At 36.9% G+C, this 66,449-nt stretch overlaps 5 protein-coding genes across 9 annotated transcripts; 4 read left to right on the forward strand and 1 right to left on the reverse strand.

Moving 5' to 3' along the window:
* Positions 1 to 13,947: 13,947 nt before the first annotated feature.
* LOC122300647 lies at positions 13,948 to 17,952 on the forward strand. Of its 3 annotated transcripts, XR_006240055.1 has the most exons (3): positions 13,948 to 15,070; positions 17,267 to 17,318; positions 17,776 to 17,952. XR_006240055.1 is itself a non-coding variant. In XM_043111457.1 (2 exons), the coding sequence occupies exons 1-2, from the start codon at positions 14,116 to 14,118 to the stop codon at positions 14,980 to 14,982; spliced, it is 744 nt and encodes a 247-aa protein (XP_042967391.1). In that variant the 5' UTR covers positions 13,948 to 14,115; the 3' UTR covers positions 14,983 to 15,232. The 3 variants fall into 3 exon arrangements, 1 of the variants encoding a protein (XP_042967391.1); XR_006240054.1 differs by lacking the exons at positions 17,267 to 17,318; positions 17,776 to 17,952 and adding an exon at positions 15,940 to 16,319; XM_043111457.1 differs by lacking the exons at positions 17,267 to 17,318; positions 17,776 to 17,952 and having other exon boundaries at positions 13,948 to 14,458; positions 14,582 to 15,232.
* A 5,257-nt stretch (positions 17,953 to 23,209) lies between these two features.
* Positions 23,210 to 27,559, forward strand: LOC122300651. 2 transcript variants are annotated; one of them, XR_006240057.1, is made up of 3 exons: positions 23,210 to 24,059; positions 25,874 to 26,156; positions 27,131 to 27,559. XR_006240057.1 is itself a non-coding variant. In XM_043111462.1 (2 exons), exons 1-2 carry the CDS (start codon positions 23,827 to 23,829, stop codon positions 25,929 to 25,931), a joined length of 291 nt encoding a protein of 96 aa, XP_042967396.1. In that variant the 5' UTR covers positions 23,210 to 23,826; the 3' UTR covers positions 25,932 to 26,385. The 2 variants fall into 2 exon arrangements, 1 of the variants encoding a protein (XP_042967396.1); XM_043111462.1 differs by lacking the exon at positions 27,131 to 27,559 and having other exon boundaries at positions 25,874 to 26,385.
* A 1,916-nt stretch (positions 27,560 to 29,475) lies between these two features.
* On the forward strand, positions 29,476 to 33,414 carry LOC122300650 (heterogeneous nuclear ribonucleoprotein 1-like). Of its 2 annotated transcripts, XR_006240056.1 has the most exons (3): positions 29,476 to 29,872; positions 31,180 to 32,494; positions 32,990 to 33,414. XR_006240056.1 is itself a non-coding variant. In XM_043111461.1 (2 exons), exons 1-2 carry the CDS (start codon positions 29,651 to 29,653, stop codon positions 32,365 to 32,367), a joined length of 1,410 nt encoding a protein of 469 aa, XP_042967395.1. In that variant the 5' UTR covers positions 29,476 to 29,650; the 3' UTR covers positions 32,368 to 32,712. The 2 variants fall into 2 exon arrangements, 1 of the variants encoding a protein (XP_042967395.1); XM_043111461.1 differs by lacking the exon at positions 32,990 to 33,414 and having other exon boundaries at positions 31,180 to 32,712.
* Positions 33,415 to 33,567: 153 nt separating this feature from the next.
* LOC122300648 (protein unc-13 homolog) lies at positions 33,568 to 39,948 on the forward strand. The gene is made up of 6 exons (XM_043111459.1): positions 33,568 to 34,366; positions 35,741 to 36,386; positions 36,555 to 37,442; positions 37,529 to 37,987; positions 38,102 to 38,288; positions 38,628 to 39,948. The coding sequence occupies exons 2-6, from the start codon at positions 35,817 to 35,819 to the stop codon at positions 39,608 to 39,610; spliced, it is 3,087 nt and encodes a 1,028-aa protein (XP_042967393.1). The 5' UTR covers positions 33,568 to 34,366; positions 35,741 to 35,816; the 3' UTR covers positions 39,611 to 39,948.
* Positions 39,949 to 40,157: 209 nt separating this feature from the next.
* Positions 40,158 to 45,561, reverse strand: LOC122300649 (protein NRT1/ PTR FAMILY 5.2-like). Its single transcript, XM_043111460.1, has 4 exons — positions 45,108 to 45,561; positions 43,715 to 43,932; positions 41,481 to 42,046; positions 40,158 to 41,189 (listed from the first exon to the last, which is right to left on the reverse strand). Exons 1-4 carry the CDS (start codon positions 45,220 to 45,222, stop codon positions 40,310 to 40,312), a joined length of 1,779 nt encoding a protein of 592 aa, XP_042967394.1. The 5' UTR covers positions 45,223 to 45,561; the 3' UTR covers positions 40,158 to 40,309.
* Positions 45,562 to 66,449: the final 20,888 nt, after the last annotated feature.

Consider the following 66,449-nt stretch of genomic DNA (forward strand, 5'->3'; position numbering starts at 1 on the left):
ACTAATTACAGTTCCTCGTGATCGCACTTGAAGTTTTATAAGAAACGCAGAGATCGAGGTAAGTTAGCTTTTAACTTACTAACAGTCTACTGTGTATGTGTGCTAAGTAAAGGAACTACAGTGTATGTATGTATGTTATCATATATGTCATGCCATGCCAAGTTATCACGTAATTATCTATTATACAGAATTTATTCTGTTATCAATTTTTATCTGTTACATAATATATTCTGTCATGTATTACTGTACATTACAAGTATGTCATGTTAAATATGTTGTCTATTATATGTTATGCCATGTTACGAAATGTTTCTATCTCAAGTTGGTCATGTATTTCAAGTTATGTTCAAATCACGTTATGTTACGTCAGGGCTCCAGTCCTTTCGTTTTCCAGTCACGTTTCATCTTAAGTACATTCAGTTTGTGTAGAATACATGGAGCCACAACAACTGTGGAGTATGTATTTAACTGCATTGTGATGTGTAGAATACATGGGGCCACAACAACTATGGAGTATGTATTTACACGTAGAATACATGGAGCCACAACAACTGTGGAGTATGTATTTTTCATGTTAAGTCAAGTTTGCGTAGAATACATGGGGCCACAACAACTGTAGAGTATGTATTTACACGTAGAATACATGGGGCCACAACAACTGTGGAGTATGTATTTTTCATGTTAATTCAAGTTTCAGAGTAAGTTCATACTAAGTCAAGTTTCAGATCAAGTTCATGTCAAGTCAAGTTCAGTTCATGTTTCAATTTAAGTTATGTCAATTATGTTATGTTGTACGCTAAGTTATGCTTTAATTATTTATGAATTTGATTATGCATTTATGCTTTTACTGTCATCCATGCATCATTAGCATGTGTGGAAGTTTTTTTGTTAACTTGCTGAGATTTGAAATCAAATCTCACTGTGGTAGTCCCAACTACCATTCCCCCCGAATGGTAGATCTTGTTACAGGACCTGAAGGAGGATCAGGAGCTGACCAACTAGACGCAGTCGATTGAACGACGGTGCGTCTTTAATGTTAATATAGTAGTTAAATTACTACTTGTACGATGGAGTTGCATCTCCAGTACTTTTGGATCATAACTATTTTGGACTAGTGTTGTGATTTTAGTTGTTCAATAGGTTTTTATGTATGGAGTATGTTTTAAGCATTTGTGATATTTTCAATTTGGTGCATAATATTGCTAAAGAAAAAAAAAAAATTATCCGCTGCGAATATTGCATATTGTTAGATGCATGTTAGGAACATTGCATCTTATATGTCATGAATGGGGGCAGGTAACCTTGTGTTGCATGTCTCGACGCTTCAAATTTCCGTTCGATCCCAAACGGAATTTGGGGGCGTCACATCCTCCCTCGCCCACGACGCTTCGAGCCGTCACCTTCCTTTGCCCAGCTCCACTGGCGACGTGGTCGGTACCGCTGGAATCAACCGCATCGCGTACTCCTCTATCGCCAAGCAACCTGAATCGTGTACTCCTCCCTCGCCAAGTTAGCAGTGCATTGCGTACAAAACATGTGTTTGACCTCTGTCGGCCACCCAGTAGCGCCATTGACCACCTCACTGGTGACCCTCCAGTCATCTTCGAGCCTCCACTAACCTGACTGAAAGCTTTAAAAAAAAACACCTCCCCTGCATATGTGTCTGAACACCACATTCTCGGCACAAGGACCTGCTTCACAAATCAACAATCTGAACCAAAAGTTCCTCTTCCATCGTCTTGAGCCGAGCCCTCATCTTCCACTCATTCCTTGTCTCTTTTCATCCCCTTCCACTGATTGAAGGCTGCCATTTTTTTGCACTGTTGCATTTCGTTTCCAAGGTACGAATCTCAACATTTCTAAGTAGTTTTTCTCATACCTACTCTATATATTCCTTTTGCTGTTTTTAGATCTTTTTCTATTTTTGTCAGTTGTGTTTTTGTGTTTATGTTGTTTCGAAGATGTGTTTTTGGTTGTTGATTTTCCTGTTCTTTGGATATGTGTTTGGTTGCTGATTTTCGTGGGTCTTGATTGTTGATTTTGGTTGTTGTTTTCATGGATTTTGGTTGCTATTTTTGTGGGTTGGGTTGGAAACGGTCAAAGCCTTGCTTATTTATGATAAGGATATTTGTTTAGAGCGAGCTTATGCCACCGTTTAGAAAAAGGAAGAATCATATCGGAGTTTTTTGAAATGATTTGGTTTGTGTACTTGTGGTGATCTTTGGCCTAGACAGCTAGCTGATGTGAGCATATGTGAGTATATATATACCAAAGGAATTAAACTGTGATCTTGATCATTAGTTACCATAAATTAATATTTAGCATGTAGTAATTCTCTCTTTGTAAAAGATAAGATCAGTACATGCATGTACGAACAACGTTCGCGTGTGATCGATAAATAAACATCAGTACCTCATGACTTCCTTACTAAAACATAAATAAATAAACAAATTAAAGCTTCTAAATCAAGGCCTTTTCTATATACCTTATCATGCTTAACATCAATACTACTTATAATTAATAGTTGAATCAACTATAGTCGCCAAAAACTGTAATTATAAATATATCTATATAATTCTCAAATGAAAGATCATAAATATAACAGAAGTCGAAGCAGTTAATACTAAGATTCAACTATAGTCACCAAAAACTGAAATTATAAATATATCTATAGAATTCTCAAATGCAAGATTACAAATATAATAGAAGTCGAAGCAGTTAATACTAAACTCATGAGGAGATTTTCAATAAGATTATTAATGATATTATTCTTGGGTACAAATGCATCTATTATAATTCTACAAGTACTAGTTGTATAACATAATATAGATCATATATTATTGCTTCATTAACCAAGTTGGTTTCTTATGTTTTCTCCAAAGGGTTATGGGTACCTCCATCTATTTTGAGATAGCTTCCATTTTCAAGTTATTTTCCTTTGTTATCTTTTTTTTTCTTTCTTTTTTTTGACAAGTAAGCAAGACTTCGAGTTGGTTTTTTTTTTTTTTTTTTACAAGTAAAACAGAAATGGGCATATTGGATGGTTTTATTTCCAAGCACGTATTGATTTCCACTACTCTCCATCAAATGAAAAAGTGCTTTTGATTATGGGAGATATTGTGATTGGCATGTCTTTGTGCTAGATTTCTTTTAATTTGGTTGATTTTCCGTACTTTTTTTCCCCTCTCTCTCATCATGTGAGCCTTTAATGGAATCTTGAATGGCCCTTCAAAGTTCAAGGATGAATTTACCAACTCAATAGTTATGATATTAGGAATTTGCCAACACCATAATTTTTTTTTTTTTTTTTGGATAAGTAATTTGCCAACACCATAATTTTACATTGAAAATTTTTAAGGGAAGTATTGTTTGAGGGCCTTGAAGCATGAAGTGCTGTAACTAAGTAGTTATTGAGTTCTTACATCTTTAGTAAAGTTTTAAGACTACACTTCTAATAAAAAAAAGTGTTCAGACTATAGTTGATTTGTTGTTACAATTTCCATTTTTTTCTCCTTATTTATGGCTAAGATATATGCAAACTTATCAATTCAATATACTTAGTAGTTCATAAGTTTTAAGTTTAAATGATAGATTAGAAACAATGTAATTATTGACTATATTTTGTACTAGATTAGCATGTTGGTTGTCATATTTAGGTAGTGTGAAAAGTGTATCTATATGTAGTCATGTTTTACGAAGTTGGCGTTGAGTAGACACCTTTTTATGCAAATCTAATTATTCAAGTTAACATTAAAAAAAAATCAGTTCGAAGCCTAGAGTCAGCTTTTATTCAGAATGCATAAACATCATAGGTCAAGCCATACTCCAGCCATTGTACTGTTGAATTCGGTAAATTTCTGCTTATGATTGTTGTCCTTTAGCCAAGTATTTTGTTAATGAGAAAAGAGAAATATTTTCCTTTAAAACAGAAGGCAAAACAGGAGGGAAGGGGGGGGGGAGACAGTTCAAGATTTTGATCTTTGAATTAGTTTTGAAGGTATATCTGGGGAAAAAAATTCTATTGAGTGTAGTTATAATATTTACTTAGGCGATGGAAGTTAAAAAGACAGTTTTTTAATGAAGAAGCTTAAAAAGGTTGAAAACATGTGTCTATTGACCAAACAAATTAGAAAATCCACCATCTGACACAAACTATCTCTGTCTTTGTGGATCATTACTTTGTGATGCATTGCTCTTTCAAATGTACATTCTAAGGAAAAATGCACTTTCCACCCCTTAACTAACAGATTTTTTGCACTATGATAGTTGTAGCATGAAAAGTGTATCTCTTTGGTTTAGTTTTGAGTTGACATGCATATATGTTTATGATGCCACTTACTAGCCCAAAGAATGGTTTCTTATTTGCTTTACTTACTCAAGTTAGCCAACGTTTATCTATTGGTGTAATGATGGAGTGTTTTAACTATTAAAGTTTCATCATTACTCCTTTTTGTGTTCCTTTTCTGGTTTATCATTAGACAGATTTTTCTCATTATGGCTTTCAATATCTTATCTGTTTGTTTCTGCCATTTTTCAGATCTGGCCTTGAACTTTGGTAAACATTCCACCCAGTATTTTGAATGGCTTTGTGGCGCAAACTTTGGATGACTAAAATTGACAAGATTGGAAGCAAAGATGATGTTGAATTAATGGATCTGGTCTTTTGTTTGTTACTGGCCAAACCAGATGAATTAATGGAATTTTTTTAACACTTTTTGTTGTTTGGATTTTAATGAAATGGGGTGCTTCTTGGACAATACATCTTTTGTGTCCAGTTGTAGAGATGTACACGGTATTACTTATGTAGAGTGTAGATTCAGAATTATATGTGCAAACACTTGTGTTATGGAGATGCTATAGTGTAGTTTGAATGAGGTTATGATTATATGCGACGGAATGAGATTTTGTGGCCTTTATTTATATGTAGTGAAATGATATTTTGAATCTTATGATTAATGGATCTGAAGTCCTGATTCTTTTACACTTCAAAAAAATAATACCCTTTTACGTATCATATTACCCTTTTACATATCATGATTTATACTTCTTGAAAATATTACAGTTGAAGAAAATGGAACACTTCCATTTTCACAAAAATGCTACACTTCTTGAAAATATTACACTTAAAGAAAATTCTTTGGCAGTGCAAGAGAATGATTTTTGAGTATGGACCACTGATCTTGTACAATGTAGAGCGCAGCTGACCTTGGGGATTGATTGCTTAGTCATGCATCAAAGTAACTGAGTTGTAACTATACTCAGTTACTTTAAAAATAGAAACTTAAGACAAGTAATAATGTCAAATCTGCTTCAAAATTATAGCAGCAAAATAAATAATTTTCATAGGGTCAAGAAACCTCTTTATCTCCTCTTTCCACCTGTATAGGATTTAATTGTTAGTTACAACCAAAAAGAAAAAGGGAAAAAAAAATTAGGAACCATAACCTGTAAGATTGATCAACTTTTTTTTTTGAAATACTGATCTCATTAACCAAGATATTACAATCAGACACTACACTTTACAACACAGACAAGCATAGTGATGAGAAATCTACAACAGCTCTGAAGCCACAATGGACTTAATACACTGAGGACACACTTCAATATCATAGACATCCTCGGACTCCTCCAGAGTCGACTTTGCTAGCTGGTGGGCAGCCTTGTTTGCTTCCCTTTTGACATGAGACGCTGTCCACCTGATGCTTGAATTTAGTATTTTCCTAGCATCCTCAACCAGGCAACCCCCCATGCTCCAGTCCACTTCCTTGCTAAGTAACAGATTCACCACATGCTTAGAATCACCCTCAAAGCAGACCTTCTGCAGACCAAGTTCCCTACAAAAAACTGCAGCCACAAGTAGACCATAAGCTTCAGCATCCGATGAGCAGCCTTTGAGAGACCTTTGAGCACGGAGAGTACCTATAACCAATCCCTGGGAGTCTCTGACCACGGCACCTATGCCAATACGCCCCTCCTTGTCTCTAACTGCAGCATCCCAATTAAGTTTAAACCAGTTACTCTCAGGTTTCTTCCACCTCTGGACGTCTACTGGCACTCTTCCACTGGCTTCACCTGAGGGTGTGACAGATTCTTCATAAGCTCTAGCCTCTTCTACAGCCTTCTGAAACACGCTTGTGGGATGCAGGAATTTCTTTCCATGGAGGACATCATTCCTCCTGGACCAGATACCCTTCAAAACTACAGCACATTGTTTTAACTCAGTAGAGTCCAAGTTCTCAGCAAGGAGAGACCACACATCAAAGATAAAGTCACTATGGCATACCATCTTCTGGATCTTTTTGCTGCTCTGGTTCCAAACATCCTGTGTAGCAGGGCAGCTCCATAATGCATGGCTCGAAGTTTCAGGTGCTTGCTTGCAGATAAAACACAAATCATCACCCACAATCTTCCTTCTTTTCAGATTTGCCATGGTTGGTAATGCCTCACTGCATGCTCTCCACACAAACATCTTGACCCTCGGGTGGACCCTTAGCTTCCATATACCCTTCCAAATATGCTTGTCCCGAGCCCTATTTGATGACTCCCCTTCCAATTCATCCTCCATTTGTTGATGGAAATGGTAGCCACTCCTCACTAAGTACTGTCCATTGGTTGTATACGGCCAAACCATCCTATCCTCTCTACCTCCCACGCTTACTGGAATGGCTTTTATTGCTTCAACCTCCCTTGGTGAAAATAGCTGTTGTAAGAGTGAGTCCTTCCAGGTCTTCAAACGTACCTCAATGAGGTCACTAACCTGATCACACCTGCAGTCAGCTGGTCGAGGAGATGTAATCTAGAATGCAGGGAGAGAAGGGACCCAGCTATCCTTCCATATGTGCACCTTGCTTCCACTCCCTACCCTCCACAGGAGGCCTTTTTTCAGAATCCTCAAACCTGCCTGGATACCCCTCCATGCAAAGGATGGTCTTGACCCCAATTGTGCTTCCAACAGATTAGTCTTGCTAAAATACTTTTGCTTGAGTACCTTGGCTGCTAGAGAAGTAGGATTCTGAAGGATTCTCCACCCTTGCTTTGAGAGTAAAGCCAAGTTGAAGCTTCTAAAGTCTCTAAAGCCTAGCCCCCCACTCTCTTTGCTATGACTAATCTGTTTCCAATTGACCCACTGAATCTTTGAGGATTCCTCATTATAGCCCCACCAGAACTTCCTTAGTAATTGATTCAACTTTCTTGTTATTGAGCTTGGAATCAGAAAAATACTCATGGAGTAGGTAGGGATGGCTTGCAATACTGCTTTGAGAAGAACTTCCTTACCTGCTGGAGATAGAAACTTAGCTTTCCAGTTAGTAACTCGAGACCAAGTCCTGTCCACAAGATTATGGAACTCTGCAATTTTCCTTCTACCCACAAGTGCTGGTAATCCCAGGTACCTTTCAAAATTGCTACAAGAATTTACCCCTGCCTGCTTCAGAACTTGGTCCCTCACACCCCGACCAGTGTTCCTGCTAAAGAAAATGGAAGACTTTTCTTTGTTGAGCACTTGGCCTGAGGCTCTACCATAAACTGTGAGAATGTCAAGCACAGTAGCCAGCTCTTGGGGGTTGGATTGACAGAAGAGAAGGCTATCATCCGCAAAATAGGTGGTTGACTGATATGGAACCTCTCCCTATTGGTGCAGGTGTAATTAGACCAGACTGTTCTGCATTGTTCAACAAGCCAGTGAGAGCTTCAGCACACATGATAAAGATATAAGGGGACACGGGATCACCCTGTCTGAGGCCTCTAGAGGGTCTGAACTTCCTTTGAGCTTCCCCATTAACCAAGATAGAGTATGAGACTGAGTTAAGGCAGGATTGAATGAGGTTAATCCAGTGGGAGGGGAATTCCATCTTTACCATAACTGCTTTGACAAAACACCACTCTACCCTATCATAAGCCTTACCCATGTCTAGTTTTAAGGCCATACATCCTTTTTTCCCCGACATCCTTGACCTCATAGAGTGTAAGGCTTCATAGGCAACTAGAACATTATCTGAAATGAGTCTACTCGGCACAAATGCACTTTGGTTCAAGGAAATGAGTCTAGGCAATATCACTTTCAGCCTATTTGCAATTGTTTTGGATACAATCTTGTAGATAACATTGCAAAGACTAATTGGTCTGTATTCACCAACTTTCTTTGGCCTTGCAACCTTTGGAATGAGTGATATATAAGTGTCATTGACTTCCTGGAGAGAGCCATTATGGTTGAGTACCCCCAGGGCAAAAAGACAGACCTTACTTCCAACTACCTCCCAATGCTTCTGAAAGAAATGGGCAGGGAACCCATCAGGGCCTGGAGAGCCGAGAGGGTTCATTTGAAAAGCTGCCTCTCTCACCTCTTCCTTAGTGAAAGGATTTTTAAGCCATTGTGCCATCTCACCATTTAGTTTTGAGCTCATAGACCCCAAACACTCTTCAAAACCAGTTGGGACAGAAGTTCTAAAAAGGGAAGAAAAATAACCTGTGAATACCTCCCCAACTTCCTCCTTCTCAGCTACAATCCTACCTTGAGGATCCTCCACACTTCTTATAGTATTAGTTTTTCTCCTCTGAGATGCATGTAAGTGAAAGAACCGTGTGTTTCTGTCACCAGACTGCAGCCAGTGTTGCTTGGCTCTCTGACGCCACTTTAGCTCCTCCACTGCCATTGAATCCTCCACTGTTTTCTGTAATTGAATCATGGAAGGGATATGTGTCCCAGTACCAACTTGTTGGTAGTGTCGAATCTGGTCCAAAGCTAGTTTAGTGGCCTTCTGGTTGGAAAATTTAGTTTCTTTCTGCCACTTCTGCAGACCCCTTTGGCATGCCTCCAGCTTATGTCTCACTGTACCTACCCCATGCCCTCCAAGATTAAGGCTCTTCCACCCCTCAGAAACAACTCTTTGACATTCTTCACTTAGATCCCAGGCTGCTTCATACCTAAAACAAAAGCCATTTCTTTTCCTGCCACTGTTTGGTTTCTGTTTTGTGACATGCAAAGGGGAGTGATATGATTTTACTGCTGCTAGTACACTGCAGGTTGCATCACTAAACATCAAGTTCCATTCTTTATTTGCCATTGCTCTATCTAAGCGCTCCTTTGTGAAATCTCCCCCACTTCTATTGTTTGACCAGGTAAATTGAGGCCCCTGAGAGTGTATATCACTGAGATCACATGCTTCTACTGCTCTTCTAAAGTCTTCTATCTGGCTATAAGGTCTTCTAGCTCCACCCACCTTTTCTTTTTGGTCCAATATTTCATTGAAATCTCCAGCACAGAGCCAGGCAGTAGGATTGGAGGGTTTTAGCATTTCAAGAAGGGTCCAGCTACTCTTTCTCTTTGCAGTTACCGGGTGTCCATAAAAGCCTGTGAATTGCCATGCTTGGCCTGTTTCAACCTCATGTACTAGTGCACTTATGTGCCATTTTGTGTAACTAATGACTTTGACTTGCCACTCCTCCCTCCACAGAAGAGCAATTCCTCCACTCAAGTTGACACTATCGACTGCAAAACACCCATACATTTGCAACTGCAGCCTCACTTCCTCAAGTTTTTGTTTCCTGCTCTTAGTTTCCATCAAGAAAACTAAGAATGTGTTCTTTTCCTTAATAAGATTCCTAAGGATTCTAACTGACAGAGGGTTCCCAAGCCCTCGGCAGTTCCATGTTAGGAGACTCATTGATTATGGCAGGGTTGGGGGCCAGCCACTGCCATTGGTTGAAGGTTTTCAGTTTGGTCCACCCTTCTCTTTTGATTCTTCCTCTCATATTCCTTCTCATCAAAATGTCTTTTGAGACTACCTCTAGTACAGATCTTCAAAGGGTTATTAGAGAACTTTCCTAGTGTTCAGGTTAGTGCTGATAGCCTTCTCTCTTGCAAGCCTTTTCCATTTTCTACCCATCGTGATTTCACCCTCCCTGATAGAGTTCTTACATGAACCAACATGCTGAGTGATACCACCTAGTTCCTTTCCACTGCCTGGATCTGTTTGAGGTCCCTCAGAGGTTGAAAGTTTTTCCCGTGTTGATTGATGCTGTAATGTTTTAATATTAACTACCTCATGTTGAAATAGACTTGTGTCAGGGTCCAGATCCATACCTTTTGCTTGTGTATGGTTTTGGTCTGTAGAGTCAGCTACCAGACTGGCTGTCTCCTGTATGTACGACCCTAGTGGCACTTTTGGGGTTGAACTTGTAACTCTCTCTTCATTGGGAAAGTCAGAAGTGCCAGCTGTAAGTTCCTCATTGGTAGCTTGCACTCTAGTTTCCTTCTGTGTCTTGCCTATTCGAGGGTCATGTACCAACTTTTCTGCTTCTGTCAAGTCAAGCACGTCCGAATCCTGTTCATACATAGCCTTCTGGTATCCTGACCCAGGCTCGCCCCCTTTGTCTGTGCTTCTCCCTTCAGGTTGCCGTTGGTGGTGGCTGCCACCATGAGAGCCACCATACTTTCGACAGTCAAAGATATTGGTATGCATTGGTTAGGCTCTAAGCCAAGGACCAAACTGTTGTGGTTGATTCTCTCCTTCCTGTTGTTCATACCTCTGTCTCATGCAGTTTCTTCCTCTATGGTAGAGAATCCCACATTGAAAGCAAAAGCTTTGAAGCCTCTCATATTTGAAAGAAATCCAGTGACGTTGGTTATTGACCACCATCCATTTTCCTCTCATCAAGGGTTTGTGAAGGTCTATAGCCACTCGAACCCTCATGCATCGACCCCATGCACGTCCATCTGACTCAGCTTCCACTCTAATAACATGACCGATGGATGCCCCTAACTCAATGCCAACCTCTTCTGTCATTGTTACTAATGGAAGGTTGTGCATCTGTACCCAAAAGGGCTCATAGCAAAGCTTAAGGTTGTTGATGGACACCTTTCCATCCAGCTCTTCTACCGTTAGCAGACACCGTTCAAAAAACCAGGGCCTCCCACTCAGCACCTTATCTTTGTCTTCCAGATGTTGGAATTCAATCAAAAAGCACTGATCTCCTAGCTCCTTGTATCTTACCCAGCCCACCAAACGCCATATGTGGGACATGGTAGTTCTGAAAGCCTCACTGTTCACATTCTTCTCCGTTAGAGCTCTCCCAACTATGCAGAAATTACCTTTTACATCTCCCTGGTCGATCCCCTCCTGCTTAACATGTAAACATGTGCTTTCCTCAGTTGAGAGGTTTAACCTCTCCCAACGTTTTGCTAGGTCCTCCTCCTCCATATCTCAAGTTACGCCTAGACACCAGGAAGACGAGGCAAAAAGGACCACTCTCGTTAACACAACAAAACTAAAACTCACAAGATGTGAGACCAAAGCCTCCACTGGAACTCCAATGAAGGTACTGAAGCCTTACTCTGACTCTAGAGAGCAGAGAAGACACTCCCAAGCTTTTCGTAAGATTGATCAACTTGGATAAATGATCACGAACTTTTGTATTTCATTTACATATTAACTCTTACAAGTCCACCATAATTTTGTATTGTATAAGACTGACCATTCGGCTCTAGTAACTCACAACAAAAATAGTTTCTATACCCCATTCAACCATTTTACATGCACACATTTACCTATAAATAAAAACTAAACCTATTTACAAACTAAACCCATTCAATCATTTACAATCACACATCAAACCATTATTAAAACAGCTACAGTTACACTCATCAAACATCAAATTCCTCAAATTGATCAACTCCAAATTTCTTAGCTATAGTGTCCTTTGCATGTTGAACTTTCAATGTATATACTTGTAGCAACCAAGGAAAAAAAAAACTCATAACGTATGCATAACACTATTAGATGTAAATTCACAAAGGCTAAAATTACCCATCTCCCTTTACACAATTAGTAGGCCAAGGCTCAACTCAAACACGGGGACTGATTTGCACTAAGTTCCATGGGGGCAAGCATGACATATCCTGAATACTCAAAATGAAAAATTAAAACAAAGATATTAAAAATAGAACGTTGTAAGAAGATATATAACGTGAGAAAGGTAATTTTCTTATATAACGTGAGAACCTTGTCCTTATCACTTATGTGTTCCATTAGAAAACTAAATTTTAATTACAATCTAACTCTGATTAAATTTTAAGCAGCCATCAAATTTGTCATGTAGGAGTGAACAACATGCTCAATGCAGATAAATAAAATTGATTATGCATGTATAGTTATTAGCACATCGAATGAGGAAATTGAAGGATATAAGTAGATTCACTAAATTTGGCATAAATAAGCACTTCCTAGAAAGAAGCAGCATCACTAAAAATTATGAGGGGGTTATATGACAGGTCCAATATCAAACAGCTGATGGCACAAGAAAAATTCAAGAATTCATGCAAAAATTTACAGATACAAACTCCATACAAAAATTACACACAATCACAGACTTCAATTAGATATCATTAAAGTAACCATGATGATAACATAGCCAATAAATGGGCTACCTGAGTAGGAAAGCTGAGGTGAAATTTAGTTTCAAATGTGCTTCCTGTTTTTGTCCAATTGAGAAACTAAAGTTCACGTAAGCTTTCCTATGCAAAGTTTGTGTCCATAAAATGCCAAAATGTATGTATAAATGTAAAACTTAAATATCATTTGTTTCTTGTTACTATTGCTAAGAAGCCAGAGAAAAGAGAAGAAGATATAGATTTAAAAGCCTGAGTTCTCCTCTTGCTTTTGCTAAAACTAAATTATAATAACAACACAATCATATATTCTATAAGGATTTGCCTATTTCGGTTCATTCTTCCCAATCCCTACCCCCAAAAAAATAGATAATCGACAATGTACATGAGTTTTTCCTCCCTAAACTTCCTCAACAGCAAATCAAAGTGATTGTTGCTTTTTTTGAATGGAATATAGTTATATGATTAACTTATCTAGCGACACATTTCAAAGATACAAACAAACAACAAACATATCTTCTCTCAAAATTAAGAAATTACCCTACAAACTAATACTTACAAGAATAGCCAAAAACTTACTTAGTGTGAATGATCTTGACACTGATTTTCATATTTGGTTGAGACCGGTTGTATGCAATCAAACCGGCTAGTCTGCTAAGCCATAGAGACAATTTTTCCAATATAAACAGATGAAAATTCCAAATAAAAACCCAGAACAATAATAGAATATAATTCATGTATCAATCAAAGCAAAAGACCCTTCTCCTATATGAAACAAATTCAACTAATGAAAAAAACAAAAGAAACAAGTTCAAAGGTTTTATGTTTCAAAATCGAAGATACATAAATCTTAACTAAAAACCCACATGAGAAAACATCCTGGAAACTAGATAACAAGACTGAATCGAGGAAAATGAAGAAGAGAAATATCAAATACCTTTGAGGAGGGGAAGATCAACTCAGAATGTTAGAATCTTGACTGAAATGGAGGGAGAGGGATTAGGGCAGAGATGAACGAAGGGGGAGGGGGGGACTAAGATGGAGGGGGAGGGGTGCGGGAGTGAAGCTTGTCAAAAATCGAGCCCCACGACCTCCTAGCAACCCTCATCATCGAACCCAAGTCATGACAACCTCCTTCTCCCTCTCTATCGTAGGTCACATAGTCACGACAAGGGATTGGATTTGCCATTGTTGAGATTTCGAATTTGAGGGGAGGGTTTCGGCATGAGAGGGCTTAGGGAGAAATTGGTTAATTTGCTTAGACTAGGTTATGTGTGTAGTGGTTGCTGCCAAATAGTGGCTGCTCTCCAAATTTATTCATAAATAATACATTTTATATATCGATTTAAGAATATCGTAAGTAATGACAATTAAATATTTTTTTAAAGAAGGGACACGAAATTGGAGGCAAGCTCTCTGATTCATTCTCCTCCATCTCTCTTTAAGAAAATATTTTAAAAAATATAATGTTTTCATATTTTTGAAGCAGGTTTTACTTACGAATTTATTTTGGGTTTTACATTTTAACGTTTTTTTTTGTTTTCTTTAATTTTGGGTTTCATTTTTCTTAAACAAAAGGTCAAACACCCACTCTCCTGATGGATCGTCAGCTCCTCAACGGGTAACAAAGAAATTGCAATGGTGTATTCGATTGCCTCGTGGCTTTTCTAAGAGAAAGAAAGGAAAAACCAGAGGAAAAATAAACGAGAAAAACACTAGCGCATAGACAAATGGCATCCCTGGCAACCCATTTCTCGGCCTTCCTCCTCCTCTTCCCCGTAGGCCTCCGCCGCCTCCACTCCTCCTCCTCTCTCTACCTCAAAAACCCATCTGTCTACCGCTCCAAAACGTGGTATTTTTCCGAACCCAGATGGAAAAACCTCGATTTCTACAGCCTCATCATCGCCCTCCCCATTGCCTCCTTCTCCGAAATCTTCATCTTCTTGACCTTCTCCGGTCACCCCACCTACCGATTCTCATTTTTCCAGCAATCAGTGACACTTTTTCTCTTCTGGGCATTGATCATTCTCGTCATTCTCCGTGAATACACAGGCCCTTTGCTTATAAATGAAGGTTTTGTATTCTTATTCGCTGGAATTTCATTTATTGTCGAATATTCAGTGATCGGGAAGGGAATTACGGGTGTCTCTGGGGCTGTGTATGATTTGTTAGGTGCGTTGACGATCCTTTGTGCAGGTTCTTCCTTGTATTTATCTGTCAACCCTTCAGCGTTCTTCGCCGAGTTTTTGTTATCATCAGGATTGGTTTTCAAGGGCACTTGGGTGTTACAGACCGGCTTGTCTTTGTACACCGATGTATTTGGTTTAAAAGGATGCAAAAAAATGTCCTTATTGTCGGCTCAGGGGAATGCTGATTTGCAATGTGATCTTCAGGAGGATAGGTTAAGGGGTGTTGCTCTGATGAATTTGCTATTTACTGGGCATGCAATCCTGGTCTTGGCTGTTAGCATTGTGTTGTTTGGGTTGCTGTCGAGTAACCGGGCTTTAAGGTGTGGCGAGGCAAGCGGGCCGTTGCTAATGGAGCTTGAGTCCGAGACAATGTCGATGCGTGCACATCCGGAGCTTGAGATGGACTGAGATATATGGTCTTTTTTGCTGTTTTTCACTGTATTTAGTGCAAAAGAATTGGTCTAATGGGGGGATTAGGGCTGTTCATTCTCTACAGGTAGGCATTGTTCAATTATTCTGTTTACTTACCATTGGCACGTAGAATTTTCTTGTATTGTCGATTTCTCACGAAAAGGCAATTGATATTTACCACAAATAGCAGTTATAGTTTTAAATAATGTTAGTTGCAATACGATCGTTGCATACTCATTGAGTTGCATTGAGTTTTTCAGTATGTGCATATTCATAATGATGGGTCATGTACATGCAATTGAAGGTAGGTTCAAGACAAGAACTACATAGGTTGCCTAAAGGCTGGAACTATTGTTCGGCACCTAACCTGACTTTATGCTTAAGCCTTTATTGTTATTAAATTTGTCTTGTAAACCTGATGAAAATTGAAAGGTGTGAATGTGTGTCACCAGTACCGATACCCACATCCACTAGAACGTCTGCCTTTTTGTTTCCAAGAGCTTCTTGCTTGCTTCCTTTCTTGTTACTCAAGGTCATGCTGCCTTTTTATTGCTATAATTTAGAGGGTAATGGTGGAGATATCATTTGTAGTAGAAACTTTAGATGCTCCTGGAAGTGAACTAGGAGTTGAGAAAAATCTCATTTGAGTGACACCAATAAAGGACCATACTTGTCCAATTTCATATATATGGTGCTGGATGCAATGGCCTTTGCCTCTAAAGCACAAGAACAAATCTATCTATAGGTCTTTTGGTGGATAAATCTGATCCTGTCTTTTTAAAAATTCTATTCTGCCTCACTCGCACTAGGATATGCTACATCTTAAAACTTTAGATAGGGTGGGTTTTGCAAGGGATGTCTTGGGTTGGTGGAGCCTAGTTTGCTGGTGTGTCGGCTCGATTTGATGACCTAACCTAACAAGGATGTGTTATTATTTTTTGGTGGATTTTCAAGGTGCCCCCGGGAAAATTTCTGGCATTGTTTTTGTCTCCAGAAGCGCTAGCCAGAAAGTTCGCATGACGCTTAGCTTGAGTGAAGCGCAGGCAGAGGGTTTGCTCGAGCGAACATCGGATAGAGAGTTTGCTCGAGGCGTGCTCAATACTCCGCTTGAGCGAATAACGCAGATTAGTGAAAATTAGGGTTTTCGCTGTATGACATTATAATTATGTATTTAATGAACTAAGTTCTGAGGCTTTTGAGTAGTGAAATTTTGCCCTAAAGTGTATTTTGTGATTTTTCAGTACAATAAAATCTTCTGTAGCTCTGTGGACGTAGGTACATTGTCGAACCACGTTAATTTTGTGTCGTGTGATTGATTTACTTGTGTTTACTTTTGCTTTGTTTGTCATTGTTTTCATAACAGGATGGGTTTTTGAATCTAAAAAGTTGGCCTCAAATACTTCTAATTTAACTCAAAGCATGTAAATCGCAGCACTAACCCATTTATGGAGGTTATTCTCTTAGAATAGCATGAGAAATTGGTATGGATTTTCATTTCCACTGCTCACTATATTTCTCATTTTACTTCTTCATTAACTTAATGTAATGGCGTCTTGAAAGTATATGGAGATCATTTTCATTCTTTTGGTTATTTGGGTAGAGAAGTGCATGGATGAACATAATTGTCACTTACAAAGCCAAATTTACATTCTTTCTTGTCTGCTAATTATATGTTATGGAAACATTCCGTAAACAAACTGAAATTATGACTCGTGTTGCAATTTGGGAGTCTCACACAATTCGGTTGATTTTAGAAAGCGCAGTGCTTCTTCCTCCAGGTTATATATACTGTTAAGGCTAAAGTTGTATTAGCATATTCTGTGGAAACATAGCGCAGTGCTTCTTCCTCCAGGTTAGATATACTGTTAAGGCTAAAGTTGTATTAGCATATTCTGTGGATAAAGCACAAGTAGATGTTAAGTCAAAACCTATTGAGTTATGTCACCCAAAGATTGAAGACATATTTCTCATACTCTTGAAGACAACAACAAGACTAATGTGTTGATCTCAATCATTTAGGATTGTAAGAGAGATAGGGAACAAGAAAATTATCGTTAGGAGGTTAAGATGGACTACTCATAACCTAGAATTCTGTCACAAAAAATTTCTTTCAGTTTAGAACTTAGTATTACCGCGCACTGCAGGTATCTGTGTAATAACCTTTAGGGAGTCAGGCACAATACAGCACGCATAAACTACGATTATCCCAATCTTAGCCTAAGCATTTTGCTAATTCTTCCAGTATTAATTTGTTACTGATTGAATAACCATTCGCTTGCAGAAAGGAAATGATGCTTCAAATACTTGAAGTTCGTATAGGTTTTTAAACAGAAGTATGTATCTCGTTCTAGTTTCTTCCTTGTGATTGTATCATTGTTTCTTTTGATTTTATGAGGATATTATGTCAGTTTCCTTCTCGTAAATCAGTATTTTTGGATGCTAAGAATTATCTACTCAATCCTGAAATAGCCAGATTGGCGTGATAAGCAAGCATATAGGATTGTAATGTGTTGATCTCAATCATTTAGGATTGTAAGAGAGATAGGGAACAAGAAAATTATCGTTAGGAGGTTAAGATGGACTACTCATAACCTAGAATTCTGTCACAAAAAATTTCTTTCAGTTTAGAACTTAGTATTACCGCGCACTGCAGGTATCTGTGTAATAACCTTTAGGGAGTCAGGCACAATACAGCACGCATAAACTACGATTATCCCAATCTTAGCTTAAGCATTTTGCTAATTCTTCCAGTATTAATTTGTTACTGATTGAATAACCATTCGCTTGCAGAAAGGAAATGATGCTTCAAATACTTGAAGTTCGTATAGGTTTTTAAACAGAAGTATGTATCTCGTTCTAGTTTCTTCCTTGTGATTGTATCATTGTTTCTTTTGATTTTATGAGGATATTATGTCAGTTTCCTTCTCGTAAATCAGTATTTTTGGATGCTAAGAATTATCTACTCAATCCTGAAATAGCCAGATTGGCGTGATAAGCAAGCATATAAAATCATATGATAATTTCTTGGAGCTTTAATTTTTCTACTCGATGCATATGGAGGTATGTGCTCTTGCTTGTTTTGTCTTAAATTTTGTTTTGTGACGTGTACTCCCTCAATTCAGACGACTAGCCAGTTTATCTATCTTCTAATTATTTTATGCTCATCTGAATATTTTATAACCCACCACCTCATCACATCCTCTCTTTAACATGTCCAAATGCTACTATTATCTTCTAGTTTGACTAGTAGTGTCTAGTAGCATGGCATTTTGTCTTTGTGCTCTGCATGTTTGCTAAGATAATTAAAAGTGGAAAACAAAGCCACAGAAAATGCATATTAGAGTAAGCTGGCATCCTTCTTTTGCTGGTTCAACACTATGCACAATGCACATCATCAGAACTAGCTCCCTATACCATCTCAATATTGTAATGCGAAAGCCCATCTGATAGCCGAGCACCTTTAGACAGAAAATGGGGTAGATATTGACAAGTGGGTATGGTGTGGATCTGGTGACGAAGACTGTTAAATATTATCTTTCAGAACTTCATAAGCCAATATATTTGCCAGCTAACAACAAAAACAAAATAGCACTAGTTTTTCACTGCAAAACATGCCTCTTCTCCCACTTAAATGGGTATATGAAAATCACAATTCAAATCCAAACTCTTGCTCTAGGATGTAGTTTGTATTACTAGTTGCTCCCCCGGCTTGTCTTGAGTGAGAGAAAAAAATAGTCTTCCGAGCTAGGGGTCAAGCTTTTTTGGTTCAGAAAGACAGTAGTCTGATTTCGGTAGAAGAAATCAGACGAGGCCCCGGCGCAAAAGCCATTTTGCATTAGCAGCGCGCATGATGAAATACCATGTTCTTGTTAAGAAGTCTAATCAACTTGTTTAGCGATTTCTGCAAACTGTAGCACAGGTTCTAATTAAGCTCACCAGTCAACATGAAGTTTGGCAATTAGAATTACCAGGTTTGATGCCATGTGATGATGATTCCAATGTAGCATTTCGTGGCTACAATGAGAGATTCTTTTGTTTGTTTCATTGATGTGCCACACCGTCGCTCCTTTTCATAGCATAGAGTTCTGTGGTTTGCACGTAGACACAGAAATATTTTTTGTACCGTGATATGGCTCACCACTCACTGTTTACTATGTAATATTAGATACAGTTGTAAAGTACATAAGCGTCATGTAATCCTTTTGAAAAAGAGTAGAGTTCATTATTAAAAAATTAATGATTATTATTATTATTTTTTTTATGTAAATCTTGTATTTATTTATTTTTTATAAAAATATTATACGATATTTACGCATTTTATAAATATTATTTATGGTTGAAGAATATGTAGGCTGTAGCCATCAACTATTATGATTATGGAAGCATACAGCTTCTTCCCACCACCCACCAATAAATTAATGGAGGATATTCCTTTGCTTGTCCGCATTGGAAAGCGCATCTTTTTGTCTGCCAGATTTCCCCCTGCAATCGCAATTTCCTACAGCTCCATTTAGAAGGGCAATTTTCTATCCTAATGAGTGATATTTCTTCAAGATCGTTCATTTCCGGTGTCTTTTCCCGGTGAAGATCTGAAGTACTTTGAATTATGCTTCCTAAACTTGCTGGTGATTTGATTGTGACTTTCCTCTGGCCCCTGCGCGCTAGTGGAAAAATGATTGAGAAACAGTACTGATCTGCTAATAATTTTGTTAGGAGGAAAAACTCCGGAGTTCTTATCCGAATTTTAAAATCACAAGTGATAGAAAAATAGACAAAATGGGCTGTGTAATATTTATTTATCTCTTTTAGATGCGTTTGATTGTTAAATCAATTTAACTCATTTCAAATTAATTATTGATGAGATTCATTACTTTTTCAACTTCTTATAAAATATTAAACTCATTTCAATTTACGTCATACATTCAAATATATATTTCAATTTATTTACATTAGACACATCTAAATGACACTTATATAATATTACTATTTATAGATCAAATAAAATAATATGAGATTAGCTCAACATCCACGCAGCCTTAAGAGTCTTAAAAGTTGGATGCAAGTTGAAAAAATCTTGATACTAATAACTCTGTACTGAGAAGTACTGATGACCAAAGAAGGCACCAAGAGCTCCACTAAGCAACACCTGTTTCAGCCTCTTTCGGCTGGAAAACAGACAAAGCCTTCAGTGCCGGAGACGCCCTTTCAAAAAATTCCATCAATCAGAAATGGGTGAGAGTGGAAGTGAACTGAAAAAGAATATTGCAAATATTCTTGCTATTTTTTGAACATTGAGTAGAATGTAAGTTCAATTTTGCGATCATGTTTTAGCAACATGCATTTGAATTGAAGCAAGTAGCTAGGCTAGCTACCTAGTTTCATCTTCTTTTTGGTTCACTGTATAAAGACCAATACTTTCAGGAACATGCATTGATTCGGAGTTGATTTCCAGAACGTGACATATTCTTTTTTCGTCTTCTTCACATATTGTTTCATCAAGAAACATGAACATCATCGCTGGATGGAAAATAACCACTTAAAGACAACGAGACATTTCGTGTCATCTTCGTACTTTTGTCCAGAATGATTTCCAAACACGTTCCAGTCTTTCATTTGGAAACGTCTCTGTTGAAGTACGTAAAATTATTTATTTAATTTAGAAGAATGATATTTATAATTATAATACGCGCAAGCATCGCATATTCTTTTATTTTAAATAAAAGAGTAGATATAAAATCACATGAAAATTTAATAATAAATTTTATTTTTTTTAAAGAGAGATATGTGATATTTGCACAATCGATGATTATATCTAGTGATGTGAAGACTCAACAATCTCATGGGAAAAGCAATTGTGGGTTTGAATGAGCGCCTCTCTCCTCGTAAAGTTTGCCTTTTTTCCAACAAGAGGAGGGAAGAAGAAGAAGTTGCTTCCTACGCTGCATTTTGGAATGCACCTAACCAACAAAACAAGCTGGGAATTGGTCCACAAGCAAGATAAGTAGGTCCTTCACCGGTCGGGTTCGGACAAAAAAGACCTAATTATTAGGATGTAATCCCTTATCTTTGATTGGGACGAGATTATATATAAGACTTCACTTGTGTCTATCATCTCCATGACTTAAGTACTCTCACCAGACATTATATATAGATTACGTACAAGGAACGTAGTACTCTTTACAAAGATAGAATATTTCTGCATAAGGCCGAGGATTGTTGTTCATTAATATAATGGAGGTTGTTCCCTCGATTGAAGTTAAGAATTTGGAAATTGGGACTGAGTTTTCCGAATTATTAAAACTGAAAAAGAGCTTAGTTTTGTTGGAATTGAAGAACCAACATAAATATCACGTTGACCAATGCAAAATAATGAATAAATTAATAATAAGATTTATAAAAAAATAATTAGTAACGTGGCAAATACATTGCTTCTACGAATCTTAATATCTTATGTAGGTAATATGTTCATAATTCGTGTCTATTTTTTTATTGAATTAAAAAATATTTTCCCACATTCTTACTAAAATTTAATGAAAAGAAAGACACATAAAATAAGTTCACAATATTTCGAACTATTTGATTGTTCAATAAAATATTTGAATTAACTACGTACTTGTAAGAGATAATTCAAAACCATTTTTTATTAGGTTCTACGATTCAGATGAAATAAGATGAAATATTTTATTGAAAATTGAATAAAATATTATTATAATATAATTTTATAATATTAATTTTATTTTGAGATTTGAAAAAGTTGAATTTTTTAATATATTTTGTGTGAAAAATTGAAAAAATTATAATGATTATATGAGATGAAATGACATGAGATGAGATAGTTTGGTTTTAAAACTTTGTTACACATAAGTCCACACCACATTTTTTTTTACTTTTTATTTTTTTTAAATTTTCTTTTTTGGTTTATTCTTTTTAAACTAATTGAATTCTTCTACTTATTATCTATATATCAAACATTTGGTAAAAGAAAAAAATAAAAAAAAGGTGTAATTTATGATGTTTGGGCTTTTGTTTATAAAATAACATGATATTATAAAGTAGTATACGTTGAGTTCAAACCCTAGATATAGTACTCCACCTAATTCCATTCAAAATATCAAATATTCTTCTTTTTATATATATATAGATATGTATGTAGATGCATGCGATATCTGGTCCCATATATACCTGATGATGATCATGAACAGCATAACTACGTTAGAATATAATATAATTTAAACAACGACTAAAGGCTTAAAATCGTACGTAGAAGCTGATCACAAGGCATTGTCCAATGATAAAATCGCCTTTAATGTTTTACGTCAATTATAAAGAAGTAGGGCGGCTTTCTTCATTAATGTACGTACGTGTATCTATCTATTATCATATTACTATCACTACTTAGCCTCATGTAGTAGATCAGATCGAATAAAATATCCCAAGTCTGCATCAAACCTCCAAGCTGCTTAGAATTAACGTTGTCCATAGAATCGAATAAAATATTACCATTTGATTATCATCCGCAACCCACAATTAATGAATCGTAACAACCATCCTTTAAACTTTATGAAGTAGTTGTTACTTAAATTTAAGTGTGAAACCGGATCGTAAAGTTATGCATTAATATTGCCTCTTGATGAAGATGGAGGAGTTGCGAACACTTTTATTCAAAGAATCACCATTTTCAAATGCATGCATCAATCGCACTTGAAATTTCACTAATATCAACTTCTAAACCTAAAAATGTGCATGTTCATAGCAATATCATGCCCATTTAAGATACTAACAATTTTTAATATTATAAAATTAGTAAAACTATATATTATATTTTTATTTTATTACGTAAGATGTGACATATTTATTAAAATAATTATTTAATAATAATAAATATGTCACATTTTATATAATAAGATGTGGTATATATAATTTTTTTTTTATAAAATTACTGTTGAGTTTATAAAAAAAATTACAAATAAATTTTTTTTTGGTAAATACACGTGTCACAGACGTTAAGGCTTTTATGAAACAAATAATATTATTAAAGAAGAATAGAATCATCCAATTTCGTAAAGAGCCAGTCACGATCCATTACAGTAACCCCCACCCTGAATATCTACTCTCAAGCTGTTACAACGATAATAACTAACGGTAAGCCAATCCTAGCCGTCTATCAGAAATATTCCCCCGACACACTATGGTCTATTCCAATTTTGACTACAGCATATTTTTTTTTTCACTCTATATCCCATTAGAAAGGTAAACGCTCTCCGTTTTCTTCCCATTTCAGATTAATAGCAATAATAAATGGAGTACTAGTCCCTCAAATTTTGAGGGGATTTTTTTCCTTCATCCAATCGAGTTGTTAGTTTCTAAGAGCTGTCTGATCTGTCCTCCTACTCCTGGAAATCAAACTATCTCGTTTGTTGGTTGTATTCGCACCAAAATCGTCACGAAACCATAAGTTTCCGTTAGTTTCTCGGGAATATCTCCCCTCGCTCACCCAATGATGGTTTTATTATTATCCCCTTAAGTTCAAATGTCATCAGTTTTCTCATTTACTCATTCTTTGATTTTGTCATTGCAAACTAAAGCTAGGATGAACGTTGACCCAGTCTCTGCATTGGAAAACAGCTGTAGTTTATAGCCAGAATCACCTCCAAAATTTTCGATTTTCGGGCTACGGTTTGTGGATTATTGATTTTCAGGCAATTGGGTGTATTGGGTTTCTGCTGAATTGCGGAAATTCTCTGAACTTGCGATCAGGGATTCGTTCTCTGTTCTGTTTTTATCGGAGCTAATTAGGGAGGAATTTGGGTTCTTGGTCTTGAGGATTGTATTATTCTTTTGATGGAGACGGACGCTAAGGTTGTTAGTGGCTCTAAAAGTAAGGCGCTAGTTGTTACAGACCTGCTGAAGGTTGAGGATCGCCGTGTTAATGGAGAGGAGGATAGTGAGTCTAATTCGTTGTTGCCGCCTCGGCGAGGTGGAATGTCGAGAAAGTCGGAGAAGACGCGGCTGAAGGTGCAGTGGAACGATAAGAATGGGAATAAACTCGCTGAGGTGATGGAATTCTATCCTAGGTAATATACACGGAGTCGTATACTTCAATATGTGTTTTTGGACAAAGTTTAAGAATGTCTTGGTTGTTGTTAATGATTCAGCTTCCTTGTTTGAGTATTGAATGTTTTGGTTTGGAAACTTATAGTAGCTAACTAGGGGTGTAACTTAAGATTCTCTGAGCAACAGAGCTTCAGATGAAGAGAAAAGTAATGCCATTGATGTGCGATGATGGCTTTATGGCTAGGAAAAACACAATAATTTGGTTTGATGTGGGTTGATGAATTGTTGTACGAGTAAGGCTTGATTTATTTTAGTTACATGTTGTCGCTTCCTACTTCTTAGTCTGCTCTAATAATGGCAGGATCAACCAAACAACAGGACGAGCTGGGCTGGGATCATGGTTAATCAATTGTTATAAAACACAAATGGTCCGGACAAAAAGTTGAAAAACCCCTGGTCTTTAAACCAAGTCTTGATGTTGCATCATGTTTAATCAAATATAAAGTTGATGTTCATAATTGAATATTTGTTCTCACTATATATACTCGGATATAAAACCAATCCTGGCACTTCGAATTAAACTGATGTTCATAATTATCTTTATCACCAACTTAATACTCCATGAAAATTAAGAAGTTTGTTTCGTTGTAACTTACACAAGGCAGGACATTCTCTGTAGTCTGATCTAGAGAACATATGACATTTTGGGGCATTTTGTAGAATGAATCAAGATGGAGTTGTTTGGGCTGTAAAAGGTGGGGCAAGAATTGAGTGTTATGTAGGGCAAAAAAGACATGCATCAGGCTTTCTGAGATTTATGGATTTTACTTTTGATCTTTTATCGAACTTGTCAATTGTCACTATTGTTGATTCTTTCCTCACACTACATAGCTTTGTGGTTTTTGAAGAGAATAATTTGCAAATTGGTGAATTGGAAAGCTGTACGAATATTGTTTAAGCATAGTGTAACCTTTGACTATTGCTATCTGATTCTACCTAGCATGGGTGTTAAAGGATATATGCGTCTCATACTAAAATAAAATACATTTTCAGAACATGAAGTTGATGAAGTTGAAATTTCTAGTACTTGGTTGGACTGGTTTTATCATGCTCAACTTTTCTCTGCACTTGATTCGTTGTGTGAGATGGTGGATTTTGCTATTAGAAAGGCTAAAGCAGATGTGACAAAAGTTTTGACAGAAATAGAAATTATTGTCATTTTTCTATTTTTTTGTATTTTGGACTGCCCAATTTATTACTGTTACCTCAAAATGATGGCATGAAGAGTTACGTTCTGAAGGACCGAACATAAAAGTTCTATTTACCTGAGTGACCAGAAATAAAGTTTGTCACATGCTAACCTTCACGTCTCTGGCATGTAATAATTGTGTCTCAGAAGCATTTGCGAAACATTTCATTGAAAATATACCTTGATTTATCACTCTCTACATCAGTAATCCACAGATGAGAAAAATGGAATACTTATCAATTCTTCAGTTTGATCCACTGCCTTTAGAGGTGATTTAGTATATGCATTCTAACATGTTATGGTTGTTTCTGCAAGATACTGATGAAAAACAATTCATTAAAAACAGGTCTTCACTTAGCCCATACCCCTTTTCTTTTGCTCTGAGAGAAGATTTTTTATTTTTTTTATTTTCCACTGCTTCATCGCCTTAAGAACTAAATTAGAAGTAGGCAGTATCTATGCCCTATGGACTCCAGTTTTAATTCTGAGAGAAAATCATAACATATGCGATTAGCTATAAATGCTTGATTTGATTACATTAGTTTTTACTTATCTCTCATTCCTTGTCCCCACTTGTTCCTGCAGTGATGCAAGTGACTCTGATGATGAGGATTCGGATTCTTGCATCTGTACCGTAATGTAGATATCATTCAGTGCACCATTATCAAAACAATCTGCTGGATAAATTATTGGGAGCATGCATCCTCTCCAACTTTGATGATTATGGAGCAAATTGGCTTCCTCTCATCTCATCTTGCTGTTGGAAGGATAGATCAAAAGGTCCAAAGCTACAGAGTCTCATGTTTGGCATGATTCATTAGCTATTCATCAAAGCAAAGTCTAAGACCATTCCTTCGGTGAGATTTTGGTGAGTTTCATAGAATCATATGCAATTTTGACAATGAAACTCCTTCCCATTACAAAATATGATGAGGATGATGTCTATAATGCTTTCAGTGGCTTACCCATGTATTCAATGAAATCAAGCTTTTTGATGCGTTGCCGTGTACATTTATTATATTGTAGAATATACAGCCAAAAGAAATATTCATATAATTATCAGGTTAATGAAATGGCAGGTACCGCAATTTTATCTACTTTTTCCTCAGCATCTAAATTCTTCATGATGCAATGCTTGATCCAAGACAGTTTTATTTTTAACCAGCATCTCTTGGTGCATTTAGCGTGCAAAATACCTTAGACGTGTGTTATACGTGCGAGTTCTTCAGTCAGTGTGGCTTCGAACATGTGTTAAAATGTGTTAAATTGTAGCTATAGATAGTGTATGTCAATTATTTTCTAATTTAGACTCATGAACTTCCATAATTTTAAATGCATCAATTTTACTTCTTTAGCAGCCCCAGAATCTATCATATCCCATGCATATACGTACCATCTACATCTTGGAATCTATACCTTGTCTGCTCCATAACTTAAACATTTCCTTCACTATCTGCTACATAATGAGTCATACAGAATTTAATACCTGCCTCCACATGGTCCACTCACTAACAGACATAAAGAACACAAAAGTGGCGCAGATGCTCTTTTGCATGGATTACTAATCTGGCACAGATGAGTTTAGCATGGAACCGTAATCCCATTGATCATCACCATGAGTCTCTGTTTTCCGCCATCAATCCTCATTGTTTTAACCGTACAGGTCTGTTTATCAATATCTAACTCTTGAACAGAACTAGCAAACCCGCCGAGCCGGTTATTTTAATTCATGGGCAGTCAATTGACTCCCGCTTATGACACTGATTGCAAAACCACTCCTCTCTTTGCAATTGATACGACACTGATTCAGTCTAGTTATTTTTGCTATTATTAATTTGCCAGTGTGTTACCAGTAGCCGGATGATTCTTCCTCAAGTCTTGTTGACGTTAATCACCTGTACTGAATGTTTCCATTCGATATCACTCTCTCCTACAAACAGTAAGACATAAAAGAGACAGCCAAAGCCCACTGACACCGTACTATAATGAGAAACACAAAACAAGCGGAAGATGATCAAAGAATGAGAAACACAAACGCAAGCAAAACGACAGATTGTTGACACCGTCTAAAATAGCCAAGAAAGATAAGACAAACTCCCTGTGGCTGTGCTGCTATGATAATTTGCATCATTGTACGAAAATCAGCAATGTTTACCAGTTTTCTTTCTTGATAGGTGTATAGAAGTAGGTTGTGTATAGAAGTAGGTTGAGTTTGAGTTTTATATCCCTGTTCGATACGACCATTTCCCGTGAGGACCTGATATGTGAGATTCTGCAGGCCTTCAATCTGCTGATCTCTAGAATTTGTCTACCTTGTCTTTTTCTACTTGGATCGGATCCACCAGACATATTTCTCCACTAAAATGGCCTCACGAGCAGTGGATTATGGTCGAAGACCTCTTGGACTTGGTAAAACCAACCAGTTTGGAAGGTTGGCATCAACAGCAATTTCTTGCATTCGAGGCTCGACTGCCCTGGATTGGAGAAAGGCCGTGGATCTATGCATGGCTTTAAACTAAATGGTGGTGTGGCACTGTGATTGTTCCTTCGATTCGCTGATCTCCTTCCTCTGGCTCTCAGGTGGTGCTACTCTCGCTTTGACTGCTTTCCACTGGGTTATGTTCTCTACTCGGTTTAGCACACAGTACACGTCTTAGCTCCTATCCCGAGTATTTTGATGCAAGCCCATTGACTTTGTAACGAAAGGAGGCATTACATTAATGGTTTTATCCTTTGTCAATTGATTAAAAGAAACTCTCCTGTGATTCCATCTTTGAAGACCCCAACTGCCAAGAAACCTCTTCTTGAATTTGATCACTAACAATATCATTGTCTCCATAGCATTCTTCATTCCCACTGCATTCGTTCTCATCAATGTCATCATCGTAATCATCGATATCATCATCATTATCTTGATCGACTTCCTCACATGCTATTTCCTTTTCCTCATCATCATTATGTCTCTTATGAAAATTTGTGATATTTGATTTTGTTCATAATGGACAAGGCATGCACCTCGTCCTCCCACTTTACCAGTTCATTCTGCTTCTATCTCACTGCGGCGACGCTTTGTGGTGGAAATGCTCATATTGATTTTGCCAATATTGGTTATGTCGTAACGCCTTTGCAGCAGCCATGCTGAAACCATCTTGCTGTGATGCTCCTATCTCTACACTAACAAGGCGGCAGACTATGGAATTGACATGCTGATTCACTAGCTTAAGCTCACCTTCCTCTTCCATTCTTGAATTGTAACCTGCACATTCCAACAACAAAACATCCTCATTCAAAAGCAGTCCATGAGCTCCCACTGTCCAAAGCAAAGAGGTCTCAAATCATCACCATCTCTAAGGCCTTTTCTTTTTTTCTTTTTCTTTTTTTATTCTCATTGATTCTTCCTCCAAAATCTTTCCCCCTAAGTACCAATGCACTGTTCTTCAAAGGCATCTTCAGGGCCCCAGCTCAAAACGACCTTTAACATCAGAACAGTAAAACTCTTTGGCATAACTCTTCCCAACATCAAAAGATGCAACCATAATCTCACTGATTCTGTTCTCCGCTGTGCTCAAAAGTCTCTCTCTCACACTCTGCCACACCGGTACGTCTAGATACTGAAGTGATTTTAAATAATTTATGAAGAGTAATGAAAAAATAATAATAAAATATTAAATATTAATAAATAATAATAAAAAATAATAATAAAATATTAAATAGTTGTTAATAGTAGTAGAGTGATCTTTCTACCCCAAACACAACCTCAATGGGTGTTTGGAAAAACATTGAAATTGTAACTTTCTTTTAAATTAGAAAAATGGTTTAACCATCAAAATATAAAATAAATTCACGAACTAATATTATTTCATGTGATACGGTAAATTATAAAATTATAAATTTATTTCGGTAAAATATATTTATGACCGTAACACTTCTCTTTAAAATATATTGAGAGATAAATTAATATTTATGGCAAGATTGTCTCTAACGATAAATTAAACAAACCTTAATTTGTAGTATGAATTTCAACAATATCCCTCCCAAAAAAAAAAAAAAATAATAATAATAGTCAATCTCCACGTGCGTAACACGTGACAAAGAGAGAGGAAACAACAGTTCCAGACGGAATAAGCAGAGAGTTCCAGCTCCTACAAAGGCTAAGCTACCTAGATCCAAACGAATCCTAGCCGTCCAAACATATTACTTCGATATACCTTTCGTAATTGACCATAAAAATCCAGCCTCTCTCGATCGACTTCGAGGCGGCCACAAACCCTTCCTTCCAAATCCTCGAATCAAAATCCTCCGAGAAAAGCTTCCAATACGTCAAGTTCAGAGGCTGAGACAAGCCGAACAAGTTAGAGGGCTATGGATTCAGATCAGGGGAAGCTATTCATAGGTGGGATCTCGTGGGAGACTACGGAGGAGAAGCTGAAGGATTACTTTGAGAACTACGGAGACGTGATTCAGACTGTAGTTATGAGGGACAAGACTACTGGCAGGCCCAGGGGGTTCGGCTTCGTGGTCTTTGCAGATCCTTCCGTTCTCGATAGGGTTCTCCTGGACATCCACACCATTGATGGCAGAACGGTGAGAAAAAGAAAGAGAGAGGGAGGAGAAAGGGGGGGGGGGGGGGGGGGGGGGAGCTCTTATATTCTCGCTTTATTTGGGCCTTTTTTGTGGTTTGGTGGATGGGATTTTGCCCTTTTCGATATGAGGTTACTGTTCATATATATATTTAGTTTAATAATGTGGTGCAGTTGTAATGATTGAGATTCTGGTATTCTGCCTCTTTTGTGTTCTTATTGAGTTATGGCGGTTCATTTTAATTTACGCGGCTACCGATGCTTGTGTTGCTGGCTTGTTGGTTTTTGAAACTTTTTAATTGTTTTTGTTGGGAAATTGTGATTCTCTTTGATTTATGCTGCTACTGTTTATTTTTGTAATTGTTCGGTAAACTTTGAGTTCCTGGATTTTGTTTATAGGAAGATCGTGGTTTACATGGTTTGTTACTCTCTCCGCTTCTGTTGCCCTTGTTATTGGGGTTTGATTTCTTCTGAGTTTAATTCGCGGGGGATTGTTGTTCTGACTTCTATTTTAATGGGTTTATGCTGTTTCTGAGCTTGGTTTGTTTGCTCATGTAGTTTTTCAGTTCACTTATGTTCTTGGTGTTAGTTTTCATAGAAAATACTGATGGTTGGCATTTATGTTACTTTAATTTTTTTTAAGGGAAACAATGGTTTAGTTTATTTGTTATTGTTGCTGCTTATGTCTTTGGTGTCTTTAGGGGTTTGATGTTAATGATAATTTTGTTCTGTATTTTTTTAAGGTTTGTTTGGTGGGCATTACTTGCAGCAAGTCAGTGTCAAAGATTGTTTTAGTTTGATTTATAGCTTCAGGCACCTTTGCTGAGTGACAACATTACAAAACATTACAATGTTGTGGTTACAGTGGCTGATGCTTTGAGAATGGGATTCATCCTTTTTAGTGTTGACTTCATGTTCTACTCTAGAAAGGGAAAAAAAAGGAAATATGAAATTTCAGATATTTAGAACCAATAAAGAACATATCTTAGTTTGTAGACTCTTTGAAGGATTTTATACTCTCTTGTAAAAAATATGGGTTTTATACTCATAACGTTATTTTCATTTTCTTGTCTGTGTTGACTCTTTATGTCCTTTGGTTTGATAATTTAGTAGTAATGATCCTTGTGGTTGCAATATGATCCTATTGTACTTATTCTCGTTTCTATGCAGCCCATAATTGTGATTATCTGAATTCTAAGCTTTTGATTCTATTTAATGGCTTATTTTTATGATTGCACCATCATAAAAGTTGGCTCTGATATTTCTTTACTTTAGCATCACATCATAAGTGCTTGTTTTATGGGTCTGCAGGTTGAGGCTAAGAGGGCATTATCAAGAGAGGAGCAGCAAACTTCTGCCAAAGCTGGGAATCCTAGTCTAGCTAGAAGTTCTGGGGGTGGTGGAACTTTCAGAACCAAGAAGATCTTTGTTGGAGGATTGCCTGCCACTCTAAGTGAAGAAGGATTTCGTCAGCATTTTGAGACTTATGGCCATGTAACCGATGTAGTAGTCATGTATGACCAGAATACTGGACGACCTCGTGGGTTTGGGTTTATTACCTTTGACACTGAAGAAGCTGTTGATAGGGTTTTACACAAAAACTTCCATGATTTAGATGGTAAGCAAGTGGAAGTAAAGCGGGCTCTTCCTAAAGATGCGAATCCTGGTGGGGGTAGCCGTTCAATGGGTGGTGGTGCTGGTGGTGGGGGTTCACTTGGTAGTGGTTATCAGAACTATGGGGCATCTGGTGGTAACCCGAATGCATATGATGGTCGAATGGAATCCAATAGGTACATGCAGCCACAGAGTACTGGAGGTGGTTTTGGTCCATATGGCTCCTCTGGATATAGCACACCTGGCTATGGATATGGTCCTGCCAATAATGGCATTAGTTATGGTGGTTATGCTGGTGCCAATACTGGGTATGGTGGACCTGCCGGTGCAGCATATGGAAACCCAAATATTCCTAGTGCTGGTTTTGGAAGTGGTCCACCAGGCGCTCCCAGAAGTTCATGGAGCACTCAATCTCCTACTGGATATGGTGCTCTGGGTTATGGTAATACTGCTGCTTGGGGTGCTCCAACTGGAAGCACTGGTGCTCCTAGTGGTGGCCCAGGCTCAGCACCTACAGGCCAGTCGCCTAGTGGGGCCACTGGTTACGGGAATCAAAGTTATGGCTATGGTGGTTATGGTGGGAGTGATGGGTCTTATGGGAATCCTGGTGGATATGGTGCTGTTGGAGGGCGTTCTGGGAGTGTGTCAAATAACAATGCTGGTGGTCCAGGTGGAGGGGATATGCAAGGGAGTGGTGGTGGATACATGGGAAGTGGCTATGGTGATGCTAATGGTAATCCAGGGTATGGAAATGCAGCATGGAGATCTGAACAATCACAAACTTCTGGAAATTATGGTGCTCCTCAGGGGAATGGTCCTCATGGTGGGCAGGTTGCCTATGGTGGTGGATATGGCAGTGCTCAAGCCCGAACCCAACAACAGTAATTATTATGGCTAGAGATCCAACTGGATCACCATCTTTGTTTCTTTACTGTGAGAGGCTCGGAATTGTTTTCCATGCCAGGCAGCACAGGGAGTGGTGCAAGTTGAATGTCAACACCCTTTGGGACTGGTTGGATTGCTTGATTCCCTGTAGTTTGCAGTCTCTATTTTCTAGTCTTTAATAAGTAGTAATTTTGAGGCGTACGAGACGGTCCTATTTAATATGTGCTTTTGAGTGTTGTCTTAAATTTGGCGTGCTTATAATTCTCTACTAGCTCATCTGGAATTTATCCTTACTGTTTAAGCTGTGGTAGCTTATATAACCTTGCTATTGTTGGTTTGATTTCATTTGGATGCTGTGTTGTTTACATTGTATTAGTGCTCTACTTTTGCTTTTCATTTTGTCAAGCAAGAATAGATGCTCGTGCACAATCTGATCTTGCTTGATTTGATCTGACAAGTAGGAATACAGAGTTGTGTAGTGAGGTTTTTTTAGCTAGTTGCAGTGGAGCTATGGCCACTTGGGTTGATCACTTCGTAATGGGTAGCGATAATCGTAGTGGTAGTTGACACTTTGACGCTGGCATAATCATTTTCCTCCTGTATTTGCCCTTGTGTTGTACAGGAGAGATGCACGAGGTCTAAAGTGGAGTGAAGTGTCCACTCATGGCTGAACACAAGCATCGTTGTGGGGGCGGGGGGGGAGTGTTCAGCAAGGGAATTTGAGGACTTTGTTCAGTTGAAATAACGGATTTGCATGGGACAGGTCATTCTTCAGCCTGGTCATGCCAACACTGTCAAACATTGCAGATTCCAGGCTTTCCAAGTGATAAACTTCCTAATCTTCACCCAGGTGTAGAGGGACTGGAGGATTTTGTGAGGTCAACAGCACTCATGAATTCATTGTGACCTAGTTGGTTAGGATGATGCCTTTTGATTTAGAATACATCAAGGTATTTGGTTTCAGATGTTCCCAAGTATATTGGAATGTGTCTTTGTTAAAAACAGTTCAATGAAGTTTCAGAATGAAGTAGAGGATTTCCAAAAACATTTTTGGCTAGTTGTTTCTAATACCATAGGCTAAAATCTATACGCGTATTCTTCAATTTTTTGTATGCAGTATACCATAGGCTAAAATCTAAACGCTTTTGTCCAGCAGAAATACACGCCTTTGTTTTTTCTGTTGTTCATATTTTGCGTTTTGTTTGGCTAGAAGCATAGATGATCATGGTTTTGTATATTCGTATGTAGCGTTGAGGGGGAAGCTTTCTTGTGAGAGTAATGCTACATACAGTCATTTTTGCGCACTCCCTGCATACTCCACTGATATGATTGGCTAGATTAATTTTTTTTTAATACACAACCAATCATACACTGGAGTGTACAAAGGATTCCGCAAAAATGACTGCACATAGAATTTTCCTTCTTGTGATGGGGCAGTTGGGTGATTGGCTGGCTGCCTTAGTGAAAAGCAGCAGATTCTGATTCCTGATAGCATGTCCTCTTTCTATTGCAGAAACAGAAATAATTTGTACAGGTTTCAAATGGACAAATTTTACTCATACTTTTATAAAAAAGTGAATTCTTCCTTGAAAAAGTATATAAAAAATTAATTTTTTTTAGAGAATTCACCTTTTTACTAAAAAGATATGCTAGACTTGTTGATACGAGAGACTTGTATCTAATATTACTTGGTACGATTTTTTGCCCTAATGAGTTCTTTCGGTGAGGGGGGATGACTGAAGTCCTTTAATGTTTGAAAATGTCCTTGACTTTGTGGGGGTGAAACCTAAATTGTCAATGCTATACGTGGGCTTGCGGGTGATAGCAATCAAAGATGCTAGGCATGATTGGGTGCTTTCTTTGTAACATGCTTGTGTACGGTGGACTGTGATCTTGCTCCAAAACATTTGAAAGGATTAATCCGTCTCCTGCTGGTTGACCCAGAAGTAGGCACAACTAAATGGATGTGCATGGCATCTTCTCTCCGCCTGCTCAGGAGGTTTGCCTCGTTTCGTTTCTCTCTGTCTACTCCCTTATCTGTTTGTCTTAAATCGTACATCACTTTAGATTGATATATCATCCTTTCTCTTTTCTTTATGGAATATTCTGCAATATGGTTAGATATTGACCGATTGGAACGTTTGAACATTTTTTGAGAAAAATGTAAAACTTATATATTCAAGCACAATTCGATTATGTTCCAACTCCACAGATTTAGTGCGATTGTTAATGTTATTATGTTCATGGTGGTTATGATTCTCAACCAAAATGATATTATTGTTGAACATTAATAAGGGCAGTATGGTCAAACGTATTAACAATTATTGTGTAAAAAAATTATTGGAATGAGAAAAAAAAAACACAACAATTAACGTTTTGAATGTTTAATTATATCGTTCGAACATTATAAAAACTATTTTTCTTTTAGCTTTTAGCTATGCTTCTAAAATTGTCAAAAAGTCTTAAAGTCATGTTTGGAAAGAGATGATAATTTTATGAATTGTTTTATATTTTTTATTTGAAAGTTAAAATTTTGTATTTGAATTATATTTAAATATAAAACGCGACGAGATAAATAAAAATTTTGTATGTTATGTTAAGTCCCAAATCTGCCCTTATTTTTTGTGACGATGTTTTTTGGTTAGAAATTTTAAAGCTGCACAAAAAATAAGAACTACTGTAGACTTGTAGTGGCTCTCAACTTTCAAATTCCAATGAACACCAATCGAAAGGGTGGTTGCTCAAGTACAATGTGTTTTATAATTTATTTATTTTTTTAAACTACATATATATATGTATATATATTAAATTGAAGATATTTTTATAAAATGACATTATTTTTAAAAATTATTTAAAAAAAATCATCGGTTTAAAACAAAATTACGTAAAAAATTGTAAAAAAGAGGGCATGATGCTTAGTAGTTTACCTTTTTCTATCTTAAAAAATAAAAATCATGATTATTATTTATTTATTTTCATAAATGGATATATAGTCTTCTCGAAAGTCTTAACTACCACGTGTCAAAATGTTAAATATATATATATATATATATACACATACACTTTGTTATTTGAAAACAGAGAAGAAATATGTGTGAGCTATTCTTAGTTGGAAGATGGTACTTCTATTTTCTATTTAACAATATCTACCAAGACTATCGGAGATTCGGGAGTAGCAATTTTCGGAACCCGGTTGCTATCTACGTACGTCCCTGCTGCACCACCTTTCCTTTGATCTCTCGTTTTCTTCGCACCGGAACATTGGCTTAATTTACCTGTTCACAATACCCATCTCTTTCTCTGTCTCCCCACCTAATAACGTTGTCATATATACCATCATCACAACCACCATTAATGTCCCTTGCTTTAACAGATCATCATGCATAGCCTTTCTCCTACTCCCCACTCTCTCGCGCCGGATATCTGATCGGGGCGCCTAACCTTTTGCCATGAGCCACCACATGCGCCGTGAGTCCCTAGCTTCACCTCACATCGCCTCCCGGCCTGACTACCAAGAGGCCGTCGAGGAGGACTTAGCCTGGTCATTGGGCAAGCTTGCCGGGATTGATCGCCATGACATCCGAGAAACTGCGTACGAAGTATTCTTCACGGCATGTCGGTCTTCCCCGGGGTTCGGTGGTCGTAATCCACTCACATTCTACTCGTCGAATAACCAGGAGAACAACGGGGACGGGTTGGGGATCAAGGGGCCGAAACAGTATGGGGTGGTGATGAGCCCGACCAGCCGGGTGAAACGTGCGTTGGGGTTGAAGGCGCTGAAGCGGTCACCGTCAAAGAGGATGGCGTCGGGCGTGGGGGGCAGTGGGAGTTTTGGCGGGTCGAATCCTTCGTCCCCAATCGCTCACGGTAGCCAGCTTGCCTTGTCGTTCACGGTGCCACAGCCGATGAGACCAAGGCGGCCGATGACGTCGGCCGAGATCATGAGGCAACAGATGCGGGTGACGGAGCAAAGCGATACTCGACTTCGGAAGACACTGATGAGGACCCTCATCGGCCAAGTATGTATTGTTTAGTCAGTATATGATACGCAAGCATTTGATCATGCATGCCATGTCATGCTTTGTAGCTAACAATAAATCGTGAGATTCTACCATTGAGAATCATTTCTTATAACTTATACATTTGTAACATTTCAACTTGTCTTGGTCTCATCATACATGAAACAGGTGGGTAGGCGAGCGGAAACAATAATCCTCCCTTTAGAGCTTCTCCGCCACCTAAAGCCAGCGGAATTCAATGATTCCCGAGAGTACCATCTTTGGCAAAAGCGGCAGCTCAAAATCCTAGAGGCAGGGCTTCTCCTCCACCCTCCAATCCCTTTGGACAAATCAAACACCTTCGCCATGCGTCTGAGAGACATTGTACGTTCTGGAGAGAAAAAACCGATAGACACAGGGAAGAATTCCGACACCATGAGAACGCTTTGCGATTGCGTGATTGCATTATCATGGCGAAGTGCCAGTGGAACTCCCACAGATGTTTGCCACTGGGCTGATGGGTTCCCTCTCAATATCCACCTCTACATTGCTCTTCTTCAATCTGTCTTTGACATTAGGGATGAGACACTAGTCCTCGATGAGGTTGATGAGCTTTTAGAGCTAATCAAGAAGACTTGGTCAACATTGGGAATCACCCGACCTATGCACAATGTGTGTTTTACGTGGGTGCTCTTTCAACAATATGTTGTGACTGCACAGATAGAACCAGACCTTCTTTGTGCTTCCCATGCTATGTTGGTCGAAGTTGCAAACGATGCCAAGAGACCAAACAGAGAGTCCAGTACATATGTCAAGATCCTGTCGTCAGTATTGACTTCGATGAAGGGTTGGGCAGAGAAGATATTGCTTAATTACCATGATTATTTCCATCCGAGAAATGTTGGCCAAGTTGAAAACCTTCTTCCTTTGGTGTTAACTGCCTCACAGATTTTAGGTAAAGATGTTATAATCACTGAAGGGGCAGGGCAAGAGGAAGGAGAGGTAACTTTGGTGGACTCGTCTGGGGATGGTGTTGATCACTATATTCGATCATCCTTGAAAAATGCATTTTACAAGGTTTGTAATTTACCCATCTCTCAAGTTTGAAGTTAAATTTTTAGCCCGATGTATCGGTCATCATACTCTTTGATTAATGACAACAGATAGTCGAAAATGGGAATATTGTCAAAAGTGCCATCGCCGAAGAGAAACAAGATGCAAGTGAAGCTCTACTTCAATTAGCCAAGGAAACTGAGGATTTGGCATTGAAAGAGAGGGAAAGCTTTAGTCCCATACTCAAAAGATGGCACCCAACTGCAGTTGCAGTCGCTGCTGTGACGTTGCATAGTTGCTATGGATCTGTTCTAAAACAATACTTAGGCGGGGTATCCATGCTCACAGCTGAGACAGTGGGGCTATTTCAGAGGACTGGAAAACTAGAAAAGTTTTTGGTCCAAATGGTAGTAGAAGACTCTGCTGAGTGTGCCGATGGAGGCAAAGCGATCGTGCGAGAGATGGTTCCATATGAAGTTGATTCAATTATATTGAACCTCTTGAAAAATTGGATGGATGAGAGGTTGAAGAAAGGGAAAGAGTGTATCCAAAGAGCAAAAGAGACCGAAGTAAGTTTCCTAACTTCTGATAAACTTGGCAACGAAACTAAAGTTTTTGAAGAGTGAGGATTCCCTACGTTTAGTTCAGTGACAGAGAGTTAATGGTTATAATTTGTGTTGCAGACATGGAATCCAAAATCCAAATCAGATCCTTATGCACAATCAGCTGTAGATTTAATGATGTTAGCCCAGGAAACTGCAAACGAGTTCTTCGAAATCCCAATAGAAATTTCTGAAGATTCAGTTCTAGATCTTGCTTATGGTTTGGAGAGTCAGTTCCAGGAATATGTTACATTTGTTGCATCATGTGGTAAGAAGTTTCCCGTTCGTTACTTTTTCACTTAGCAGCAGTCTCTAAGTTATATTTTTGTTTAAACTCTGTTCCTTCTTTTGGATATCTTGGGTTTAGAAAAATCTTCCTCATCTATAAGTTATCAATTGATATTATCATCAACAGCATCATAGAAATCCTAAAAAAAAAAAAAAAAGAAAAAAAAAACTGTATCATAGAATAAATGGAACCTCTTTATTTGCGTTTCTCAATTTATTTCATTTTCACAAGATTTATGCTGTAGAAGTTATTGCAATTCTCTACAAGATATGTTTCATCTGAAGTTCTGCTTTCCCACTTCTAACAAATTATATTCAGGTTCAAAACAGATCTACATCCCTATACTTCCTGCTCTAACCAGATGTAATCGAGACTCAAAATTCCTCAGGCTGTGGAAAAAAGCAGGCCCATGCAATATTGGTGTGGAAGAATTACACAAAACTGGAGTAAATGAAGGTCACCATCCTCGCCCATCAACCAGCAGAGGAACACAACGCCTCTACATCCGTCTCAATACCCTGCATTATCTTCTTTTCCACCTTCATTCCCTTGACAAAGTCCTCTCCCTCTCCCTCTCCCAACGGATTGTTCCTTCAACTCGCAAACATTTTGCCACCAGCCTGAGGTCCAATGACACCTCTTATTCATACTTTGAGCTGTCTTGCTCATCCATCCAAGAAGCTTGCAAACATGTGTCAGATGTTGCTGCTCATCGCCTCATCTTCCTTGACTCAAAGTCTGTCTTCTATGATAGTCTCTATGTTGATGATGTAGCCAATGCACGGATCCGTCCAGCTTTGCGTATTTTGAAGCAGAATCTCACTCTCATGACTTCAATTCTCACAGACCGTGCCCAAGCCTTGGCAATAAGAGAAGTCATGAAGGCCTCGTTCAAGGCTTACCTTATGGTTTTGCTTGCTGGGGGATGCTCTCGGGTGTTCTATTGGTCTGATCATGAGATGATTGAGGAGGATTTCAAGGGTTTGAAACGAGTTTTCTGCACTTGCGGAGAAGGATTGATTGCTGAGGAAGTGGTGGAGAGGGAAGCCAAGATAGTGGAAGGGGTGATAACATTGATGGGTCAATTTACTGAACAACTGGTGGAAGATTTTAATACTATGACCTGTGAAACATGTGGAAGTGCAGTTGTGGGTTCAGGGCAAAAGTTACCAATGCCTCCAACAACGGGAAAATGGAATAGATCGGATCCCAATACAATATTAAGGGTGTTGTGCCACAGGAATGATAGTGTTGCAAATCAGTTCTTGAAGAGGACATTCCATTTAGCCAAGAGGAGATGAAGAGAATTGTTGTTCATTCTGATTCTGATTCTAATTCCGACTTCTGGTCGCGTTCTTATGAAGGAAGAACACAGATGAAGTACTACATTTATGGGGGTTTGTTATGCGGAAAGAACTTCCTAAACCTGAACGCAAAAAATAAAGATTTTGCTGACGGTCGAGAGAGCGTTAACTTAGTTTTCAAACTGGTCATATACATGCACTATTAGGCGAAAGTTTGATAATAGTTAGAGATGGTGTATGTGAATTGAAGGTCAAATAACCATCTTCAAGTCTTGGTTGTACAGGTGGCAATGAAATAATTTATCAAAATAACAAAACGCTTCATATTTCTTCTTTTTTGGCCCACCAAACAAAATGGATCAATGAATAATAGTGTACCTTTTAGGAAAATGTTTCTATCCACCACTAGGCGCAGCATACATAAATTGTAGTAGATATTGGATTGATCCCAGAGAGGTTTCCCGTCTTGTTTTTTTTTTTTTTCTAGTAGAATCTAAATTGTTTTGGGTTTAATGCCGTGAATATTTATTCCAACACCTTCTGCTACATCAAAAGTTGTAACGTTATAGTAGTAAATTACTATCAAAGATACACTTTTCTTAAAACAAAGCTATAGCAATATCAGCAGGCAGGAGCACTGCAAATGCAAGGCCAACCCACAAAGTACAATATCTGCCTTAACTTCTGTATTCTTTTCTATGACCTCAATTCCTCTTGGTTCGAGACCCTGGCTTTCATCCCCTGCAGTTCTTCCGTAAGCACTTTTATTGAATCCGAGATTTCGGCCTTATATACATAGAACTTAATCACTATTAAGAAGAAAATGAAGTTGAGGAAGTTTAATATGACGAAAAATGCATAATAATAATCAAGATGAGAAGCATTCAGGTTGTTTAGAATCCATCCATGGTGACCATGCGCCTTGGTTATGTCAGCAACTGTGGAAAGAAGGAAACTACTCAGAAAGTTTCCGACTCCTAGAGTAGTCATGGCATAGGAAGTCCCCAGACTCTTCATGCTTTCTGGTGCCTGGTCGTAGAAGAACTCAAGCTTTGCAACCTCTAAAAATGCGTCTGCTGTTCCCATCAGCACGAATTGGGGAAGTAAAATGAATATGGTTAAAGGAACTTGTCCTTTATTTTCAACTAACCCATGATCTTTGGCCACACTGAGTCTATACTTCTCGGTCACAGAGGCGATTACCATGATTATAATGTGGATAACAAGGCCAATGCCCATTCTTTGAAGGAGAGTGACGCCTCTTGGGTTTTTGGTCCACCTTTGCATAATCCGAACGAAATACCGATCATAGAGCACGACACTAACAAGCATGGATATGGTGACAAATCCGGCTAAACTTGCCGGTGGGATTTTAAAGCTGCCAATGGCTCTATCAAGGGTGGTACCTTGCTTGACGAAAAGAGTATTGATTTGTGCAACCATGGTGCTCGGTATAAACGTGGCAATCAAGATTGGGATCATTCGTATCATTTGTTTGGTCTCCTCTACTTGTGTAACTGCGCACAACATCCATGGACTGGTTGAGCCAGTTTTCACAGATGCTTTGGTAAGGAACCTGCAATTCCATGCAACGTCAAGCTGATAGATTAGGACAAATTCATGCAGCAACCCGAGACCTAAGAGAGGGTAATGCCTATCTAGATTGAAATAGGTCGATTCCAACCCCTAACCCGTAATTTTTTTTTATGGCATATTGGTTTATAAAATTCTTTTTCTTATAAAATAAGTCTAATATTTCACATCAAACATATCAGTTTATAAGTAAGTTTTCTTTACGTAGTCTTGCTTGTAGACTTGGCCCGTATTTCTCCGAGTGCAATATATATATATATATACACACACATACCTCAAGGTCGGTGTGGAATCAATCCTGAACTTTCCTTTCTTTGCATACTCCTCCAACTCAAGCTCATAGAGCTCTTTGGGATCATTGGGGATATGCTCCTTCCATTTCCTAAGAGCAGCCACAATGACCCTGGCCATCCTTGTGAAGGGACTTCCTGAGGGCACCTTGTGTCTGTAGAAGGGAGTGCCAGACAAGAAGATGATTATCGAAATTGCGAGTCCAAGTGTCGGAAGTCCATATCCTAAGGTCCATCCAACATTGTCTTGTATGTAGACAAGAACCGTGTTGGCAAAAAGTGTCCCGAAGAAGATGCTAAACATCCACCAATTGAAGAAGGACAGCTTGTGGGCCTTCTCCTTTGGGTCGAACTCATCGAATTGGTCTGCCCCAATGGTCGAGATGTTGGGTTTGGTTCCACCTGTTCCCACTGCTAAGGTATAGAGTGCACCATAAAACACTGCTAACTGTAACGTCGAGGCCTTTCTACAATTCTCGACGTCAGATTCTAAGCAACGAGGCGGTTTTAGGCTAGGAAGCGAAACTGCCAATGTTAGCATCAACATTCCCTGCATGCATGCCAAAATATAGTAAAACAAAGTGAGAAATTTACTTTGTTACACTTACCGGCCTTTGTTATAACACTAAAATAAAAGGTGAATTAAAAAGATCAGTACTGTTGTGTCATTTATAATTGCCATATTAATTATTTAATAAAAGAAAGAAATATTCTAAATTATCATCCGTTATCTCAACATTTCATGATGTAGCATTCAATGATTGGCTTACAAGTTGAATATGAGATATTTTTCAATCATTTAATACCACATAATAAAATAATAAAAAGATGACCGTAAAACGAATGATTGTAGCATTATTTCAAAATAAAAAAGAGTACAAACAAAAAGAAAAAAATATCCATCGACCACTTGCCGCATTAATTAGGGGTGTAACCGGTCTGGTTCGGTCCGATTTTGTACAAAATCTAGGACCGAACCGGTAGGCACCGGTTTTGCATTTTTCAAAACCATTTACGCACCGATTTTTTTCCTAAACCGGTATTCCGGTTTTACCGGTTTCCGGTCCGATTTTTCGGTTTTAATAAAATACAAATTTTTTATAAAATTCTGTTTAAAAGAAAAAACTGATTTAAAAAATTCTGTTTACCATTTACAAAAATCTGCTTTGCAAAAAAAAATCTGCTATGTAAAAAAATTCTGCTATAAAAAATCTGGTTTATAAAAAAAAAATCTGCTATATAAAAAATTCTGATATAAAAAATCTGTTTTATAAAAAAAATCTGTTATATAAACAAAATTCGCTATATCAAAAACTGCTATAAAATAAAAACTAAAATAAGAAATCTAATGTAAAAAAAAAAATCTGCTATAATCCTATATTAGACGATTAGTATTAGTATATATATATCAGTATTAGTTATAGCTATATAATATATTAGACAATATAATAGTATTAATATTAGACTATTAGTATAGCTATATGTTAGTGTTAGTTTTGATGATTTAGTATAACTATATTAGTATGAGTATAACTATAATCTATATTAGAATATTAGTATTAGTATATATGTGATTATTTTTTATGTGATTAAAAATTATATATAATATAAAATATATATAATATAAAATATATTATATATAATATTAATATATAAATAGTACCGGTCCGGTCCGGTTCGGTCTGGTCTAAAATTAACCGAAACCGAAACCGGACCGGTTCCGGCCGGTTTTTCATTTATGAAAACTGGTTCCGGACCGAATCGGTCCAAAATCGGCACAACCGGTCCGGTCCGATTTGGTCCGGGCCGATTTTTCAGTTTGTCGGTTTATTTTTACACCCCTAGCATTAATATATGATAAAGAGTTATAAGCAGTATTAAGACCATCCGCATCCTCGTCGTATTAGGATGCCGACAAGTTTTCAACTTTCAACAACTGCGCCCTATTGTAGGCTTAATTATAAAGCAGAATTTCCGAGTCAAACGTTCATACGTACTCCTGCAACTCTTCCACAAAATGAGACTTTTTTTGCTCTATAAAAGTCCAAAAACTATAGCCTAAAATGTATTATGTTTACACGTAACATTGAAGGAGTAGGAAGATTGATGATTAAGTCATATAATTAAATATATAAGACAAAGGTGGAGGGAAGATAAGCAGAAGATTCCGAGTCAAAGGTTTTAGTCTAGGACAGTAAATTAAAGTCGACGTGCGTACCGAGATGTAAATTACAGAGGAAACGACAAAGGTCCAGTATCGGCCGAGATGAGCATCGGCGACGTAAGCACCCAAGATGGGAGTTATCCAGATAGTCCCAACCCAATTGGTGACATTGTTGGAGGACTTGACGGTACCCTGGTGCAGCTTCGTTGTCAAATATATGACCAGATTGGAGGATATACCGTAATACGCCATGCGTTCGAAAACCTCGTACACTGCACAAAGAGAAAAAAGAAACAAAACAGTGGGAAGATGGTCCCCCGAATAATTCATATGATCGAGTCCGTCTGATCCGCATCATGCAGAAGGGTGCATGCAAGTTGACGCGAAAATGAACTATTTTTGGAAGAAAGAGTTGATTAAGTACTCCTTACTGCAAGATTTGTCATTTTGGACTTGGCCATTAATTAGATACCCGTCTTGAAATAATAGCCCCTGGTATTTCGTATATAGCGGGTTATATATATATATATAATAGCTACGGGTGCATGGTACAGCTTTTTTTTCTTAATTTTTTTTTTTGGACGTAAGTCAGAGAAGTAATGCTACACACCAAATGTCATCTACTTTAATCCTATTAAGTAAGATGTGATATATTTAACAATATTGAATGATAAAAAATCATCTAATAGTAATAAATATACCACATGTATAATAAAATGGTGTATAAATTTTCCTTAGATGAGGGGGGGGGGGGGGGGGTTAACTGTCCCTGACTCGGTTCAAGCTTTCTCAAAACAAAAATGGAAGAAACAAGTTGGGCATGGGCCAACCAACTCATAGGCACAAAAATATTGCCGTTCTTAAACAATGAAGAAATGAGACTGAAGGAAGAAAACAAAGTAGCCGTCTTTAATTCCTTTGCCATTAGCAGAAAAACTGATTACAGCTAGCCGAATTCAAGGCTTGACAAAGAAAATGTTGGATAAGAATGGATCATGACTTCCGGATTAATGTCTCATATTTTGTAGGAGATCAACTATTTCCATACAGAAGTACAGCTATCAGCTATAATTGATAATTAATTAAGATTTATCAACATAAGGCAGGGTCTAGTGCAGGATTAGCAAGAAAGAAAATGCAGAGGCATCCATCCCACTTCCGAGGAGCCATTGCAGAGATAACTGTGACATGTGGAAGAGAGAAAAGCAGGCAACTTTACGCCTTAGAAGTTCAGTGCTCTCGTAAATTAATGGCTCACAAGGACCCAAACACACCTACGTGTATATCCCTCAAGCAGGTAGATAGACATATATACACACACATATATATGTACTGTTTGTGTATGAAGAAGTGAGTTGTGGATGGCCAAACCCAAGGCTCAATGTCTTTTGAACACACAGAGAGAGAGAGAGAGAGAGAGAGAGAGAGAGAGAGAGAGAGAGAGTACCGACAACAAACCAGCAAGCAGTCCATCCACCCCTCTTTGATCTAAGAACCGGGTTTCCTCTCAGATCCACTGTCCCATCCTGCGTGTATTCCTCCTGCGCTGCTTCCCCTGCCATCACTTTCCTTCCAGAGTCAGAGTGGCAACCCCCTCCTTTATTTCTTCTGTATGATCGATGGATCTGCTAGCTAGCTTGCTAGTTGGTTTATGTTGAAAACAGAGTAATGAAAAATGAAGCTCAGATGCTTGTAAAAATGCATCAGAGAAAGAGTGTATTCCGAATGAAGTGTTTCTTATTTTCCATATCTCCTCAATACAATAGTGCTCATATATATAGCAGGAAGTGTATCATTTTGTTGAGAACAACCATCAGAGTTGGTTATGGCATTTTGTTGAGAACAACCAGCAGAGGAGGCATTCTGTTGAGGGCGTGCACGTGGCACGTGAGGTGTGATCCTCTACAGCAGGTGTACATGCTCTAATAGTTTAGTACCGTCCAATTACTCCACCCCTTTTTTTATAGGCTACCCCAACTTTGCCAACCATTTCTTCGGGATTGACTTCAGCACCCATCTAATGTAAATAATGATGTATTTTTTTTTTTAAAATTTTTATAATGATTAAAAAATGCATTAAAAAAGGAAAAAAAAAAATACCATTTGGGACATTTTCACGGGTGTATTATTCGGTACCAATAGCATGACTCCTAATGTAAATGTATGTGGACCTCAACTTCACAGAAAAATAAATAAATATGCACACACATTTAATGTGGTATGCATACTGACATTCATCTTCTAGATGACGAATATACCCTCCCAATTTTTTCTTTAAATATTCTTCCTTTACCTTTAGAAGGATCTTCCTCAAAATATTTTGGCCATATGGAGATTTCGATCCCCACCTTTTTTGCTAGCTGCTCAACCTAAGTTGAATCCTCAATCCGAATGGTAAGAATGCATGCAGTGTCGTGTGTACATAAACTGTAGCACTGTGTTTGCAAGAAAAAAATCTGCCTCGTATATATTATTCCTCTGAAATTCGTATTTAGTCGTTGGTGGACGGTGAAATTCTAAAAGGATTCTTTTCATGTGGGTTAATTCACGTAATCTCTCTCAATTGCTCGCATGCGTAATGCCCTTTTTTCCTCTCTTTATTACTTCATTAATTTTTCTGATTTCTACCTTTTTTTTAGATTATTATTAAACGGGAGACGAGTGATCAGCATAACAATTCTCTCTGAATGTGATTATAGAAGTCTCTTCTTAATGCAGACTGTTCGGTTTGAACTATAGCTATTATTTCAAGAGCGAGCTTGTCACCACAGCACCCATAAAGTATCTGACTAGTCCAAAGTACATTCAATAACTCAAAGATCAAGCTTTACTATTACAAATAATTTTAACTTATATTCTAACTTGAATTCTTAACGTCAAAGTTATGAAATACCAACCGGTTACTAAATGATCTCAACTTGATTGAATGAAAGGAAATAAAATGGTCTTATAATATTTAAAATATTTAATACTAAAATATTATTAGATCAATTTAAAAAAATATTTCTCTCTTTCTAAATTATAGAATTTCATTCTAAATTCTAGAACGTGAAGAGTATAATTAAATTCTGCCCAGTTTGAATACAAAAAGGTCTTCAACTCATTTTAATTCATCTCATCTAATTATTATAATTTTTTCAAATCATACATAAAATATAATAAATAATTTAAATTTTTCAAATTTTAAAATAATAATAATATTAAGAAAATATGTTATTTAACTTCAACTTTCATATCAACTCATCTCATTCAAACTCAATATCCAAACCAGATATTAATGTTGCGTCTGTATTTTTTATTTAAAAAAAAAAAACCCATCTTACTTGGTCATATAATTTGAGAAGATTTGATCAGTTTCTATAAATAATATAAACACATCTTGATTTTTATATTAAATAAGTACTATATCCATTTTAAATAAAATAAAGACATGCAACTATATTTTTGTTATGAAGGGACGTACGTCAACATAGGCATTAAAACCAGCATTCAAAGGGAGGGACAGCATACTTTTTTTACGTTGAAAGGCACAGCATAATTTAAGCAAGTAGGTGAGGCAGTTATTTTGCAGATTAACCAAAATATTAATAAGCAATAAATGTACCTGCAACTATACTAGTACCATGTTAGTTGAGGTAAATTAATAATATAAATACGTTATATATTGAATCTTTTGATCATTAAGTGCATCTCCGAGAGTATTATATGTAACTTAATTATTATTACTAAATTTATTTAATTAATTATAAGTGGATCTAAGCATAGATTCCCTACATGCGAACTATTTTTAAGAAATGGATTAAGATTAATCCAACTTAGTATCATTGCTTTTGATTGATGGGTTTAACCTATTTTAAAAATAGAAAGTGTTATATATATAAAAGGTAAACTCATAAATTAGGGTGTCTCATGTGATTTGTTATCTACTTTACAATCTGACATACTGTATCGAATCATGTCAGTTTATATATTTATTTTTATGTAATCTTTTTGTGACTAATTAAAATATTTTTCTTTTAAAAAATACATATTTTATAGTATTTTATTCTAAGTATTTGTAAATACAAAGTTCAAAATTTTTAAAATTTTAACGTTAGATTTTTCATGAAAACTCAATTCCTACCATATTATAAATTAGAAAGCTAGTAATGCTACTCATCATCTCAATTATCATCATCTTAATTTTTATCATTTCATGATGTAATATTAAATAATTAGAAACTATTTATTATATTTTGTTGATAATATATTACTGCAATTGATATTAATTGCAACGTCTTTTAGATATCCAAATTAGGTGAGGGTACTACTTGTGGGAAAAGAAGAAAAAAATCCAATTCATTGAATGGATCAATAATGGTCAACTATCTTGAGCGGCGTTAAGGTCGCAGATAGGGACCACTTGCGAACGACACCAGCGAATCAGAATCCACATTAGACCATGGCCGAGTCATGAGCATAAGATAGTTCACACCCTTGACCCTGACGGCCTCAATCATCTCCCAAATAACGCTTGTTTTTTCTTCCTCGTCTTCTTGTAATAAGTCACACTCTCTTTCATTTTTATTGTTTTTTCTAATAAGCCTCTTCCTTGGACTAACATTCGTAAACAAAGCTTCTAGATGCCGTAAAACTCACTATTTTGATGTAGATATCAAATAAGAATCCAGAAAAAAGTGTACGATGGCCATTCTTTCTGTGTTTTTTTCCATGTGAAGGATAAAATTTATAGATTCGTTTTAAAAGTTTTTAACTTGCTGACAAGCCTTCTACGTACTATGAACGTGTATTGAAAGAATCTCAAACTTTAATATATTGCAACTATATATATAAATATAAAATATATATATATATATATATATATATATGTATAAAGATATCATGCGTGTGATTGCATAGCGCACGAGCACGTATGTGTACACACTTAAGATATACGTGTCAACTTTTAAATGAATTGGAAATATGGAATTAAGAAACTTCCTCTCCAACCTAATTTCTGGAAAACTTCGTCTATATATATATATAATATAAAGCCACGTCATGACAATGATGCAAAAAGCATATTAAATCCTACATGCTACAGTACCAGTACTCTTATATACATGTTTAATTATCCCACAATGTATATATATATATATATATATATATATATATATATATAAACACAAGATTCTTGCATGCAGGCTGACATGGATCTCGAACCATTTAATATGGATTTTGCATGCAATATCAGTATCACCATGATGCTTTAGATGGATTCATCATATGATGTACGTGTCTTGTTATATTATATGAATGTATGCATATATATGTCATTATGTATTATGTAGATCATCATGATTTTGTCGTCACTGCCATATGGCAATAGGTTGAGGGATTTCAACCATGCCATATGAGCAACAGATTTTTCATTAGGACTTAATTTTGGAGGGAAATCTCTTGCAGCCAATTATAAGGTGATCATATCTAACAAATTTTCTCCTTTTTCCTTTCTTGTATTGCATTTTTTTTTCGTTGTGTTGACTTATGCATCTGTTTGTACAACTCAAAGCACTTGGAACATATAATATACATATATAGTTGATCGATCAAGATTGAGAATTCTATATAGAATAATTACATGAAGAACCATTTTCTAGATGATCATGATATCATTTATAAGGACGTGGACGATGTAGAAGTTCGTAATTAAAATACAATTAACTTCGCCATCAACCTTATCGATCATTAATGTTTAATTAATACGTTACATCGCAAGAGACGTACGTATATACTATTAAACAAAGGGCTAATTATATATTAAGATCTCATGATGATGAGTTTGGTTTGAGAATAGTTGTATATAATGGTAGTACTAGACTAGTAGTTATAGTGATCTCTTGACACGCTCGATCTTCATTCGCCCTCGTACTCACGGCTCCATATTAATTAAATATCCCATATAATTAGATTTATAAGAAAAATTTTAAACATAACTCTACGCACACATCACATTTTATTTTTTTAATTTTTTTTACTAAATATTTGGCATATGGATAATGAGTTGAAGAATTCAATTAGTTTAAGAAAAATAAACCCAAAAATAATTTTTAAAAAATTAAAAAAAAAGTGTAATGTGGGGCTTTGATGAGTAGCAATGCCCTATTTATAATATATTTAATGTTATTTGAAACACTTATATCGATAATATATATTTTTTTTATAGGAAATATACTTCATTCATTCATGAAAATGAAGTTACAACTATGACCTGATATATACATGGAAAATCTCAGATTACAAGCCAACTACTCATGGTTAGGGCTCCACAGTACACAAATTCATTTGTGACTGGTATGGTCTTACCTTCTATAACTCTCTATAAACAAACCGACTACGAGACCATTCTATACCTAAAGTAGATATTTCAAAACCCACCCTCCAGAAGAGGAGATGACTTTTACTTTATGGATAAAATGTCCAAGAGACTATTTATTTTTTATTTTTACCTAAATAAAAGGAAATAACAATAAATATAAAAATAGAAGTGAAAATAATGAATTACAATTGTAGATCCGCATTTTCAACTAAAAGGAAAGCAAAATACAAGAAACAAAGAACTGTGCTAGGAGTGTAGTGGTCAGTTGAGTTTGAAGAAACCATGGCGGCAGTATAAGCTTCCTGGTGCGATGGCGCGTGGATCTCATGCACTGCTTTGACCCGCATGTGACTCACAGGCTGCTCCGTTCGACAAAAGCCTTTAATCGTTCGAAGAATTGGCGGCCTAGAAATCCTACAATTGGGCAGGTGGTGGTTTCTGGGCTTCGGAAAACAACATATAGTCATTTTGCAATACTTTAGACGGAAAAACAAACAGAAATTGAAAAATAAAGGGTTACACAATTTCTAGTCTAACCATATGCGAGGAAGGAGGGAGGAGCCGAAGTTCCACCCCTCTCTGAGTTGTGTTTTTGTTTTTTTTTTTTTTTTTTTTTTTTTTTGGGTGGGGGGGGGGAGTGGTTTGATAAGATTAGATTAATATGAAATACCTATGAAAAATCAAGAATTTCCTACTCCAATATGGTAAAAGAAAAAAAAAAGTAAGATATTTTTCACTTATACCGATAATATTAAATATCTTAAAACTTACAAATTCTATGTATTTACTTTTCCTAATTAAAAGATGTAGATTTTGGATTAAAATTCTAGAGTATCTGATAATATTGTCTCTCAACTAAACATGGTAATTATTGAAATCATAATCAATATCAGATCTAAAATTCAGTTAGCTCAAGTAGTAAAAGTCTTGATTTTGATGGTATCCTCCCTCCAGATCCAAGTTTCGGATTCTCTTATACGGGTGCAAACAATTTCTAAATCCCATCAAATCAGGAGAATTTCCCTTTAAATGAAAGAAAAAATAATTATCACAAACATAAGTTGAATGCAGCAAATTAAGATATTTTCGTTATAGGTTGCAAATTGCAATCTCAATATATATGGCTACAGAGACAATTAATTAAGGGACAAAAGGAGGGGGGTGGTCAATTAGTCTAATCCTATAGTCAAATTAAAATTTTGAGTAAGTCAAAGACGTACAGAAAGTCAAATTAAGCAGATAAAGAAAATTCAAAATAGAGAATGAAAACTATGAATAATTTCAAAATCGATTTTACCAAGCTAATTATTTACACGTGGATTGAAGTTTTGGTACTTCCTACTTTTAGTCCAATGCTACCAAATTTTAGATGCATGTACTCTATGACTATTAGTACTGTTTGTTTGGACGGGTGGACTGCTTGATTAATTATTGATAGGTATATATCACGCAATTTATATATATGATCCTCCAAGTAGCTAGCTAGCTAGTTGAATTTGTTGAATTAGTCTCACACGTGTGCGAACGAATCCTCGATCGAATAACTTCGGTTTTATTAATATATATGTTAATTGATATGATAGACATTAATTTAAAAATGAGTATTTATGACGAGTTATTTGTGACGAGAATATATTCATTTTAACAATAAATTATAACTGATTATAAATATGTAGTTTTCTTATAGTGTATTGTATTCATAAGCGTTGGGAAAGAAATCAAGGATAGGATTCCATGCAGTACCATTATGAGCATATGGGACATGAAATCAACTCGCAAGACGTACAGAACCTTCTTAATTTGAGAGCAAAAGGATCGTATCTTGTTGGATATCAACTTGCTCCTCCGTTTGTGGTCATGCATAGTTGATAAACTCGACAAACCAAAAGAGATAGCACGTTCGTTGAATTTTGTACGCTTAACACTTTCCGAGCCTCACAAAAAGATCAGCTTCTGACCAGTCATGGGGCATCCAACTTTATGCTATGTTAGACTATTGAATCCAGCTCACGCAAGAGATCGTGCCGGTTTTTAAGTTAGAGATTTATATATTTGTAATATTGTTATTTTTTAGTCATAGATGTGACATATATATTTTAGGTGACCATTCGTTCTAGTATAAAAAATTTTATGTGTAGTTATTTTTATATATTTTTTATGTATTCTATTAATATAATTGATTGTATTATTTTTTAATATAAAATAACTGATTTAATTAATTACATAAATAAAATTCGTAAATAGTATACAAAAATTACTATATATAACATAACCCTTTAAGCATTGACAAGCTAACTGACTACAACGTATATGACTTTTTGCAATTCTGTTGCGGTGATATAATTTTGGACGCAAAGGCTAATTTTTGCATGTTCCTGTCAATTCATTTTCAGCAAACAAGAGCGTGTTGCCAAAAGCTACACATTGCGGCAAAACTCTATCATCGCAAATAATTGCGACGGAAAAATTAATTACGATGCGTTCTCTTAGTCTTTTGTGATGTCGAAATTAAATCACTGCAAAAGGTCATATAAGAAAAATATAATTTCCGGCACTTTTTTAATTTTTTGTGGCGACATTAAATCGCCGCAAAACATTCAAAAATGAAACATTGAAACTACTGTGTCTTTAGTCTTTTGTAGTGACATTAAATCGTCACAAAAGTTCAAAATTGAAAAATAAAAAGTAAAAACTCAAGACGGTGTGTTTTCCATTCTCCTTATTTTTCATGTTTCTGTCGTTTCATTTTCAGCTAACAAGAGCGCGTTGCTAAAAGCATTTTTTGACCGGAAAAAATAATTCAGACACATTTTTTAGTCTTTTGAGATGAAATTAAATTGTTGCAAAAGGCCATATACGGAAAAAATAATTTCACGCTTTCTAGATGTCAAAGTTAAAGTTTGTCAAAGATGAAGAGTGAAGAAACAAAGTTTGATTTTTTGATTGAAAGGACCCTGGTCCTTAATAATTACTATGACTTTATCTCCAAATATCTAGCCACATCATTCGGGATTGAAAGCATCAAGCAATATATAGATGAATCCATTTCTTTATAATAGTTTCTTTGGATTTTTTGACTTGTATTTTTGCTTCCCATATGAAATGTCTAAATATTCATTTGGGAAATTATTTTCTGCGTAGAGAAAAAGAGTTAACAATGTGCATACCTTTTTGTTTTTAAGGGCTTCTTTATGCAGGAAATAGCACTATATTTGAGTCAACTGGCCTTAATAGGAAGGTAATTTATGATTCAAATGCATGTCTTGGCTTGGAAAAAGCAAATATGTGGTCGTTATGATCGCACCTTCTTTACTTTTTTTTTTCTTTTGATTAAAAGGAGGACAGACCTCCATCAACTATATATATACCCTCACTTTTAGCAGAGGAAAACATTTACACAAAAGAAGCCTTTACACAAGAGAAAGACTTTACAAAAAGCTAACACAGAATATACACTATCATGTGCATCTAAAACAAGCAGTCCCCATAGAGTCAAGTCTCGCTCGCCCTCTCGTTATCCTTGGAAGTTGCTTCCATTCTGAGAAGAAAGCTGACTGCCCAAAGCACCCCTTCTAGCCAAAGAATCTGCCACTTAGTTGCCTTCTCTGTAGTAGTGTGATATTGTGAAGTCAAAATTCTGTAAAACAGCCTGCAGTTCTTCCCAGTAGTCCCAAAGGTACCAAGCTGTGCATTTTTACTTCCGGAACCAATTCACGAGTACTAGAGAGTTACACTCAATGTCTATAGCTGTGTGTCCCAGATGTTGACATAGTTTAACCCCTTCTAATAAACCCCTTAGTTCAGCTTCCACACTTGAGGCATTTCCAAAATGTTTTGAGAAACCATAAACTATTTTTCCCCCACAATCCCTCAGAATACCACCCCCACCAGCTAGTCCTGGGTTGCCAACGCTGCTTCCATCCACGTTTAGCTTTAGTCTATCAGAAGTCGGCCTCCTCTATTTGATAATCTTCACCTGTTTGTTTTTCACTACCACTGTTTGAATTCCTATATTTCTGATCACTTTAGCATCCCAGTTGGTTAATTTTCGAGCTTTAATGATTCTATTGACTATGGATCCTATCCAGAATTTAATAGCTCCCCATACCTCCATGGTGTTTTCAGAAATCCCCTCCATCCTTGTTGCACAGCGCCAGCTCCATATTTTCCAGATTATTAAATATGGAGTTAATCCTAGTAGGAAACCAAGCTGAGTTTTGCGTGAGGCCCTGTTAAACCAGATCTGAACTCTTTCTTTCCAGCTCTGTTGTGTCCAGAAAGGGACTCCTATCTCAGCTGATGCCCTTTTCCAAATACTTACTGCTAGTTCCCCTTTGCCTAGCAGGTGTTCTAAGTCTTCATTTTGCATTTCTTTGCAGCAGTTGCATGCTGACGCAATAGGAATTCCAATATTGTGTGTTTGTTCATCAACACTTAGATAGTTAAAAGCTGCCCTCCACACACATATAGCTATCTCTTTGGGGAGAAATTTATGCCAGACCCATTTCGCCCATTCGAATTTCGGGCTCTTTAATCTCACTTCATTCCAAGCTGATTTTGTGGAAAAGGTTCCACTCTTCTCTGGTAACCACACTAGCATGTCCTTTTCATCTTTTAATTTTCCAACAAACTGTATTACTTCATTAGCTGTCTGTCTATCCATCAGTCTTTGTATTCTCTCGTCTTCCCATCTGTTTTTGTCTAGTAGATCTTTTAGTTTTGTGTTTGGCTCTTCCACTTGTGACACCATTTCCAAGATAGGACCCCCTGGTGGGAAATTATCAAACCAAAGAGAGATGTTTCCTTCCCGTACTTTCCACCTTGATTTAGCTAGAATTTCTTTAATTCCTTCCTTAACTTTTTTCCAGAAATTAGACACTAGCTTGTTTTCAGGTCTCATTTCTATGTGTCCATTTTTCAAATATTTGGATCTGAAAAAAATTTGCCCATAAAGATTTTTGGGTTAGAATATTCCATCCAAATTTCATGAAAATGGATTTTTGCACATCCGCAACGTCTCGCATACCTATACCACCCTCATCCTCTGGGGCACAAAACTTCCTCCACGACCTCAACTTTCTTTTACTCTTACCCCCTTATTCACCCCAGAAAAAATTTGCAAAGAGACTATGCACCTTTCGGATCACTAGTTTTGGAATATGTATTGCTGAGAGCAAATAGAGAGGCATGCTAGATTGTACGTGTCTCATTAGAATTAGTCTTCCCCCTTGTGATAGCAATATGCATGCTTTTCCAACCTGAAAGTTTCTTCTCAATATTCAAAATCAACGCGTCAAAGTTTCTAGACTTCAATTTACCCTCTACTATTGGGACCCCCAAGTACTAGAAAGGGAAATGTCCTTCTTAACCCCAGTTTCCATCAAGATCTCTCCCCTCCTTCTTCTTTTCAGTTGCTTAGAGAAGTAAACTGCTGATTTTTCCAGATTAACCTTCTGACCAGTCCACAGTTCATAAGTCTTTACCACCTCCATTAGGCATCGTATGGATCCCTTACTAGCATTGGCAAAAACCATTATGTCATCAGCAAATAATAAGTGTCAAATAGGAGGGGTTCCGCTAGGCTGAGAAAAAGTTAAGATCCTCTTCTCCAAAGCCTTCCTCTTGAGCAATCTTGAGAATACCTCTTCCATGATGATAAACAAAATAGGGGAAATAGGATCCCTTTGTCGTAGCCCCCTTTTTGCCTTGAAAAACCCTTTATAAGTGTCGTGCATCATGATAGAGAACCACAGCGATGTTACGTAATTTTTTATTAGCCTATAAAAGAAATTCGGTAAGCCAAAAGCTCTAAGAGTGTGATCCAGAAATTTCCAGTTTACTCTATCATACGCATTGCTCATATCTATTTTCATCAAAATGTTTCCTCCTCTATTCTTACGGTGTAGCAGCTTTACCATCTCCTGGGTAAGAGTGACGTTTTCCAAGATATTTCTTCCTTTCACAAAAGCCCATTGTTTCGGCGCAATAACATCATTAAGTATCAAGGATAGTTTATCCACTAAAATTTTATAGAAGACTTTATAAATCATGTTACATAAGCTTATGGGACGGAAGCTATCGTAACTCTGAGAATTTTTAATTTTCGAAATCAGAACTAGAAAAGATGAGGAGTAATATCTTGGGAGAGTCTGACCTGAATAAAACTCTCTTATAGCAGCCATTACATCTTCCTTGATAATGCTCCAGCATGATACGTAGAAAGCGGATTCGAAACCATCGAGTCTTGGACTACTATCTGCCCTTATGGATGCAAAAGCCTAAAAAATCTCCTTCTCTGTTGGTTCTGTGCTCAGACTTTGTACTATGTTTTCCGACACAGCAGGTTGGATCAATTCCTCCAAACATGGTATTTCGACGTCATCTTCTATCGTAAGGAATTCCTCAAAATACTTGACCACCCCCTCATGTACTAGTTCCCTCGATCCCAAAACTGATCTGTCTGGTAAGTTCATGCTTTTAATACATGCATTCCTTCTACGTTGAGCCAAGGTAGCATGAAAAAATTTAGTGTTCTTATCACCCTCCTCTAACCAGATTTTTTTTGCTTGTTGGGCTAGTCTCATGTCCTCTGTTTTATACCAAATTTCCAGTTCCGCCTTGGTGATAAGAAATTCTTGCTCAATTTCCTCCGAGTAATTTTCTTGGAGGACCTCCTTGTAGATTTCTTCCCTCTCCTCCAGTTCTTTGATTATTACATCGACTCAGCCAAAGATCTCTCTATTCCACTGCCTCATTTTCTGTTTAAGCCTTTTTAGTTTCCCGGCCAGATTCAGTAAACCTGGCTCCCACCTTATCGACTCATTCCATGAATTCTGTACCATATCTAAGAAGCCGTCATGTGATGTCCACATATTTTGAAATCGGAATGGCGCTAGTCCATACCTTTCGTCTTCCTTTGTAAATTTTAAAAAATTAGGAGAATGGTCTGAGGTTTTTCTACTTAGAATTCTTGTCGTGGCTTGCCCATGCTCGTGCCCAAAAGAAGTATTTATTAGTACCCTGTCAAGCTTTGCCCAGCTTCTTGCTAATCTTTGTTGCCCATTACACCAAGATAATTGTTTCCCAACTAATGGTTGATCCATTAGACCACAGCTATTAATGCACTCGTTAAATTCTTCCATTGCCGATGAGGGTCTAGGTCTACCCCCCACTCTTTCCATGTCGTAACGAATTATGTTAAAATCTCCCAACACCACCCAGGCATCACTGGTGTTCGACATTGCTTTCAGATTGTCCCAAAGAGCCCTACGCTTAGCTTGGGAGCATTTTGCGTATACAAAAGTAATCCGTAAAATTTCCCCCAGATCTACAACTATTGTCGTCATCGACTGCTTATTAGTATCTAAAAATTCCAAGTTTATTTCATCCTTCCAAACGACCCACATCTTTCCGCCTTCTTTTAAGTTAGAGCAATAATTGGAGAACTGAAGGCTTGCCGCCCACTTCTGTAGCTTTGAGTCCTCCTGGAAAGGCTCTAATACAACCAAAACCGACACCTCATATTTCCTCACCAAACTCCTTAGTCTTCTTCTCGATGTGCCTAACCCCCTAATGTTCCACACTAACATTTTCTCAATCATAAATTTAGTTTTTTTGGTTGGGCTTTGGCCCTTCTAGATTTCCTCACCAAAGTGTCATCTGAATTTTGTACTCCTTGCTTACTTTGTGGTCTTGTTCCTGGATCTGATCGGTAATCTTTTTATATTTCCCTTACTATTTCCATTTCTTCTTCTGATAGTATTGCAAAACTATTCCTGCAGATCACAGCATCCTCTTCCTTATCGCTTTCGAAATCCTCCACGACAACCGTTTTCGTGTCTAGAATAGCGATGCTCCCCACCTTTCGCATTTCCCCTTCTTCCACTTGTTCAACTAGTTTCATGTATTCTCCCCTCTTCAACTTCCTGTGAGACTCCTGCCTCTTGTTCCTCTTCATCTTCCACTACCATTCTAATATTAGAAGCTTGTTTTCCTCTTTCCTCTCCTAGTTGAGAGTCTTGTTTCTCTTCTGGCATAGGATCCACACTTTCTTCTTCCCCCAAGTTAGAATTCTTTTGTTTTTGTCCCACTTCCTTCCATACTCTCTCCTCTCCCTCCTTTTCCAAGACTTTCTTTCCTTCCCTTCTACTCATTCTGTTCACTGTCTCTCCTATTCTGCAGACCATTTCCGTGTGCCCCTGTCTAAAACACTTTTTACAATAGTAACCTTTTTTCTCATAAACTACACATTGCCAATTCTGCGTTTTGCCTGTTACTAACGGAAATCCAGCCATTGGTTCTTCTAGTAAATCTACTTCAACACACATTCTAGCCCCCGTCGCCCTCGTCCTATATAAGGTTGCATTATCCGTTCCTAAACATCTACCAAAACGAGAAGCTAGAATCTGCAAAATATCCATTCTGTAAAGATGTAGAGGCAAACCTGGTAGATAGATCCACTGAGGAGCTATGGACGGTTCCTTTTTCACGTTGAAATCCGCAGTTCAGTTGAACAACCTGAAGGAGCATCCCGCCACATATCTTCCCTCCCTCGCCCAGGCATGAACGTAGTCTTTTTCATTGGCTAGGTGGAGAAGCACGTGGAGTTCATCCATGAAGCTTATCATCGGCACTTCAGAAAAACCCCAAGATTTGATGATTTACAGTCTCAGCACATCAATGGAAGGTCTCTTAGAGAAAAATTTAAGGACCAGAGCATATTTCAACTCTTCAGCAACCCTTGACATTTCCACCTCCGAGAAAACAAAACCCAACTCTCCAGAAATTAGTTCTAGCTTCCTCAATGGTATCCTGAACTTTGCCGTCGGAATTGGTCTTTGGAGGGCTTGAGCAAAGGATCGTCCACCTCTTGCGTGACTCGTCTCAGCTCTGTCTCCATCCTCTCCAGCTCCGCCCGTCGCAACAGCAAGCTCCCTAAGCAGTTCAAAGGTCCCTCCTCCACTCCTAGAAGCTCCCGTATGACCACCTATCATGGCCATCGGCAGCTGCCACACCCTTCAACCCAAACCCTAAACAGGTTTATTGCCCTTTAGAGCCTCTCTGTTTTTGCCCTATCGCCCTCTCAAATCGCGTCCCTTGGAAAGGTCAAATTGATACTGGAAGGAATTACATCTTTTCGAACAGAGCCAGAGAGCGTGCGCAGAGCAGAAAGATGGATCTTTCTTCTTTTTTGTAGCTCCGCTTTCGACGTTGGAGTACCACTCTCTCTCTCTAGATCGCACCTTCTTTACTGTTTTAATTATTATTGTTTTGATTGTATTAAGTCTGTGTTTCTCTAAATAATCTTTGACTATTACTAAATTAATGAATTGTTGTTTACGCTCTATGTTGCATTGAATTGACAAATCATTGGCTGATGTACCATTGTTTATTTACCTCTTTACTAGACCTTTTATTTACTCACTGCAACACGTACATCACGTCTTTTGCCGTTTGGGACCAAATTTTTGATTTATTACCTGGGAGAAATTTCTTTTAACTCCATCTAATTTTTTTGAAAACATAAAAGTTTGAAAAAAAAAGTGTATATTTTCTTGGTAGTGATAACTTTTGCTTCTGTAATTCTAGTTTAAATAATATAATATGTCTTGTTTATACTATGGTGTTTAGGCTGATTTTATCATAAAATAGGAGAGAAATAATCATCAGACAACCAAACCAGCTTAGAAGGAGGTTCAACTCCTTTCACTACAAGCTAGCTACACAAAATCTACAATGGGTATGTATGAAAGTCATAAAGCGGCACTGGTAGGAGGGACCTCGTTGATAGATCATCAATTGGTATTACGTATGCAGTGGAGGAGTGAGGGCTTCAAGGTATTATTTTTGTATTTACTTAGCATTTTTTTATTATGCAATGGTAATATGATAGCTAGCTAGCATCAATGTTTTAAGTTGGTGTTACCTAAATCTTTATTGCATGCTGTATTTTTTTTGTGTTGAATGTTTATAATTCACAGTGACTATCATTGCAAAACAAAGCAAATATCAAACAACAAAGAACAAATCACAGTGCTCGTCGGAAGTCTTTTGTTCAACTCTTGGAGGAAAAGGTAATAAGCATAGTGATCAAACTGCAATCCATATATGGCCCATATATAAATTCTACCGTAAGGCAAGTTTAGCTTTTTATCAATATTGTTTGGCATTATTGATTCAAGTTGAACTTAATTGCAGTGTGAAAATATAATAAACTTGGTCGAATTCTTTAAAGAGTTGAGATGGTCTATGAAGAGGAACAAGTTCGTAATAGAGAATGATGAAGAATTTTATGTGAGTAAGGTGCACATGATGTTGTTGTTGGTTTCCTTAGTCACATAGTTTAAAGAAATATTTGCTTGTAAATTATTTTCATTATGTCAATTGATGAATATAACTGTGGTGATTGTTATTGGTGAAGAATCAAATGGTGCCACCAAACATTGAAAGGTACTATTCCTACACAATTTGTTTTCGTATATAGCATAACTTCATGATGATTATAGCCAGGTCATATCAGAATTTTTGTGTGAATATTTCAATTTGGTAATTATTAGAACTTGTTTTGGCTATTGGGTGTTAGTTTCAGGATTTGAAATTGGTATGCATGATTAGGTTGGCTTATATACAAGAAACTGCTTTTGCTGGTTACAATTTGTCATGTTATTACTATAGTACTACATGATTGATTTAGTACCTTGCATTTCAGGAGCAAACCAGCTTTTAGCTTACCTCTTAAATATATTCTTGCTATGTTTACAGGAAATTGTTAAGGAGGAGAAAGTAGGTCTTTAGTCTAAATAGTTGTTAAAATTAAATTAAAATTTGCAAGAGATTTTAATTAGGTTTGATCTCAGATTGCACAAGGGTTTTTCCCTCCTACTACAATCATGCATATTATATCATATTGTGATATCATATCATATCATATTCTAATGTGATATGATATTGTGATATAATATCATATTCTAATGCACTATTCTCTCCTGCTTGTAACTTTTGATTTTTTTTTTTTTATATTTTTTATTTGGTGTCTAACCAAGGCTTATCTGGTGAATATATCTAGCTTGTTACCTTAATGTATATGGTGGGTCTTTAGTTGAACATCATATGGTAAACCTAATTATGGCTTATCTGGTGGTATATTAATCCATTAATACTTACCTCATTGTGAGAACATTGTTGAATGCAGGAAAATAGAGTTTCGGAGCATATTAGGAGATGAATAGAGATGGGATATGCCATATCGTACAACCATATCAAGAGACATAAGGAATGCTAATTACACCATGTAATTATTCTGCTAAGACTCTAAATGTTGTATACTACTATTGAAATATGATACCAGCTTTCTCTTTTGATATAGAAGTTGTGTATGGATAGAATGCTTGGAATATAAAGGATAGTATTAAAACTACTGACATATATATGACTGATTTTTCATTACATATTTGCCCAATTGCATACTTAAGTATTGACTTTCAGATGGGTAGATTTATTCATCACTAAATGGACAGACTTATTCATGATCAGGTGGCTAAAATATATTCATCACTAGATGGACAATTAATTGATAGTTTAGAAATTTATTTGTAACTAATTTTGTTGAGGCTCAAAAAACTCCAAATACAAATGTAAAAAAATCCAGCCTTGAAAGTGGATGAATAAAAATGGATATTGCATATTTTTACAAAAATTGGGTAGTTTAGGAAACCTTTTGTGACAAAAATTGTAACCAAAATAACTAATTGCTATAATTATATTATCAACTAGCATCACCGGTCACTTTCTGGCAAACAAATTTACATAACTGACCACATAATACTGCCAGAAATAATGTTTCTCTTATGTCAACACTAATGCATATTTGCGACCATTAAGTTATGGAAATTCATGCCCCAAATGTGTTTGACAAAAGTGCAGAAAAAAAACTCATTCCTCTACTCTGTATATTCACTCTTACTTTACAGTGCATTAATAATCAGTATATATAGGCAATTTACAATAACCTAATCCATTCATTTTATGACATATGTCCCTATCTTGGTACACAAATAATCCCTAGTTCTATGTTTTATTCTCCTAGCATCATCTGTCACAGATGTGGTCCTGCTGGTATCTCAATTGTGGTCCTGCTTCATTTCCTTCACGCTGTCATGGGAATATTTAGTGGCCTTATTATCCTATTGCATGCTATTATGCAAGTATGCCATGGCCTTATTGTTGCCATTCCTCTCTTATGTAGTCAAGTGATTTAGTGGGTCTTCTATATGCTTAACAGAGACAAATTCTTTTTGGTTGAAATTGCACTATGCAGTTTGTGACTTCAATTTTAGTTTTGTGACGACATCACGTTGGTCAATAAAGGCTCTTATTGCCTATCGTCTATATTAATTTTTTTGTAGCCAACATAATATGCATTAGCGACAACATTAACCGCTGCTATAGGCTCGAGTATTTGCGAATATGAATATACATCACCACAAGAATTCTTTTGTGGTGCTTCTTTCACAACCATTAAAAATTGATGGAAATACCATCTTACAACAAAAGTAGCTACTTATTACAGTTATTTTGGATGCTACAAATACCTATATTTCTTGTAGTGAAGCAAATTTAACAAATTAAAAATGCGTCAAGTTAGCAATACGACTTGAAAATAAATAATAGTATTACTCATATGTTAATTAGGGTCCATGGTCGAGGGCATAATTCTCTTCTCATGTGTTTTCTAAAACTCAAAATATCATGGAGGATAGATGAGATCTTCTCTAATATTCCAACTCAAACAAGCTTGCCGAGTCGACGCATGTGCGGAATGGGACTTAACGATTTGGTAGAGTTTGGACATGCTCGCCAAAAAGAAGTTTTGCTATAGTTTATTATATTATAAGTTTTGTTACATACAAGCAAAGTCGCGTACTAATCTGCATACCAATACTGCTTCCTTCATACTTAAAATTTAAATTAATACGGTTTTCAATAAAATCTACTTTTTAACCAATCACATTAAATTGGTGCGCAAATTACTGCATAATTGTGCTTACAACTAGATTTTTTCTTATATTATAATAGATCATGCTGACCAAAAAACTAGGAATCTGGTTAAGGTTGGCTTGGAAAAAGTGGATTAGGTTGTGGCCCAAACCACGTCCCTTAAGTGATAGGCATGCATGCGTGCATTTGAAGGGTGAACTTGAAGTCAATGATGCTTGTTATAACCACATCTCATCTCCATATAAAGCATCCCCACTTTCTTTCTCTTTCATTTTCATCTCTACAAGCCGATGATATAGACTGTAGCTAGTAGACTATAGCTAGTAAAACTTGTGACCACATCCTTTAGAAAATTAACATCCTTTTGGAAAATGTATGGATTCAATTTTTTTTTAGAAAAGAGTAAGGATACGCACATATCTTTTTTTAAAATTCTTTATACAACTATATATTTTTTAAAGTAATATTACTTTTATAAGTTATTTTATAAAAATATTCCGTATTTAAAACATGTTATATAAAAGATTGTAAAAAGTGTGGCATGTATGTGATTTTGCATATATAGGTGCCACTTCTTGTTCAATTTACCAAGAATTATCATTATTGTTGTTATTATTATTATTATTAATTTAGGGTTTCTAATAGTTAAGATTTGTTTGCCTCAATTTGGTTGCTAGGAGGGGTTGAAGAGAGGATCAAATCATTTCAGCCAAAAATCAGTAGTTTAGATTCTAAATATACTTAAAGGGGGATGAATAGTTGTTTTCTAAATTTATTAGAATTTTTAAATCAATAATCAATCAATCAAGCAAGTCGCAACCAACAATTTTGGCAACAAAGTAGAAACTTATTTGAAAAACATTTCCAAAATCTAAAACTAGTTTAGGTGTAAGTCACCATCTAAAATCCACTATAAAAATTTTGTGTATTATAACTAATTTAGAAACACTTACAAGACTCTTGAAGTAACTAAATTTAGCTTGTAACATCACAAGTATCTAACTCGATCTCTGCACCCCGTCACTTAACCTCTTAAAAGTATAATGAATATGGCAAGTTTGGCCTCTCTCCACACCCTAGAAGTTAGGCGTATTGTTTTGTATATATAAACTTAATTTAGGGTTTGGATAAAACACTTCGAGAGTCCAAACTCTAGCTATTAAAAAAAATATTCTTGAAATTTTCATTCAAGCAAACTTTTTGTCAAGTTTTACCTCGTAAATGCTGGAATTTAAAGATTCTTGTGAAACATAAATTTGGAAATAATTTGTAGAATCGCACTAGTGATGATAATCTTGTAGATGATCTTGCTCCTTCTAAATAGAAGAGATTTTCCCCTAAATTTCAGTATAATTTTAATCGTAGAGAAGTTTGTTTGTAGATTTGATATCCAAATATTTCGGTGCACCAACTGCAAAACGACGTTAGGAAACAAAATTACATGTACCATCTCTTTTTTTTTTTTTTCCTTAAATAAACATTAGGAAATATACCCGGGATGACGAATATTATATAATTCATATATATAAGGGACATTGGGAATCGCAACATGATCAAATATATTTTGTTACATTAACATCTCTAACAGTTAAATTAAATGAAAAAATGATTTTCTTCATTCTTGAATTTATCATTTCACTCACACTGGTTGATATATCAATCACATTTTAAATAAATTGAAGTCTGATATGGGCTCAGTTGGTGGACTGGGCATCCGTCTCAGTGGCTCATACAAGCTGTCTAGTAGGTTAACATCCACTACATCCGTGGTGCACGTTAAGGCTTTCCCACACTCATAAAAAAGAACCAGAGACTCCAATGTAATCTGACAATCAATCATTTATCGTTATTCACTCCGACCTCTGTTCAAATTACCTCTTAGTATCCCAAAAACTCCCTCGAAAGATGTTAAGAATTCAACTCTTGTATTTCCATAACTTGAATTGTACATTGAGAATGGTCAAAATAAATAGATACAAGGACAAATCCATCTGAGGTAACTAACTGAGTATGGTATGATTTAAAATTATAAAGGTAATGGCTAATTTCTACTAAAATCATGGTGTTAAATAAATGGAGGAGATCTTGGCTTGATTTATGGAAGTGATCTGTCAATACGCCCCCTCAAGTTGGCGCATGGAAATTCGTAATGCCCAACTTGCTTAAAAAATGGTGGAAGAGATCATGGCCGAATGCTTTGGTGAAGATGTCAGCAAATTGCTCATGGGAGTAGGTGTGAACAGTAGTAAGGAGTTCAGACCGAATTTTATCACAAACAAGATGACAATCAATCTCAATATGTTTAGTGCGTTCATGGAACACGGGATTGTGAGCAATGTGTAAAGCAGATTGATTGTCACAATAAAGGCTGATAGGCTCGGGATGAAAGATACCAAGATCAGTGAGGAGCTGTTTCAACCAAGTGAGTTCGCAGGTGCTGATGGTCATGGCACGATATTCAGCTTCAGTGGAGAACCGGGCCATGGTAGTCTATTTTTTTGTACGCCAAGAAACGGGACTGGAGCCAAGTTGAACAAAGTAGCCCATGGCAGAGCGACGAGTGGTGGGGCAACTGGCCCAATCGGAATCAATATAGGCAGTAACATGAAGAGTGTTGGAGGAGGGAAAGAAAATGCCTTGTCCGGGACTGCCTTTGAGGTGGCGAAGAATTCGAGTGGCAGCCTACATGTGAGGAGCACGAGGAGCGTGCATGAATTGACTAAGAATGTTCACTGTAAAAACAATATCAGGACGAGTAATAGTCAAGTATATGAGACGGACAACAAGTCGACGATAGGGAGAAGGATCTGAATGAATAGACTTATTCATGATCAGGTGGCTAAAATATACCCATCACTAGATGGAAAATTAATTGTTAGTTTAGAAATTTATTTGTGAACAGTTTTGTTAAGGCTAAAAAAAATTCAGATACAAGCGTAAAAAAAATCCTACCCTTGAAAGTGGATGAATAAAAATGGATATTGCATATTTTTACAAAAATTGGGTAGTTTAGGAAACCTTTTGTGACGACAATTGTAACCAAAATATCTAATTGCTGTAATTATATTATCAGCTGGTATAGAACATCACTGATCACTTTCTAGCAAACAAATTTACATAACCGACCACATAATATCACCAAAAATAATGTTACACTTATGTCAACTAAAGTTTTGAATACCGTTTCGGTGACCATTTTGGTTAAGGTATTGGAACGAAATATTTCGATATCGGTACCCTTTTGGTATTAATTCTATATTATAAGAGAAAATCTAGTGACTAGCCGGTTTGCTATCAGGCCATAACCAGCCTTCCAATCCCATTTCACGAAGTCAGCATGTTGGTGGGCTGTTTCTGTACTTACTACACCAGATTAAACAAACTCCCCCCACTCATCCGTGCTACCCAAACTCCCCCCCCCCCCCACTCATTCCT

The sequence above is a fragment of the Carya illinoinensis genome, chromosome 2, assembly GCF_018687715.1.
Source record: "Carya illinoinensis cultivar Pawnee chromosome 2, C.illinoinensisPawnee_v1, whole genome shotgun sequence".
In the NCBI taxonomy this organism is placed as follows: Eukaryota; Viridiplantae; Streptophyta; class Magnoliopsida; order Fagales; family Juglandaceae; genus Carya; species Carya illinoinensis.

What these genes read in the sequence shown, in the direction of transcription:
- LOC122300650 (XM_043111461.1), top strand. Translation starts at nt 29,651, where the DNA reads ATGGATTCAGATCAGGGGAAGCTATTCATAGGTGGGATCTCGTGGGAG. An exon ending in ACACCATTGATGGCAGAACG is followed by an intron (nt 29,873 to 31,179) that starts GTGAGAAAAAGA and finishes ATGGGTCTGCAG; the next exon opens with GTTGAGGCTAAGAGGGCATT.
- LOC122300648 (XM_043111459.1), top strand. Translation starts at nt 35,817, where the DNA reads ATGAGCCACCACATGCGCCGTGAGTCCCTAGCTTCACCTCACATCGCC. An exon ending in TGAAAAATGCATTTTACAAG is followed by an intron (nt 37,443 to 37,528) that starts GTTTGTAATTTA and finishes TAATGACAACAG; the next exon opens with ATAGTCGAAAATGGGAATAT. An exon ending in TACATTTGTTGCATCATGTG is followed by an intron (nt 38,289 to 38,627) that starts GTAAGAAGTTTC and finishes AATTATATTCAG; the next exon opens with GTTCAAAACAGATCTACATC.
- LOC122300649 (XM_043111460.1), bottom strand. Translation starts at nt 45,222, where the DNA reads ATGGCAGGGGAAGCAGCGCAGGAGGAATACACGCAGGATGGGACAGTG. An exon ending in CCTCTGTAATTTACATCTCG is followed by an intron (nt 42,047 to 43,714) that starts GTACGCACGTCG and finishes GCATGCATGCAG; the next exon opens with GGAATGTTGATGCTAACATT. An exon ending in GATTCCACACCGACCTTGAG is followed by an intron (nt 41,190 to 41,480) that starts GTATGTGTGTGT and finishes ATGGAATTGCAG; the next exon opens with GTTCCTTACCAAAGCATCTG.
- LOC122300647 (XM_043111457.1), top strand. Translation starts at nt 14,116, where the DNA reads ATGGCATCCCTGGCAACCCATTTCTCGGCCTTCCTCCTCCTCTTCCCC. An exon ending in CCCTTTGCTTATAAATGAAG is followed by an intron (nt 14,459 to 14,581) that starts GTTTTGTATTCT and finishes TCCTTTGTGCAG; the next exon opens with GTTCTTCCTTGTATTTATCT.
- LOC122300651 (XM_043111462.1), top strand. Translation starts at nt 23,827, where the DNA reads ATGGAGACGGACGCTAAGGTTGTTAGTGGCTCTAAAAGTAAGGCGCTA. An exon ending in GTGATGGAATTCTATCCTAG is followed by an intron (nt 24,060 to 25,873) that starts GTAATATACACG and finishes TTGTTCCTGCAG; the next exon opens with TGATGCAAGTGACTCTGATG.